We start from the raw sequence: 70,592 nt of genomic DNA on the forward strand, positions 1-70,592 counted from the left end.
TTTATATCCGCCGGCGGCGGCGGCGGCGGCGGCGCTCGGCCGCGGCTCGGGCGGAGCGCGGTCACAAGGCGCGGGTGCGCCGGTCACCGCCAGTGACGCACGCGTCGCGCCCGGATAATTGGCTCTCACTTCAGCCTGATGAAGAGCCCGAGTTTTGAAATGAATCGCATAAATCCGACGATTAGAGAGCGTTTGAGGGTATGTTATGGACTTGCTGCCGGGCGGGTCGAAGGTCGATTAAGTCTGTGGTTGTTCGGACCCAGGCCTACGCGGGGTGCTGTTTTTGAGCACGTCTGTCCCTGGCTGATGTGTATAGTTACCGGCCACGCCATTGTTCCATATCCCTGTGCTGATCAATTTCACAACATTACTGCGGAATATTTGTAATGCGGTGGATTTCCTTTAATCACTGACGTAGCATTCAAAGCTCCATAGACCTTTAGGGAACTGAAAGTCCGTTCAGCACCCTGCGCTGCGCTGTCCCCCGCCTGCGACGCGTCATGAGGCGCTCACCGCAGCGCCCGTGGTCCGCCGCGCGCTCCAGCCCCGCCGCACTCAGCGGAGCAGCGCAGACCACTAGAGCGGACGGGCGGAGCGTCCGGCCGGTCATGATGGGGCGGTCGTCGCGAAGTCGGCCGCCTTTGTCTGGTTGCGGCGGGGCGGTTACGGTTCGGCTCTGACGACTGCTGCGCCATCTGCCGTGACTCGCGCGCAATGCTACCCTGCAAGGTGTAACTGCGCCCGTCTGCAGACCCGCCATCGGCCGCCCGGCAGCTGCGTGGCCGGCTGGCTCGCCGCGCCTCTGTTTTCCCCAGCGCCGCTCAGCAGCGGGGGTTTGATCGAGGGCAAAGGTGCGGGCTCGAAACATTTCAACTGTCCCCGATGTGTAGCTGGCGCTTGTGTGCTGCCGTGTGGTAGGAAGGTCGGAGTCCGCGCCGGGGGGCTGGGCAGCTTAGGAGGCCGGCGGCTGGTCTGGGAAACCGGAGGTATGGGGTTCGATTCCCCGCAGTGCCTGTCCTTCCTGCCAGGGTGAGAGGCAGGCGGCGCCATAAAGCCTCAGCAGCTGAGTGCGTCGTAAAGCCTCAACGACGAGGAGACCGACGGCTGGTCCTTGGAAGAGACCGACGGCTGGTCCCTGGAAGAGACCGACGGCTGGTCCTTGGAAAAGACCGACGGCTGGTCCTTGGAGGAGGCCGATGGCTGGTCCTTGGATTAGACCGATGGCTGGTTCTCGGAGGAAACCGACGACTGGTCCTCGGAGGAAACCGACGACTGGTCCTCGGAAGAGGCTGGCGCCTGGTCCTTGGAGGAGGCCGACGACTGGTCCTCGGAGGAGGCCGACGGATGGTTCCTGGAGGAGACCGACGACTGGTCCTCGGAGGAGGCCGACGACTGGTTCTTGGAGACTGATGCCTTGGCCGACGGCCGGTCCCAGGGGACCAGCTCTGCTGCGGACCGCCCCGCGGCCGACTGCCGAACCTGGAGACCGCCCCCCCCCCCCCGCGCCGGGCCTTCGGACCCGGAGACCACCCCCGCGGCGGACTCCCGGACCAGGGAGAGCATCCCTGCGCCGGTGCGCCGGCCCCGGCGACGGCGCCGGGCCGTCGCGTCCGACGCCTGGCCTCGCTGACCCCTGTAATGAAGCTTTCTGGCGAGCGGCGGCACCGGCGGCGGCCATCAAATCACGGCCGACGGCCGATGCCCCGCTCAGGCCGTCATCGATCCACGCGTGTTTGCGATGCGGCGGCGGCGGCGGCGGCGGCGGCGGCGGCGGCGGCGGCGGGCGGCCGGGCGGCGGCGGCGCGCCCCTGTTTTTCTGAACGCGGCGGGTCAGATCGGAGATGAGCTCGGCCTTTTGACGCGCAGCTTTCGCCCGGGAGATGTTTGGCGCGGCAAGTTTGTATCTGCCTCAAGTTTGCAAGCGGCTGGTGTTTTTATATCGGAAGGGCGGTGCCCGACGGGCTGCGTCTCGCGTCCACCGAACGGGCTGGCGACTGCGTGACGCTGGATAAGTCACGCGCCCCACGCCGTGCTTAACTCGCTGGCGGCGGCCGAGGCGGACGCGCGGAGCTCGTGCTGTCGATATCCCGGGGGCGCAGTCGACACCCAGCCGGTGGCGGCGGATGCCCGTCCTCCGGGCTGTAGCTGAAGGGTTGCCGGGTGTGCCACGACGAATGGGACCTTCCCGTCGTCGGGCTGTCTCGCGTCCAACTTTCGACACTTGAGCACGTGTGGAGCCCTGATTCTGCAACCTATTACGCTCTTCTGGGCACGTCTCGTGTGTCAGCCGGGCGACCTGGCCGCGTCTTGCGGCCGTGGCGCAGCGCCGTGGCGCCGGAGTCACCGTTCGCCAGCCGTGCGCCAGCCGCCAGGGGGCGTTGAGTCACCAGAGTCGGCTGCTCGGTCGTGTACAAACAGCACTGACGCGTGCCCCGAACGCGCCGGCCGAATCTTAATGTGCCTGCTGCAGACGGGCGGCCGGGGAGAGCCGACCAGCGGCGGCCCGACCTCCGCGGCCAGCGGCGGCCCGACCTCCGCGGCCAGCGGCGGCCCGACCTCCCCGGCCAGCGGCGGCCCGTCCTCCGCGGCCAGCGGCGGCCCGACCTCCCCGGCCAGCGGCGGCCCGACCTCCGCGGCCAGCGCCCGAGCCCGGTGTGTCCCGCGCCTGTGACACGGCCATCGGTCCAGGGCGTTGGCCGCCCGTTCGGCCGACGAATAGCACCGCACTATTAGCGGACGATTTGCGTGCCCGTAAATGAAACGAAACCCCAAAGTGCATTAGTGTATTGTGCACTTAATGTCGGTGCCACAATGCGAGTTCTAATGAAATCACGGATGGGCCGCGGCTCGCCGACGCTCACGACAGCCAGGCACGAGTCGCCAGGCGGCGGGGCAGGGCGCTGCCCCCGGCGGCCGGGACTGTAACGATTGTCGGGCGCTGGGCGGTGCAGGCGCCCTCCCGCGCTGCGGCTGACGCTCGCTTCGCCGCCCGACGCGCGCACAATGCGCCGCGCGTTTGTCGCGTCGTCCTGTGACGGCTAATGTGCGGTTGTCTCCGGCGGCGGGCCCGTGCTCGACCCCTGCAGTCACGCTTCGATCGCGGCTTCCGGAAATACTGCAGCGCCGGCCGCTGAAAGGTCAGCGACGACGCTGCGCCGCCGCGCCGCTGCCGGTTAGGTGCGTGTCTTGGAATGCTCAATGTCGGCTGCGATTGTCCGGCGACGGCGCTGCGGCCCGCGCCGGCGACAAGCGCAGATTCAGGATTGTGCTGAGTTGAGGCTATTATTGCAGAAGAAAAAGTCGCTGCTCATCGTGGTTTTCCGTCCAATTTAGTGCCGCTTGCTATGTTGAGAACATCAATGTGCAATCTGAAATGAATGTAAAGACTTTCCCATCGTGAATATTTTGCGCTGGTGATTTATGGTAACGAACCTCAGCGCATCGTGTGAAAACAGCGTAGTCAGCGACCGTATTTTTTCATAATGGCGGGTTTGGACCGCTGAAGCCAGATGGGTCGAGCAGAAACACGTACGCCTGAAACACGTACGCCTGAAACACGTACGCCTGAAACCAAACACGCCGCCAGAGCGGACCACACGTGACGCTGTGAGGGGAAGGGCGTCAAGAGGTGTGAGGCCGCCGCCCAGGCCGCTGCCCAGGCCGCTCGCCCGGCTCCGTGCCCGGCTCCCCTCCCTGCCCGGCCGTGATCCCTCGATGGCGTGCTGGGGGATAGCGATACGGCCATTGTTACCGACGCCGCCGCGTGATGAGCCGATGGGACCTGGCGGCTTTGTGAGCTGCTCACGACGGGCCGGCGACGCGCGGCCTTCCCACGAGCGCGCTGGCGCGCTTTATAGTGTGCTCACGACCGCGCCGCTGAGTTGTGGCGGCCGTGACGTGCGGCGAGTGGAGGAGCGCTCTCCCACGCCCGGCGAGACCTCCCGTCGAATCAGCCGATGGCGTCTCGTCTCATCAGGCACGCGGGGACTGATTCGATCTGGCCCGGTGTCGGGGGGCGCGCCGGTCGCGTTCTGGACGACCCTGCCCGGCTCGCGTGGAGCCGGCCACTAAATCAGCGCCGCCACGACTTAATTCCGGTCGTGTTTTTGACGGCGGCGCTCGCCGGAAAACGGCGACGATTCCGGCGCGTGCTCTTGGGATCGCGGCGACCGCAGCGGCGTGTTAATTGCCGAACAAGGTGGGGACGTCGCCCGGCGATATGTGGGCGGGCGGGCCACTCCACCACCCGCTTGGGCTAAATAATTAAACTACTTCACTGTCCGACAAAGCGGTCGTCGCGATTTGAGGCAGTCGCCCGCAAGCGTGTTCCCACAGGCTTGTGACACGTGACCCGCGGGGGCGGAGCGCCGTGCACGCCCTGGCGCGGGTCACCGACACGCCCGGCCTCGGGCGCCGGCGGCCAAAGGTCAGCAGATGACGCCGGCGTCCGGGCGACGGCGCGGCGCCGGCCGTGACTTACAGAGCGACGCGGCGCCCTCTATCAGCAGCCGCCATTGTCGGATGTGTGACTGACGGTCGCAGTCTTCCGCTTTCGAATATTGCTCCACATTAGAACCTGAATGGCTGTTAATTTGCCTGTCAACGATCGCTATTCATTTTCAGCGCTTGTAATGAATAGAAATGAGCGTCACCGGTGAGCGAACTCTCGCCCGTTGCACTGTACGCGACGCGCATGCGCGTCGCGGTGCCCGTATTCTGAGCCGGCGGTCGTCAGGACTGACGTGACGTGCTCGGCTAGCGCTGCTATTCCTCGGCGTCATTTGCATATGAATTCGGTATTTGTATTGTAATGGGACGGCATTAGTGAGGTGGCGGCGCCATCGAATCTTTGTGTCGTCGCGCCTCGCCCGCGCGTGCACACGCAGCCCCTGCGCGAGGGCGGAGGCCGGTGCAGCGCGATACCAGGGCCAGGGGGCAGACTCGACCGTGTGGCAGGGGGTGGTCCAGCGTGGGGGATGAACTGGCGAACGAGCAGCACCGCGCCGCCGCGCTCGACCTCGCTGTGCGCCACCGACCTCTGGAAAGCAGCGAAGGCTGATGGAAGCAGCTAATGCCTTGCCAGAGTCTTCGCCCGTAAAGCTTCGCACACCCGACTCTTGCTTCGCTTCGCTTCGCCTCGCTGAAGCTTCGCCGTATTTACTCTTGCTTCCTGCGTGGCCCTAAGGGGGCGGGGGCCGTGAGCGTGGACCGGCGGTCGGTTGGCTGGTGTGGATCGCTGCCAGCGCCGCCGACACGACCACCGACTGGCTGACCACTCACGCCGCCACGGAATTTTCCGACCGGCCTGCGTTTGACGTTTAATGGACTTAATTATAGAGCGCGGTCCGGAATGGGGCGTGAACGCTTGTTAGGCTGATCCCAGGCTAGAGCGGCTATGTTTAGCGCCGGCTCCCATGTTTCCCAGCCTTTCTCCCATATCCGGCTTAATGAGGTGCTCCAGATCGGGTTGTTCGGTGGGCCGAAGCGTCCTTTTTGGTGCGCCAAGCCATGCCATTAGCGCCTCCTCGGCGGACAGTGACGTCACGGCCTGCCATCTAGGCGGGCCGGATAGCCCGCATCACGACACCGCGTAATCCAGTGCCCGGCGGATGGGCAGACGGGCAATCCCACGCCGCCGGCCTCTGGAGACCTCCGGCTAATACATAGTTATCCCACGCGCGTCACAGTCCAAACGACGCCCTTTCATCATTCCGCCGGACGGAACGGCGAAGGGCGTCGTCGTTCTCCGTCGCGGCCGCCGCGGCCGCGGTCGAGGCGTCGTTGCCGTCGCTGCGCCGTCGTCTCGTCCGCCTCCGCGTGCCTGCCGCGGCGTCCGAGCGGCGGATGCTGCAGAGAGCCGCCACCAGCAAGGTCTCTGGCCGGCGCCGGCCGCGGCCGGAGCCGCGCGCGCGACCTTCACACGCCCGCAGGCGGGGCGCGGGTAACGGCCGCCGCAGGGCGGTGACCTCGCATCCGCCCCGTCCAGGCTGCGCTCCGTTCACCGGTGAGGGCGGAGACCACGGCCCTGTGGTCTGGCGGGACAGAGCACTGCCGACCAGTGCCGCTGCACGTGCCATCGGCGGACGCGCCGCGCCATAGGTGGCCCGCTCTGCACGCGTTCTGTCCTCCCACGCCGCGCCGGCTCGCGCTGTGGGGATTTCCGCGTGTCTCGCGCCGCCGTGTGGCGTGCGGCGCTCGATGCGCCGTATCTGTCACGCCGCGTGTGGTCGCCGCCGGCGCGCCCTCGTATTGTGGCGGAATAGCTGGCTCTCCGCGGAAAAGTTGCGCAGTTTTTCTGACAAATGGATATTTTATCATTCGGCCCAAGAACGGAACGACTGCGCCTTGAAGCGCGGCCGGCGTTGGTTGACGAAAATACGCCGCCGGAGAAGTCGCCTTGCATGCGGACCAGCCTTGTGAGATTGCCGGGCGCACGACTCGCTGCTGGTACGGAGAGCCGGCGATGACGGTCGCTTCTGCGCGGCCCGTTTTGCGCAGTCACTAATGAGAGGAGAGCCCTTTGTGTGGCGGCCGTCACTGACCGCGGTCGGCGGCGGTGCTCCTCCGCGAAGGCCGGCCTGCCGGCCGCCGGGGCCGGCCCGCCAAGAGAGCCGCTCCAGCGTGTCTGGTCAGCGTCCCACGGCTGACCGGTCGGACATTAATTTCACTGTCGACATGCCGCAGAACGCGGTCGGCCCGGACAGCGCCGACGCCGCGGCTCCAGCCGGGGTGGGCCAGGGAGCGGCGCCGCGGCTCCAGCCGGAGCGAGCCAGGGAGCGGCGCCATGGCTCCACCCGGAGCAAGCCAGGGAGCGGCGCCGCGGCTCCAGCCGGATGGACCAGAGAGCGGTGCCGCAATGACTACCGGGGTGGGCCGAGAAGCGGCGCCGCCACAAACACCCGGCGCGTGACCCGGTGTCGAGACCCGCCCGGTGCAGGGCGACCTCGGGCCGGCCGCAGTGGCGCGCGCGGCCTGCCGCTCGCTGCCGGCCGGATGTCGGACGCGTCTGGTGGACCAGATTCGGCGGCGGAGGCGCCGGGCGCGGACGGGCGCCGTTCAGGTGGCCCGGTGGTCCGCCCGCGCCCATTACGCCGATTGGCAGCCGGCGCCGGCGGCTGGGCGGCGGGACCTGCCGCGACTCCTCGGGGACGCGGAGCCGGCGCGGGCCGCGTCGTCCCGTCCGGGCTGGCCCGGGCGGGACGTTTGGCGCCGACCGCTGCGACCGGCCGGAGTCCGCTCCGTCGCGCTCCGCTCCCCAGGGGCCTGACGGGCACGTGGCTCGTCGTCTTGAAGGCCTCGCTCGCTGGAGTCGGCTCCGGACGAATGCTGCATCTGTCAAGCTCAGCCGGTGCGATGACGTGGCCATTTTTGTCGTCCTTTGGGGCTGAGGCATCGTAGAAAGGCGATTTGGTGGCTTTTGTTTCGTGCCCGGAATGCTCGAATAATCACCAGCGCTGTGGCAACCCTACAAGTGGCCGTTGCGTCCTCTTCCTGGTAGTGATAGGCTTGCGATAGGCCTGTCATTACCAGCTGCGGATTCCTTCACGCGTAAACCGTCGTATCTAAGGGTTGATTAATCATAATTTACCTTTGATGTGCTCTCAGAATGCCATTTCCGCGAGCGCTGTCCGCGAACGTGGCGCACAATGGCGCCTGCCAGCCATGTGTCCGTCTGTTCTATGTAAGCCTGCCAGTCGGCCGGCGCCCGTGCTGGAGACGTCCTCTGTCGTGACCGATCCGTCAGACGACGGCCAAGGCAGAAACGAATGTCATGTAGACTCAGCGGAGTGTGGAGGGTGAGTGATTGGGCGCGATTGTGCCGCCTCCCGACAGGCGTCGCCACGCTGGAGAGCGCCGCCTCCGCGCCGCCGCCTCGCGCCACCCCCGCGCCGACCGCGCAATGGACTCGCCTGCGCCCTCGGCCGCGGCCGCTCCAGAAGCCCTCCGCCGGTGCCGCCCGGCCGCCGGTGCCACTCACGCGCTCTCAAGCCGCGGAGGCTCTGTTTTTCGGAGGGCGTCGGGCGCGGCCGAACGCCGGCGCGCCGTGCCTGCGGGGTTGTGACGCGGCGCGGCAGACTGCGGTCGTCGGTGCCCTGTTTTCGCAGCCGACTTGCCCCTCCAGTCACGCGCGCCGGCGGCGGGACGTGCGTGGCGCGGGGTTTCGCCTGATTGGAGCTCGGGTCCGAGAGCGTCGTCCTGGCACGGCGCCGTCGCGGCTCGCCCCGGGCTCAGCGGCTCCGGCGGCGTCGTGAGCCGCGCCGGCGCTCGCTCCTCGGCGCACACGATCGCCGTCTGGGCCTGCACGGCCAGCAGGCGCTGTTGGGAAGCGGCCTGGCGTCGCCGACGGTATCTTTATCGCACGATTTTTCGTAATTCGTTGCCATGGACTACAGGAAAATTCGTGATTTGCTGCAAGAAACGAATGCGTAATATCAAGCAATCTTGAAGTAGTTATGGGTACTGATTTGTGATCACTTGTAAATCAATCGAAGGCCAATTCGGCGTCATTGACCTTTTTTACATAATGGTGGCAGTCCTGGGTCCTGATATTACGGCCTGCGATGTCCTTGTCTCAGATTTGTGGCCACCAGCTGTCTCACGCAGCTGTGTTCCAATAAACCCCGGACCGCTGGCCGGGCCCCCACCGGCGCCCACGTGGCTTTCACTGGTGCCCGACAGCTCGGCCGGCCAGGTCCGTTTGGGAGCGGCTGGAGTCCATTATCAGCGGGCGGAGCGTGTAGTCTGGCGGCAGCGTGACTCCAGGCTGGCAGCGTGCCTTACGGGTGTGTTTGCGTCCCACACGGTGGCGCGGCACGTATGCAGGCAGTGTTGTGACTTCTGCCCATACTTTCACCCGCGCGCGGCGCCCCGACGCCTAGTGGGTTCTGGCCGCTGAAGATGTTGCTGCGTTAATCCGCCGGTAGCTGTGCCACCGGCGGGCGAGGTCAGGAGGAGGCGGGAGGAGGAGGAGCGTCAGCGGAGGGCGCCGAGGAGGAGGAGGAGGAGGAGGAGGAGGAGGAGGAGGAGGAGACCACTCACGCCGCGTTGTCACGCCGAGCTCTCACGCCAAGCTACCTCGTCCGTGCGGCGGCGTGACGGCCCCGAGCTGGCCCCGAGCTCCGCGAGACGCCACCCGAGGAGCCGTTAGCGTCGCTCCTGACGCTCTCGCCGCGCTGTTCCGCCCCTGTCTGTCATCGTCGCCGTCGCCGCTCTTGCCGCGGTGCTCGTAAGAGACCGTCACGGGACCGACCACTTCTAAAACGTCATCCGTCGCGATTTCTGTCGGGAGGAACGTCTGATCATCTGCCGAAGATGTGCCTGAGTCAGAAAACGTTTTCTTGGGTCGGGGGCTTGTTGGAAGCCCCCCCCCCCCCCTCACGTTCCCGGGTCGGGGGACGTCGGAGCACCCTCCACATTCCTGGGGCGGGGGACGTTGGAGCACCCTCCACGTTCTTGGTTCGGGGGACGTCGAAGCACCCTCCACGTTCCTTGGGCGGGGGACGTTGGAGCACCCTCCGCGTTCCTGGGGCGGGGGACGTCGGAGCACCCTCTACGTTCCTGGGTCGGGGGGACGTCGGAGCGCCCTCCACGTTCCTGGGACGGGGGACGTTGGAGCACCCTCCACGTTCCTGGGTCGGGGGGACGTTGGAGTACCCTCCACGTTCCTGGGTCGGGGGACGTTGGAGCACCCTCCACGTTCCTGGGGCGGGGGACGTTGGAGCACCCTCCACGTTCCTGGGACGGGGGACGTTGGAGTACCCTCCACGTTCCTGGGTCGGGGGACGTTGGAGTACCCTCCACGTTCCTGGACGTTGGAGCACCCTCCACGTTCCTGGCGCGGGGGACGTTGGAGCACCCTCCACGTTCCTGGGTCAGAGGTCCGTCCGAGCGCCCTCCACGTTCCTGGGACGGGGGACGTTGGAGCACCCTCCACGTTCCTGGGTCGGGGGACGTTGGAGCACCCTCCACGTTCCTGGGTCAGAGGTCCGTCCGAGCGCCCTCCACGTTCCTGGGACGGGGGACGTTGGAGTACCCTCCACGTTCCTGGGTCGGGGGACGTTGGAGCACCCTCCACGTTCCTGGGTCAGAGGTCCGTCCGAGCGCCCTCCACGTTCCTGGGTCGGGGGACGTTGGAATACCCTCCACGTTGCTGGGTCAGAGGTCCGTCCGAGCGCCCTCCACGTTCCTGGGACGGGGGACGTTGGAGTACCCTCCACGTTCCTGGGTCGGGGGACGTTGGAGCACCCTCCACGTTCCTGGGTCAGAGGTCCGTCCGAGCGCCCTCCACGTTCCTGGGTCGGGGGACGTTGGAATACCCTCCACGTTGCTGGGTCAGAGGTCCGTCCGAGCGCCCTCCACGTTCCTGGGTCGGGGAACGTTGGAGCACCCTCCACGTTCCTGGGACGGGGGACGTTGGAGTACCCTCCACGTTCCTGGGTCGGGGGACGTTGGAGTACCCTCCACGTTCCTGGGGCGGGGGACGTTGGAGCACCCTCCACGTTCCTGGCGCGGGGGACGTTGGAGTACCCTCCACGTTGCTGGGTCAGAGGTCCGTCCGAGTACCCTCCACGTTCCTGGGTCGGGGGACGTTGGAGCACCCTCCACGTTGCTGGGTCAGAGGTCCGTCCGAGCGCCCTCCACGCTGCTGCACTCCGCGCCCGGGGTGGATCTGCGGCGCGTTCCCAGCCGGCTCGGCCGCCCGTGTTTGTGTGGCCGGCCGGGCGGCGCTGTTTTGCTGCCTCCGCCTCTGGCGGGCGATCACGAGGGACGGGCGGCCCCTCCCCTCCCGCCGCGTGGTTGATATGCATAGTCGGCGGCGTTCGGCCGCTGGAAATGGCATTGTTTTGGTAAACGCACTGCTCCGGACGCATCATTTAGACTCACGAGGCCCGGACACAGATAGGATCTCTGGAGACGGGCTAAAGGGCTTGCGTCGACTCGCCGGGCGAAAACGCCGCAAAAAGCGACGGCCGTGGGCGGGGCTGTCTGGGAATCCGGGCGAGGCGGCAGCTCCGCTCCGCATCCGCCGCGATGTCTGTTGGCGGCGGAACGGACGCAGAGACGGCGCCGACGCGCTGGGAGGGCGGCGCGCCGGCCGAGGCACGGGCACGACGGACCGAGCTCTGCGTGGTCCATCAGGCGGGGGTCTGCCGACGGTCTGAGCACGGCGTCACGCTGACCGGGCGCATGAGAGGGCGCGACTGACCCTGTCACGCGGTGTGTCGGTGTGTCCAGCCCGGGTGTCGTCCGCCCATCGGAAGTCGAATGCGACGTCCGTGTGTACGCGAGCACAGGCGCTTTTAACGACAGAGGGTGGAGCTCTGAGCGCCGCCGAGAAAGGGGGAGACGTCACCGGCTCGGGGAGACGTCACCGGCTCGGGGAGACGGGAGACGTCACCGGCTCGGGGAGACGGGGAGACGTCACCGGCTCGGGGAGACGGGGAGACGTCACCGGCTCGGGGAGACGGGGGGACGTCAACCGGCTCGGGGAGACGGGGAGAGACGTCACCGGTCGGGGAGACGGGGAGACGCCAAAGCTGGGAGACGGGGAGACGTCACCGGCTCGGGGAGACGGGGAGACGTCACCGGCTCGGGGAGACGGGGAGACGTCACCGGCTCCGGGGAGACGGGGAGACGTCACCGGCTCGGGGAGACGGGGAGACGTCACCGGCTCGGGGAGACGGGGAGACGTCACCGGCTCGGGGAGACGGGGAGACGTCACCGGCTCGGGGAGACGGGGAGACGTCACCGGCTCGGGGAGACGGGGGGACGTCACCGGCTCGGGGAGACGGGGAGACGTCACCGGCTCGGGGAGACGGGGAGACGTCACCGGCTCGGGGAGACGGGGAGACGTCACCGGCTCGGGGAGACGGGGAGACGTCACCGGCTCGGGGAGACGGGAGACGTCACCGGCTCGGGGAGACGGGGAGACGTCACCGGCTCGGGGAGACGGGGAGACGTCACCGGCTCGGGGAGACGGGGAGACGTCACCGCCTCGGGGAGACGGGGAGACGTCACCGGCTCGGGGAGACGGGGAGACGTCACCGGCTCGGGGAGACGGGGAGACGTCACCGGCTCGGGGAGACGGGGAGACGTCACCGGCTCGGGGAGACGGGGAGACGTCACCGGCTCGGGGAGACGGGGAGACGTCACCGGCCACGCCGTCAGGAGAGACGTCACCGGCTTGGGGAGACGGGGAGACGTCACCGGCCACACCGTCAGGAGAGACGTCACCGGCTTGGGGAGACGGGGCAGACGCCACTGGCTCGGGGAGACGGGGGAGACGTCACCGGCCACGCCGTCAGGAGAGACGTCACCGGCTTGGGGAGACGGGGCAGACGCCACTGGCTCGGGGAGACGGGGGAGACGTCACCGGCCACGCCGTCAGGGGAGACGTCACCGGCTCGCGGTCAGCGGCCATGCTGATCATCGCTTTGGTTGCGAGCTACTAGGTTGAAAACGCGTGACAGCTGAGAAGCGTCCGGCCACGCCCGTCAGCCCGGCGCCGCACGACCCCAGACATTCCTGAACTGCAGCGTGGCGCGGGCGGCGCGAGCGACCCGCGGCGCACTCGGGTCACGGGGCGGCAGCGCCGGAACAATGACGGGCGGCCGGTGGAACAGCAGCCGTGCGCGGCGTGACTGGCGCCGGCGCCGAGCGTGACCCGGCACCTGGCCCGCACGCGGCGTGACGGGTCGTGCCGCGTCTCGGGCCGCCGCGCCCGCCGCCGCTACGTGCGGCGGCGGCCGCGGCCGCCGGCGTCGCCGCGGAAATTGCAAGGTGGCGCCGCCAATGAGCGGCGGCGCGCTCGGCGTCATCGGGCCGGACAGATCTGGCAGGTGCTCTGCATGCGAGTCGCCCCAGCGGAGGCCGCTGTACCGCGTGTCATCCCGCCCCGCCCGCTGAAGGTCACCCAAGGTTTCTTGTCGCCTCCGTGCATAAGGGCTCGGACGGGCGCCGGCGGCGATTGTCGGCTGGTGTGGCGGCGGCTGCAGAGGCCTCCGCAGCGTAAACAGCTCGCAGCGCGCGGCACCCAAGCCGGGCTTTCATTATGTCTGATAACACCAGATTGTGTGCGGTCGCTCAAACTTTACCGCCGGACTAAAATTGCACGGTTTCACACTAAATGCCCAATTCCGGTGGGCCGTTACGGCCCGCTATAAAGACCCATCTGGGTCATAATATATGAAGATTACGCTCCGCGGCCGCGCTCTTTCATAAGCTCGTTGGAATTAGCCGACGCTTCTGCGGGGCGCCGGCTCTGGCCGCGCGGCGGCCCCGCCGGCGGCGGCCCGCGGTGCCGCCCGCCACTGGCGATTGTTTGGGATTCGGAGCGTGGTGGGGCGCGTGCCGTTCAATCGATGCGGACGGTGGCCAGCTCGCGCGCGCCGGCCGTGCTGAGTGCGGCGCCGCTCGTTCCAGCCGATCGTGCTGCGACGAGCCGCCCGTAAAAAGACGGCAATTAGCTGCGGGCCCGAGCCGGCGGGCTCGTCTGGCCGCCGGCCGCGCCTCCCCGTCTCTGGCGGGCCTCGGTCGAGCCCTGGCCGTCCGGCGGCCGCCGTGGGCCTCGGGGCGGAGTGTGACGCGGCCCGGTGGGGCCTGGCTGTGGGGCGCGTGCCTCGTGTGAGGCCCGGCCGCGCTGGCCGTGCGGCGGTCGCCGTGGGGCTCGGGGCGGAGTGCGCCGCGGCCCGGTGGGGCCCGGCTGTGGGGCGCGTGCCTCGTGTGACGCCCGGCCGCGCTGGCACGCCGCGCGGATTTATTTCGATCTGACGCGCCGCCTTCTCGAGAGAGTGCCGAGTGGCTTTGTTCACCGTGCTGAGGTGAGGCGCGCGGCGGCGACGGCTGCCTTTCAGTAACGCTCCCGGCCGCAGCCGGGTCGCTGCTGTCCTCTGGAGACGGACCCCTGGCTGGGCTGTGACGTCACCGCAGCACAGCCCCGGTGCAATACGATTCTTTATTTTGTTTATCGCATTGATCTTCAACGGATTGAGCCTAGTTACAGACGAAGTAACGCGTTGAAGAGCTCACCTGTAGCACCCATACGACCAGTGATAGGCAACATAAAACAGCATACGTATCATGCATCACCTACATGGGTCAATATCAACGCCGTGCGCTTGATCACGTACGCTCTAAGTTTATAAAGATAATTTTTAATGCATGTGCCCACGCATGAGTTCTAAGAAAGCCGCTCAATACTCACGGTGACCTTGCAAGCAAGCGTCTGGAATCGAGGGGGCTTTAGTGTACGGCACGTGCAACGATTGGCGTCGATTTACACGGTCGGGGTCGACGAATGGAAATGGGAAGTCAGCTGTGTCACGTCCCACGCATGACATGAAGCGTGCCAAGTGCATCTCTCTGGTTAACTAATCAAGCACCGGCGCATCTCTCTGACCCCAATGCACCCCACCAGACATCACCCATCAAATCCTGTCACCGCCCCGCCGGGCCCGGGTCCCACCTGACCGCTCGCCCACACCACCCACCGAGCCCTGCACCACCGACACCGCCCGCCCGACTCCGCCCCAGCGCCGACGCCACGGCCGAGCCGTGCAGCCCGACCGCAGGCGCCGGACGCCATCACTAGACGGCCGCGCGCCGGCCGGCCGGCGCCGCGGCGGCAGGTGCACCGGCGCTGAAGCGGCCGCCGTTCCGGGCGGCCGGGCCTGCCGTGCACCGCTCCGTCGCGCTCCGCGACCTATCGCGTGACCCGGCGACCTGCGCCGGCGGGACGCACGCTCCGGTGACCCACGCGCCGCCGCCGCCGCCGCGCCGCGCCCTGCCGCGCCGCGCCCCGCTCATGCGGCGCGTGTTTTGCTCGCGCCGAGTCTTGTAAGAGCAGTCGGCGCCTGTCCGGACGGCCGGTGTTTTGACAGCAGTTTCCCGACGGCGCCCTAATCGCAGCCATCCGAGTTTTTGCCGGCGCTCGTGCGGACATGCTGTTCGCCGGCCGCCGCTCAGACGCGCGTTGGCTGGCGGTCGGTGCTCGGGACCGGGCTGACTGACACCGTGACACTGACACTGGCACCGCTGACTGACACCGTGCTCTCTTCCTTCCAGATGGTCACCCGAACCAAGAAGATATTTGTGGGCGGCCTCTCCGCACCCAGCACGCTCGAAGACGTCAAAAACTACTTCGAACAGTTCGGACGGGTGAGTAAGACTTGTAACGGCAGGTTTTTGCCGTAAATCGTCGCAGTTTTTCCTGTTTGCCCTTCGTTGGCTGACACCTACCAGCGCCCGTCTTGTGATTAGACGTTGGTTTCTTTTATTTGCTCAGGGTGGCAGGTGTTTTGATAACTGAACAGACCGGCGCTTTAGCATCAATGACAGCTGCCGTCCAGCCGAAAACACACCCTTATTTTATTATTAACGCCTCTGTTGTGATATATGGATTACTGACGATGCGCGACTACAGTGGTAAAGGTTCCCACCCTGCATACACAAATCAATGCTTTTACAATTAAAGTCCTTGGATGCTCCCGGGAAAAAGCAACATGAGGGCATTGAAGTCATGTCTGGTCGCAGCACTGGTGCGCCCGACAGAGTACAAATCTAGCTCCTGGTGCCTCGCCGTCTGCAGATCGGCGCGAGGACCCATGGCCTATTCGTCACGCCCTTCAACGACTAGGTGCGCCAGACGCAGCACTGCTGCTTTGTCCGACCAGCTGACCCGTTATGGCCGGGCGCGCCGGGCTCTCTCCAGAGAGCGGGCTGCGCGTCTCCGTTTTGGCCGCGGAGTGCGTGTTGGCCGCGGCACGCTCGGCGCCCCGGAGGCGTGGAGCGCGTGAGCCCAAGTGCACGCTCCACTTGCGCGCTGGCCGAGCGAAGTCGCGTGGAAGCGCAGCGCGTGTAATTGGCCATCGAGCGGCCCCCGCCGCCGCCACCGCCGCCCCAGCCCTGCCTCCGCGAAGGACACGCCTTGTCCTCACTGGGGGACCCCCTTGTCCTCATTAAGGACGCCCTCGCTGTTAAGGCCGTTGGGACGCGTCAGAACGTGCGGCTCTTTAGGGCGCTCAGACTCATGAGGACTCCAGGACTGATGTCACTGGCGTCGGAAATGCTTTTTCAAGCTCTTTCTTTCACGCCCCTGCCGTGCGTGAGATCTGGGAGGCCACTCGTTAACTCTCCACCACTCATGGGTGCAGTTTCGTTTTTAATTGTTTCATTCCCACGTGCCCTTTTTATTTCATTTCATTAACTGATGGGCGAACTACGCACTTGATCCAAAAATAGCCTATATAGCGATAGCACTTCGCCCTTACAGCACTCTGATCCATTCCGGTTGTGGGGGCATATCATCCGTTTGACAAGTGATAACACTCTAGTGCTTGATCCTCTTGAGTTTGGACACTCTAGTGCTTCCCCTCTGCTCGTGTCCGCTCTCGTTCTTTTTCGCTGCGTACAAAAAGCGCTGGCCTGCGCCTGCTCGGAGATAAGTGGCGGCCCGTCCAACGGCCACAGAGTCGCCGGTCGGCCTCATGACCGGGCGCTGGGCGGTTTGAGCGACGCTCTCCGACCCGGACGCCGCCTCTTCTGCACTGGGCCTCGCTCCGGCGTCACCGCCCGAGCGGTGCGGCGATCGTCAGCGCAGCAGCCCCTTTCGCCGCCGTCGTGCCGCTCAGGGGGCCCGGGACGGACCGCCTCCAGCTCAGCCGCGGTCCTCTCCCGGGGACCGCCGGCCGGGACGCGCTTGGAGCAGCCGAGCAGAACTGGGACACGCCTGTGGTTCTCAGCTGACGTTGCCGGCGCGGTCCGATTTCTCGTCACTCCGTCGTACACTTCACGGTCACGCAGTCGCGGCACCCGAGAACCCAGCTCATCCACCAATCAGTCATCACTTCACGGTGCGTTCGTGGCGCACTTCACATTCGCCTCTTCTACGCGCCCTGTTGTCCGCTCTGCCGTCCCTTGCCTCGCCGTGCGTCGGGCCGCGCAGCGCCGGCCGTCGCCGTGGCTCGCGCCCGGGTGCTGCGCTGGCGCCGCTCGGTCGCCGCCGAAGCGAACCGCCGGCCGGCCCTGTGCCCATTCGGCGCCGTTTTTCCGGGCGCGTGGGCTGGCCGCTCTTTGTCTGGTGCGGGCCGCGGCGGACTCCGGCCGGCGCCGGCGACGCTCATGACCCGGCCGACCCGCACGCCCCGCGGGTCATTCAGGTCATCGTCATGGGCTGGGGCGCCATAAAGCGCGACCTGCGCTGACCACGCGGCCACGAGTCTGTATTTATTCGGCCACCGGCATTTATTTCGGCCCGCCGTGTAATCCAAGACGGATGCTTTCGCGTCGTTAGCCGCGTTGAGGCGACGTCGTTCGTTGCTGCTTTAATGGGGTCAAGAGACCGGGATGGTGCGGAGAGCGGCGGCGCGACCGGCGGGAAAACGCCAGCCAAACTTCGACACCCGTGCTCTGTGGCGGCGCGGCGGCCCGGGCGGCGGGAAAACGCCCATTGCGCCCGCCGCCGTGGCGGCTCGGGCGGTGGGTGGCCGCCCCGTCGCAGCTCGCCGCCCGTGCCCCGTGAGCCGGTGCCGTGGCACGGGTAGGGCGGCCGGTCGGCGGGTAGCCGCCCTGTCACAGCTCGCCGCCCGTGCTCCGTGAGCCGGTGCCGTGGCACGGGGAGGGCGGCCGGTCGGCGCCTTCAGCGGAGGTGCTCGCCGCCCGTGCTCCGTGAGCCGGTGCCGTGGCACGGGTAGGGCGGCGGTCGGCGCCTTCAGCGGAGGTGCTCGCCGCCCGTGCTCCGTGAGCCGTTGCCGTGGCACGGGTAGGGCGGCGGTCGGCGCCTTCAGCGGAGGTGCTCGCGTCGCGCGGCGGCGAGAATCAATAGGGCCAACTTGAAGCCGGGCGTCGGACGCCAGACTGTCCATATGAAGCAAGCCGGGGCGCGGCAGCTGCGAGCAGCCATATTGCCGCGAAGCGTCCGCTGTTTTGTATGTCGCCGGCGCTTGAGGCCCGCCATCCCGCCGTCGTCGGGGGTTAGTGCCCGCCAACAGAGAATGAACGATATATAATGTATCGACGGAGTCCTTATTGAATTTTACGTGATTATTGGGAAGCCGTACTTAGTGAATACAAATTGCTTGTTATCATGATGGATTGTGCAGTATGTGAAAACTTCGCCGAAATGGACGTAAGCATTTGAGCTCGATGAATCGTGAGAGGTTAATGGCTTTCCTCCCGACAGGACGTCATATTTCACGCTCAATGTAGGAACTACCATACTTCTCAATGTCATGTTTGAGGAAATAATGGGTCAATCGAAAGCCTTTCATTGCTGTCAGACGTGTTGAGACCGAAAAGGATACTAAACTAGGTCCAAGGAAGAGATGAATGTAGTATGTGCACGTAAACCAGGCAACGCTCAGTGTCGGCGCGTGCATGTCGTACGATTCGGCTCAGCTTTTGAGGTAACCGCGGCGTCATGCGGCACCACAGCAGCGCACCTCCCCCCCCCCCCGCCATCCCCCCGCTCAGTGAGGTGAACTACTCTTGGCGGCGAAATTTACGCGCCATTTCCGCGCTTGGATCCTTTCATTCGGTCAGTAGTAAATGTTTATGTTCACTGAGCATGCCCCCAGTGTCGTTGGTGTACACAGTGTAATGGACAAGCCTACAGCCGTGCAATGTAGTGGTGAAGTCCCGCTTAGTTCTCTTGAAAGCAGGCTTGTTTTATGCAGGAGGCTTCGGCTTTTTCGGATGTATGCGGCGCAGGTGTTGATGGATTATGTCCGTGTTGATTGTTTATTCTGCACGGAGCAAATACAACGGTAGGTCGGCTAGCACTGGCTCATACGTTGCCGTTTGGTAACGGCTGTCAGATCCCAAGATATTCGCTCGTCAATTCTCAGGGTTGAATGTCTCTCCGCTTCGAGTAGTGCTTTGCCAATTGGATGCAATAGGAGCCCGAGAAGCTTACAATGGCTAGGCCGTATCAACCCGTCACAGTTTTCCATTCGGTGGGGGTAAGGTACGCTCTGTCAAAATATGACCAAATTAAGCCGCACCATTGTCATGCCTCTCGCCTCCAACTGGGTCCCACAGGCTCGTCGCCGCGTAATTTGCAGAGCCCCCACTTAACATAGACATATTGGGTATCCATTTCGGTTCTTGATGAGCTTTTTTTGCATGACAAAGCCAGCTAAAGTAGCGGGGCTTCGGAGTCATTGATCGGCGAGGACGGTGCCAGGCGCTGCTCCTCCCGGGTGAGCCCTGCCCTCCCCCGCCCTCCCCCACCCTCCCCTGGACCCTGGTATCACTCGCCCGCAGCCTGCTTTGCAAGCTCTTTGACACAGCACCTTTGATTTCTCCCTGGCCGTGCCGCCGCCATATTTAATTTCCTTTCATTTCCCGGCTTCCTTTTTGGTGAGCTTATCTGCTCCACGCGGGAAAGCACGACTTTCTGACGTCGCATAGCGCTACGTCGCGCTTGGAAGCAAGGCCGCTTGCCGACGCCACTCTCGTGACAGAAAGATCTGCACACAGATTTGCGCTTGGCAGTGACGTCTCTTTCGAGCCGCCTCGCTGGGAGACGGAATTTGCGTGGACGTGCTGCGCGAGGACGATGTTACCGAGTGATGCCCAGCGCAGAGCCGTGCGGCACCGCCCGGGGCGACGATATGCGTCCGATGTACATTGATGTACATTGTACATGTACATTGACCAAAGCATAGTTTGCGTATCGGTTGCTGTACATCGGTGGATCCGTTCTATCAAAGATTCTGCAGACATAAAATTCCGGCCAGCTGATTCTGTGTGATCATATTGCTTAGGTCATGTCGTTCGCAGTGGTGATAAATTGTACTGACATCCCTGTTTGCTTTTTCAGATAGAGGATGCCATGCTCATGTTTGACAAGCAGACCAACAGACATCGAGGTAAGACCGGTAGTCGGGGATTGTTTTCATCCCTACTACAGTTGGCACGGCTTCATTTTCAAAGCCACTCGGAACGCCTAAACCATGTACCACTACGGCGACCTGTGTTCGTTATTTGATAGCACAAGTTTAATTGTAGCAGTCTGATTTTACAAGAACTGATTTGGCTGTGTAGAAAGTTGTTTAATTTCACTGGCACTGCGCGAAAAGGTCGGGAGCATTTTTTCGTTCGGAAATACGGAAACTGCTCAGCAGCCGCGCATATGTCACGGTGGGGTTCCCCCGCTTGCAGACCCACGTGCTGGTTTGAGGCAAACACACTTGCGTACGGGTTTCAATAATCGTTGACCACTTCTCAGGATTGCTTGCACTCAGCCGTTCTGAGAATGCATTTGTCGACGGTGCCGCATTGACCGGAGGAATTTCGACCGGCGCGACCATTTAGCCATCATTGTTCGAGCAAACCTCGTTAATTAGATGAACTCGCCTGAAGTTGCGCGGCGTTAAAGCCAGACGTCCTGTTGTCATGACAGAAGTCTGCGACGGCGCGGCCGGCGTGGAACGTCCGTCCCGAAGTTGGCGCTTCGGGGCTTAGTCGGAGCGGGGGGGGGGGGGGCGTGTCCGAGGAGCGGGGAAGGGGGTGCGCCGGTCCGGTGCAGAGCTAGGATTACAATCGCGGGCTGCTTTATGGCAGTTTGGATGAGCTCGGCCTCTTCCAATTCCTGGCGATGTTCGATCTAAATTTGACCGAATCTAATACCGACTGGACTCAAGCGATAAACTTGAATAGGTGTTTGAAAGACCATTCCCTTGGAGGAGAGTTGGCATTCAATTTTCAGCCGTCCATTTCCAGCTCGATATTGTATCGCGTCTAAACCATGTGTCGGAATCGCCGTACTCCAGCCGTAGCAGAAAATAGTCAAACTTTCCGCGAACGAAATTCCTTCGGCTGCAAAATCGTGCAGCAATGTGGAGAAACGGCCGCAGAAAACATGTCTCTCGGCATGTATGTTTACCCGGTGTGTTTGTGTATTCGTTTGTGGTTGATGTTTTTCGTGCTGTTAATTTTTTCGTGGCCGGCTTCCCGTTGAAATATTCCTGCGTTGTGATGATGCAAGTTATTACCAGTTCATCAAAGTCGTTTAATGGAGAAGCTTTCATGAAACCGATATACTTGCAATGCTCCCGTAAATGTATTCATCATCGTAGCGTCTTCTGGTTCCTTCCAACTGCTAGTTACGTAGTTAAGTGCGCAGATTGCTCAGGTCACCTGGCGCCCACCCGCGACCCCATTTACACAGGACACAGTTTCTCCTTTGATATTTTGTTACTTGTAATAATACCGGTTCTCCTGCCGCGGACTTGAAATATGAACTCATCGCGTACAGTCTTAATTGGCATGATTAACGCACGTCACTGACAACGCCCCGACACAAGTGCGCGTTCAACAGTCGCACGCCGAATTCAGAAAGTCCGCCAGATTTTTCCGAAGATCGTTAAAGGCATTCCTGCGCTGGTATGCTGTAACGCGGCGCAGATGACTGCATCACGACGGCGGAACACACATACCTAACATCTCTGGTCTCCGGACCGCGCATGAGCGGGATTATTCCAGAGCGAACTGTCGTACGACACCACGACGCCCGTCGGCCTGTTGTTTCGAGTTTTCCACGACTGTTTTTGTTTCCAAGCACTCCCATTTGCCCGCGGGCACGGCGGACGGACGCTGGACAGGCCGCGTTGGTTCAACGCCCCTCTCCCACACTTCGATATTTTCTCAGCAAACACCGCGTGCCGGTTTGGATTCGCCGGCGCCTGCGCCGCTCGACGTCGATGACGGCCGTGCGTGATCGGAGTGCCGCTCGTGAGGCGCGGGTTGCGCCCGGCGTCACGAGCGCGACGCGGCCGCGGCCGGAACGCCGCCGGGCTCCGACGCCGCGCGCCCGGGCGCCCGCTGCCTCGCCGGCTGCTCCTCGTCCTCCCACCCCCATCCGGTGGGCGCTGACGGAGAACCCGCCGGCAGACCCATCTAGCGGCGGACGGCCGAAGCTGCGGCCGGCCGCGTGCGTCCCTGGGGCAGCGCGCTGGTCCCGTCGGTGGAGTGTCACCAGGACCCGTCGCCTGACGCCACCGGCGGATCTGCGGACCCGATTGGAGCACAAATAAGCTGACGGGGACCGCTGTGTCGCGCGTGACACGCACCGCCGGTGACCGGCGCGGTCCGTTGGCCCCGCCGCGACAGGACCCGTCCGGACGGATAACTCCGCGGTCCCGGCGCGGTCCGTGGGCCCCGCCGGGACAGGACCCGTCCAGACGGATGGCTCTGCGGGCTCGCCGCGGTCCGTGGGCCCCGCCGCGACAAACGAGGCGCATTCACGACTTGATGGGACGCGTCAGCCACTGATTGGACGCGGACGACGCCATCGTGGGTTAGCACGGCGCCTCCCCGGAACTGATATCCCGTCGTGGAATTGTATTTGCAGACCTCTCATCATGGCGCATCTTTCTTCGCGACTTGATGAGAGGTATGCACCATATGGCTGGGGTGATGAAAATCGCTGCAGGAGCTAGCGTCATACACAGTTTTTTATCGTAGTTGTTGCAAGCTCACGTGCAAGCCCCGACAGCGTTGGCCAAACGTTTGCACCGTCTCGGAGAGTTGGGCTCAGCGCCTGAATCCTGATTAACTAAAGATCTTTAACAAGATCGCATTTTGAGCTTTTTCATGCTGGACTCGACTTAAATGGTCTCGGTCCTGCTTTTTCAACACCCAACAGAATGGCACTGCTGTTTTAATGACGCTCGTTTCTGACGCACTATGCATCCATCTGCGACCTAATTCGGGTGAACTCCAGGCCATCCGAGCAAAAACCAGGCCGCTTGCATTCCGTGTACAGCATGGCACGGCCGGGCCGCCGAACTGAATTCATTCCGCCATTCCGCCGTCGCCTCGTACTCCGTCACTCGTTAGCAATTGGGTGGCTCCGTATCGTCAACAGTCCATTCCGGCCATTCGGGGCATTCGCCGGCCGTCGAGGCGCGCAGCACGCGGCGGCGGATGTTCCGCCTTGCCCGTGCAGGCGAGGAGCGGCGCGGTGGCCGTACCCAAGTGCCCCCATCCTGGGGCCGATGGAGTCACGGAGGCTCAGTGGCACCACGATGGTCTTGTGCAGCCGGGCGGGGACCGGGCGTCTCGAGCCTGCGCAGTTCCACGCGGACCGACTTGGAGAGACCTCTCGCCGTGTGTTGTCCGCGGTCCGGCGCTGCCACGGCTGGGACGCGGTGGTGGTGCGGCAGCGGCTGCTCCTGCGCTGGTCCACTGCTGGTCCAGCGGTTGTGTGCCGTGAGGGTCTGGTGCTGTTCCATGCCGGTCCTGTTCTGCTCCGGCGCCGCTCCGGCGGCAGTCCAGCAGTGGTCTGGGAGTGGTCCGCCGCTGGTCGCGTGACGCCCGGCGGTGGTTCGTCGATGGTCCGGCGGTGGTCTGGGAATGGTCCGTCGGTGGTCGGCCGCTGGTCACGTGACGCCCCCGGCCGGTGGTCCGTCGGTGGTCTGGGAGTGGTCCGCAGGTGGTCCGCCGCTGGTCACGTGACGCCTCGGCGACGGTTCGGCGGTGGTTCATCGGTAGTCCGCCGCCGCCGGTCACGTGATGCCCCGGCGGCGGCCCGGCTGCCGGTGGGCCCGGGGCCGCCGCTGGACGTGCGGGGGCGAGCGGCCGTGTCGTTCGTGAGTCGTTAGCGGCGCTCGGTGAGCCATCGCGGCGTGCCAGGTGTGGTGTGATAATTTAATTGTCTGTTTTTGCCGTCGACCCCGCCGCTCGACGTGGAGGAGATGCTGTCCCGTCCGCCCTGGTGGCATTTATCGGTACTACATGAACAAATACGACGCCAGTCCCTGCTTAAGGGACCTCGTATGTTTTGGACGACTGGAGCATAGTGGTCATATTACACGTGGCAAACACGAGTCGCTCTATTTTTGGACAAATGGCTGGGGTCTGGTTTGGTCTGTACATAAACCTGTGCTTGGTGCAGAGCACATCCATCCAACGGTAATACGCAGCACTGCGCGAGCAACACTCTGTTTCGCGTCCAGGGCTGCTTCAATTACAACTCGATCAATCCCACGTCTTTGCTGCGTTCAACCACTACTCGTCAGTGACAATGGTCGGTGTTTGGACCAGCTCGTGCTTCGGGCAGTTGTATGGAGTGGGGCGGCGAGGGATGCAGCACGATGCTAGAGTTTATCCACGTGCCCTAAACCCTAGCACGATGCTAGGGTTTAGGGGACGACTCGCATCCGCCAGTGACCCTGCGTCACCAGCGTTTCTCCCCATGGTGTTGCTGCGATGAACTCGCGCTGTCCGCGAGCGACGCGTAACGACCCCACCCGGGGGCCGGGTCAGCACTCTGCGCGACTGGCCGAGTGCGTCTGCCAGCTATTGCTTGCCAAGTGCATGACAATGAATTGGCATGTACGGAAATACGTGGAATACGTGACCAGTTTTGCCAGCGTTTCCCACACTGTGCGCTTCACGTCAGCGATGCTGGCCACGAATGTTATGTGGGAACGACAAGTCGGCGTGGGGTTTTTACGACCTTCGGAGCTCACAAACATTGTGCCAGTAATGGCTGGATATTCGTTGTGTCAAAGGTCATGACATCGGGAGCGCATTGCCCCACCTGACATCTGGGTCATGCAAAGCACCTGCCCGCCTGCAAGGGTCCGCCCGCGTCTATGACGTGTTTAGTGCAATGTCACACATTTTAGTGCAATGTGCTCAGTCAACGCTGCAGAGCGTGCTTCACGCTGTGATTGTGGTGCCTGCCGTGAACTGTGCGGCGTCGCGCATCCATCCACTTCCACCCCATCGTGCGTCGATCTTAGCGTCATGGCGCGGCGCGTGTGGGGCGTTGGCCGCCACGGCGGCGCTGTGCAGCGCGGACGAGCGGACCGTCAGGGGAGAGCACCCGTGATGCGTCCGTGGCCCAGACCGTGAGCGGCGCCCCCGCAGCGGGCGTCGCCGGGCCCGTCCTCCGGCAGGCAGGCAGGCAGGCCGCTCCTCCGCCGCCTGCCTCGCCCTCCCGCCGGCCGGCCGGCGCCAGCGGCGGCGCGTCCCTCCGGTGGCACTCCCGACGGGGCGTGTGTGCGATGATGGCGGCGGCCAGCGGTGCGCGACCCTCCCCGCGCCCTCCCCCGGCCTCCTTCGGCCCTCCCCCGGCCTCCCTCGGCCTCCCTCTCGCGTCCGATCACCGGAAATCTCCTCGTGCGGTGGTCCTGATTGATACCGGCCTGGTGCGCGGCGCGGCGAGGGTGGGCGCGTGAGGGGTCGATCGGCCCGCTCCCGTCCGCTCGTAATGGGGCTTCACCCGTCTTGTCGCGCGCGATTGGCGCGGTCATCTGGCCCTGTCGGCCCCGGCCGCCGCGCCGGGCGTCAGGCCGCGCCAGGATCGCGTCGGGACGGCACGGCGGTCTCACACCTCGGCCACCACCCGCGCCTGTCGGGTCAGCCACCATCCATGCCTGTCAGGTACACCAAACGCTACAAACAGCTGTGTGCCAGATTCTGATCAGACCTACACGGATCACCACAGATGGGCACATGAACCTTGCCAAAAGGTCCGCATCAGATGATCACGGTCAGCACCAAATGGTCAAAGGTCCGCACCAGATGATTACAGGGCCCCCCGTAAGCAACTCGCCTGGATTTCCGTGAGAGGTGGTGGCCTGTGGCAATACTGTGGGGACCGGTGTTTTTCGATGGGAAAATGACGAAATGTTGACTTGCCCGAGCAAACCGGGTGTTATCGCTTCCACACCCACCTGCCCCGAAGCCGATGGTCCCGCCTGGTCTCGCACACGAATAGATATCAGCTGTCAAGAGCGCTGCTAGAGGCATGGACTGCGGCGCCTGCAGGCAATGTAATGGTCGGGTTCACAGACATTAAGTGCGACTCCTCGAGCGTCGGAAAGCGCTGCATTGGCCGTGAACTTCGGGAAAGTTCTAGCGATCTGGCGCGGTTCTCAGCCGAGATGCTCGGCCCGGACCGGGATGGTTTACTGCCATCCGCTTCGTGTTTGTGCAGCTTGTGCATGGTAGTCCACGGCCGCATTAGCAAGTAGATGGGAACAGCGCAGTCCAGGCGCCATTGGGTTGCTTGGTCGGCCTCCGGTCACTCGGTAAACGCTGGCCGGTTATTTTCCCGGCGCCGGCCGGACTGGTCAGTGCCGTGTTGTGCCTAGTCAGCAGGCGGGCAGGATGGGCAGACGGATGACCCGTCGGCACTGAGATCAATACGCGCCTTGCTCTTTCTCCTCTCTCTTTCTCTCTCCCGCCTGTCCTCTCTGTTGCCGCCCTCAGCGGGCCGGCTTGTGCCACCCTCTGCGGGCTTGTTTGCCCCACGCTCTGCCGGCCGGCCGGTCTGTCCCATCCTCTGCCGGTTGGTTCGTCTCACCCTCTGCCAGCCAGTGCCGCCGCCTTCTAAACCCCTGACTTGTGCGCCGCTGGGCGCCGACCTCGCGTGGCCGCCCCACCAGGCGTCGTCGCGACGGCCGCTTATTTATCTGTTTGCACGCCCTCGAGATGGAGGGGCGCCATCGTGGCGGCGGCGACGAGCCCTCGGCGGCGGCCTTTAGTGGCGCGCGGGGAGCACCGTCGGCCACCGCGCGCGGTCATCATTTAATTCCGACTGCTCGCCGTCCCACTCGGTCAATTTGCCCCGAATCTGGACGGGATATTTCTCTGAACTATTTGCACAGAACAATCGTATCCCCCGCAGCACTGCTGGGAATGGATCCATATGTGCCGGCGGCAGTCGCCTGCAATGATAATAAACCCGTGCTCTGGGCGGCGAATCCACTCGGCTCGGAGCATGGCCGGCCCCGCCGAGACGGCCGTCGCTCGCGCTGAATCATAGTTATAACGTCGCGGCCAGAAGATTTACATGGCTCCCTAAGTGTCGATTTCCCGCAGCCTGGCCGCCCTTACGCCGCGGGTCCATCGGCCGCGCGGAGGAATTTGTCGCCGATGATTTGGCCCGCGTCGATGGCGACGCGCCGCGGCCGTCCCCAGCTAACCACCGGCCCTCTGTCGCAGGCTTCGGCTTCGTCACGTTCGAGAACGAGGACGTGGTCGACAAGGTGTGCGAGATCCACTTCCACGAGATCAATAACAAGATGGTGAGTGCCGTTCTGGGCTGCGCTTCGGCGCCTCCGCGGAGGGTCATGGCTTCCGGTCGCCCCGCGGGCGGGCTCTTTATGGGCCGCACAGCGTGGTCTAGCAGCGGCGGCGGGCCCAGGCGACTGGGCTTTTCAGATCTGATGTCACAATCTGTCGGGATACGGCGGGCAAGGGCGGGACGCAGTGGTGAAGTTTTTTGATGGCGTACGGGCTACTGTTCGTGATTTGTATTGGTTTTTGGTAGTCTGCTCAACCACCGTCAGCAAAAGGAAAATGGTTTAGTGTTCGACGTAAGGTATCAAAGAAAGTACGCAATTTCTCGTGATCAAAGTGTGTGGAGTGTGTGGTGCTTGCAACACAGAAATGACCGGGCGCTCTGGCGTTTTTTGTCCGCAATTTTCTGAGCCCGGGTGCTTGTGCTGTCACAACGTCGATCATTGTCCCTGATTGGCGTCTTATGGTAGACTGGTCTGGCGTTTTATGTCCTAAACGAATCTTGTAAGCCGCGAAGCCCTTTCGTTGTTTCAGCATTGTTCAATGAAACGTTCCGCAGATTTTTAGCGAAAAAAGCTTGGAGCAATAAGCCGATGAGGCTGCTTTGTTCGGCCATTTTTGTTGGCCCCAAAGAGAAAATCGTCCACGGCTCCTCTCTAAATGCGGGGCTTTCTTCTGTGTCGCATCCCACCGTCGTGCCGTCGGATTGGCAGAGTGCGATTACGTGTGGATCTGCGACGGGATGGAGAGGTATGGGGTACCCTCGGCTGGAAAAGTGAAGGAAAACGAAAAGGCCTAAAGCTAAACAGCGTGGGCCGTCCGGAGCGTCGGCGTCCGGGCGTCGGGCAGCATGTGAGCCTGGAGAGCCGCTCTGGGTCCGCTCGGCGCTCGGGGAGGACAGGGCAGGGCCTGTGCTCTGATCCGGCCGGCTGTGTGCGTTGGCACCGTTGCCAGACGAGCCTTCCGTTGATCGGCCGTAAAAGGCGGCGAGCCGCGGCGAACGGCGGTGGCCCGCCTGCAGCCGGCGGCCTGTCTGCAGCCGGAGCGTCGCGGCCGACAGGAGGGCGGCGCCGCTCCAGCGTCGGCCGCGACCCGACGGCGCGGTCCGGCGGCGCGGCCCGCAGCTCCCGCTGTCGGGACGGGGCCGTCGGCACGCGCGTCCCACCGGTACCGGCCGGTCACTCTCGGCCGCCGCCGCCGCTGCCGCCAACAGCTCGAGTTTGTTGGGTGGCGGCGCGAGCGGTCGCTCAGGCGGCTCGTCTTAACCGGAAAATCGCATCGATCGACGCGGCGAGTGTGGCAAATAACAGTGAAAGTAAAGACAGCAGTAAAAACGGCCGGGTAAAGAGAACTCGTTCCGAGTTTGAGCTGGGCTGAGCTGCGCTGGCCTGGTATTTGCGTCGAGTCAGGCCGCATATTGGTGCCCACTGCGCATGCGCTGAGTTCAGGAGGGCGCACGGGGTCGGCCAAGCTGAATAATTCAGATCCGCGCCTGAATGGGATCTGTCGCGTAAGTGTATAGAGCGCCTGACGGAGCGGGATTGCCCGAATCGGCAGGCGCCGATTTCATCTTTTCATTCTGCTGACAAGGCGCCCACTTTTGGAATAAATTCCGCATTGAGAGGGCGCCCGGGCACCGACTTAAGCTCCGAATGAATCGACCGGGCTTTTGAATGTCTCGCCATCCAAAATAGTTTGCTGGCAGATTTATGTCCTTTGTGTTGTGGAATCAGCGCGAATGGGTCTCACTGGGCCGCACCGCGATAGGCTGCCGCACACGCAGACTTCAAATAGAGTTGACACTTCAGCCAGTCGAGGGCCCGCAATGGCGGGCGCTCAACCATTTGGCTCCGCCACCGGTGCGTGCTCCGAATGATGTGTCATTAACTTTTATTTTCGTTTCGAATTTTCCGCAACGGCGTTCATTTTAAGAACGGATCTTATCGCGATGCGTGGACTGAACGGTTCGAGCGACCCGCCCTGCACCAGACCAGAATGTTGTCAGCGTCTTTAGTTGCACTCGCGCGACCGGAGAGCTGCACCGTGGGATGCAGGCTACCGTGGGTGAGATTCGTCCTGCCATGACCTGACCCGACCTGCCATGGCCTGCTGCCAGAGGACCATCAACCGACCAATGCGAGAGCGTGACCTGGCCGGAGGGGGGAGGGGTGCCGCGCTCCCCGAGAGGGGCGCCGCCCACTGACACCGCTCGCCGGCACCGTCCCGTTCCAGGTGGAGTGCAAGAAAGCGCAGCCGAAGGAGGTGATGCTGCCGCAGACCCTGGCGCGCGGTCGCGCGGCCGCGCGCGGCGGCTACGGTGAGTTGGTGCTGGTGGCGCCCGGTCTACCGTCGCTGGCCGCCTACCGGTACAGCCCGTACTCGGTGCCGACGTCGGTGCAGGCGGCGTGCGTGGCCAGCGCGCCGGCCGCCGCGCTACAGTCGGCGCCGCTGCTCGGCGCCCACGGCCTGGGCCAGGTCGGCCTGGCCGGTACGCTGCATGGCTTCGACCTGGCCAGCTGCAAGAAGCTGTTCGCCGGCGGCCTGGGCGCCGCTCCGCCCGCCGTGCACACAGTGCCCGCCATGGCTGGCCTCGGGTTCGACCAGTACTACCAGATCCCTGTCGGGCTGTAGGCGGGCGCGCGCGCGCTCACGGCGGTCGTGGCGCGGGACTATGGCGCGGCACCGAGCGTCGCGTTCGTCGCCCGTGCGCCATGTATGATACACGCTGTCTCCGGCCGGTAATAAGGAGGGACGAACGCGTAGCAATAACGGCAGTAATAACGAACAAAGTAAAAGACATGCATGTCTTTGTGCTGTTGTATATCTGTGTTATACGACGCTAGCTTGAATCTCGTTATTTGAAGTGTTCCACCCCTACCTGTGAGGCTATTTTGCGCTGTCCCCATTCGGGAGGTGACACTGGCATTCTCGATTGCCGACTGTTCATTTATGATACTCGCCAGGCGCATCTCGTGAGTTTGTGCTGACGGTCGACATCTTCGACGCTTCGTAAAAGAGAAATGGCTCTGAAGGCGACAACCCATTGGCCTCTCAGGGTCACGTGTTATTGGCTGCCACCTACCAAACTGCAACAGGCGTGTTTGTCTTTGTTTCCGATCATTTATCAGCGGTCGTGTTCTCGGCGCTGCTACTGCAGGCACCAAAATGTCCTTCAATTTTGTACTCGAAATAGTTTAGCCTTCCTAGCTATCTAGAGAGACGAAATTTAGACACGGATTAGTCTGATAGTTAGCGCCATTCGGTGCCTGACGATTCCAATTTTATACACAGTTATTTTGGTACTGGTAGCCGAGCGATGTCGCCGACACTAACCCACTCTTCCCTGCATCTGTGGCTCTCTGTCTTTTCACAACGCCTCGAGCTCTCTTCAGCCCAGCTTCCGTGCCGTACGTCACAGCCACGCGGACAGGGCGTCCACCAGTGCACTTGTCGCTAGCGGGACCTAGCCGAGCTTTAGCCGAACTAGTGAAACTTAAGCGCCGACTGCTAACGGCCAGTGTCTTCCAAATTAGTATGGAGCAGCAATAGTACAAACCCCTGAGTTTTCTATCTGGTGGTTTGCGGGGTTACAACATCTGCCCTCCTGACGACCCTGGCGTAGTGTGCCGCCTCTCAGTCCACCGGGAGTAGAGCGCGCGCCGCCGGCCGACCGGGCGGCCGGGAAAGCCTCACGTGTGCCCTTCTCGAGCCTTTAGAGGGATACAGTTTCCGAGAGAATTCCATTTAAATGCTCAAGAGGGTTAGTCTCATTTGCGCCGTCTGACCATTGAGTTTGAGTGAGTTTTGAGCCGTTTTAACTGGTTTTCCAACCACCTGTGTTGTAGGCCACTCTTCTAGCGTTGGCTGAAATCCTTTCTTTGTATGTACGAGTACTTACGGTCGGTTTGCTTTAGTACTTGATCAGTATGTGTACTTAAAGGCAGCAGGAAAAGACGCAGTGTTATATATTTTAGACTTGATGCCACTTTGGTGACTGTGTTGGCAGAATGTGCGTGCGTGAGCGTGGCCGATCAGACTGTTGTGGTCGTGCATTGGTCGCGTTTTGTCGTTGGTTTCCCGTAGTGTTGCGCCGCGATGGACTGTGTACTCGTTTGGCTGAGGGGAGACTGGTGGGTGGCTGTGTGGCCCCGACGAGTAGCGCTAGTCGCCCAGTTTGTGATGGTGAATACATACAACGAGCCAGCTAGTCTGGCGCAGCCGGAGGCGGGTCCGCCGCGCGGCGCTCTCGTGTTTTGATATTAGCCGTACCTCTCTGTCGTGCTTCTGCTGTGTTGCGCCGACCCGTGCCGCGGTTTAGTTAGGCGTCGGCACCCCCACGTGACCACACGAGTCTGGCGCGCCCCCGCGGGGCGGGGGCGTCTCCATCCGGCCCCCACCAGTGTCCCCCGGTCTCCGGTCTCCGGTCTCCACTTCTCTATCTCCCCATATATGCCGCCCCCGAGCAGCGGGGGAGGAGACTCTTTTGCTTTGTGCCAAGGCCTCCTTTTTGTCTGAATACATGTCGTTAGCTTTGTATTTAACCTCTTTCACTCAATAAATGCGAGAAGCGATTATTTTCTGTCCATTTTCTAATCCGTCCCCAACGATACGGCTAATCTGTAGTTTGTAGTCCGTAGTTGTAGTAGTGCAGTAGTGGTAGTTCGTAGTCGATTGGGCTCCTTAATAATCGTATGCACCTGCCGAACGATGAAAATCTGTGCCTGTCTCAGGTGCGGGAAGGCCCGATTGGCTGACTCAGATGTAAAGCTGATGTTGATTGGCTGGTGGGCGGCATGGCAATCTTGGCACGAGCTCCCAGTGACCTCACTACCTCCGTTTGGTCTCGTCGTCTCTTCGTAAAGTTTATTTTTATGAGTTGCATCACACAACCCATGGATTATTTGACGGATGGGGCCGGCCACGGCGGGCCAAGTCACCTCGCCGTAGCAGAGGCGCGCGACGCTTCGGTAGTGTCGCGCTCCGTTACTTTTCTAACTAGACGCCCTAGCATCAACACCCCTTAGCTAGTCGTAGATCGCCACAACCCAGTGCCCACAACGTAGTGCCGCTGGCGCCCAAAATTGCCCCCTGAAATTGGCGCGGCCGGCGCGTCCGCTCCAGCGGCGCGCGCGACGCCCCCACCCCGTGCGCTGCCCCATCCACTCGACGCGAAATAATCCATGGGTTCACGGGTCTCGGACGCGTGGCGCCGTGCATCTTCACATTGCAGACTAGTGTGGTCACTGGGGGTGCGACAGAACGGTACGTACCATTCATTCCATCAGATTCCTCTCGGTAGTGACGGGCTGACTGCTGGTCTGGCGGGAGCGGGCCCGTCTCGTCCCACGTTCGGGTCGGCCGACCAATATGGCCGCCGCCCGGTCCGCTCCCTCTGTGGGAGAAATCCACGCCGATAATGCGGTCAACTGGCCGCTGCTGAGTGGCCAGACGGGATTTCAGGCCCGCCTCAAAACACTGCGCTGTGTATTCGAGACAAGCTGGGCGCCCCCGACCAAACAAAGAGCAGCAATCAGTCGTAGTGCTTGTAGAATAGACCCCGGACAGTGAACATTACTTGATTTCTCGGTAGTTTAGCAATGTCTCACCACACGCGTCATGTCCTCTTGCTTTTTGTGGGCGACCGTCACTTCTGCATGGCTGCTGGGTTCACTTTGCTTCCTCTGTCCCCGGTGTCTTTGTTCTAAAGTGCTTTTTCTTTTCTGGGGCTTTGGGCTTGAGTTCGTCTCTGGGCTTCTAACATTAACAACTGAGAAGGAGGGACCGAATTGAGTTGACCTTGCGTTTTCCTGGCTCCCGAAGCGGAGTAACGTAATACTCCATGGACAAGTCCGTTGCCGATATGGTGCACATTGCAAACGTGGATAAAGCTGCTTAGGATATGTGACCGTATATCCCTGTCTCTCTCATAAGTAGCGGTTTCCTTGATGCCACAGTGGAACAATACGTTAGCATAGGCTGTGTAGATTGCTAAATACCAGCTGGATGCACTCAATCCATAGCACTAATATAAACTTAGACGGCTAGTTGCCGCCAGGTTGGGGAGTGGATAGTCTATAGACGCTATTAGTCCACTGGCGGCATACCGTGTGAATACGCGCTTTGCCTGTGTTCAGACGCACCAGTGGGACGCCGCTCGGTTGGCCCGGGTCTGGAGAAAAGCTCCATCACAGCGCAATGCGCGTGGCCACGTGTGAAACGACTCCGAGCCGAGCTGCCGTTGCCACTGGGCGGCGTTCCCCGGGCGCCTCGCCGCTTGCGCGCGCCGTCCCCGGCCCGAGCTGACCTCGTCGGGGCGTGTTTTCAGGCTTCCCAGCGGCGGCCGCGTACGCCGCCTACGCCGGACGCGGCTACTCGGGGTACGCCGGCTTCGGCTTCCCCTACGCAGGTAATATGCCGCAAGTGGTGCCGTACCTGCCCGAGCTAGGCCTGTACGGGCTGCACGCTCTGCCGTTGTGAGGCGCCGGACCGGTGCCGGCCGGCCGGCGGCCAGCCGCCCCCTGGCGGACGCTGTACCGCCGGGCAGCCGGCGGCCGAGGCTGGAGGCGACCGGCGCCGGCCTCGGCGCGCGGCGCCCGGCCCGGCCCCTCTGCCGGCGCCGGCGGCCCGACTCGAGTGCGTCACGAGCCTGGTGCGGGGCCAAGTCGGCTCGCGTGATCCGCCTGGCTCCGTTTGTCCCCGGGCGCGTTATGACTCGGCCGGGCCATGTAAAAGACGCGCGCCTCACGCGGTGGTACGCGCGCCCGCTCCTTCTGGACGGGCGCCAGTGGCGCGCCCCTGCTGACGTGCCGGCCGACAGCGGCCGCGCGCGGAAACGTGTCAACTATCTCAGGTATCCTAGTCCATACGTGTGCCACGTGTCGTACCAGGTCTGTCTGCCGTAGGCGTGGCGCGTGTAGGCGGATATGACGCCGCCGGTATGCTGGCCGTAGCCCGCTGTCGGTCCCGATTGCGATGTTGGCGGTGACGCGGTAGGCCATGTGGGTAGTCCTGCTGAATCGGCCCCAGTCCATTCTTGACTCCGCTCCACCTGCTGGTGAAGACGCGGGCCTCTCCCCCATTCCACACTCCTTAGCTCCTTCGGAATAGCTCTGGTATGATAGGACGTGACCTGTGTGCGACCATAACTACCCGAATGTACCTCCATAGCAGACGTTCCTTCCGCTGAACGTGCACGTGCCAAAAGACTGCGTATCGCGATTCTTCTTCTTAGAGGTGACCTGAAGTGAAAGACTCTTTTTAGAAGTGAAAAGTGGCCCGTCATGCTTGTCGGTCGGCGTCCGGCTTCCCCAGAGGTGACGCCATGGCCCCCCTGTCGTGTCCCCACCCCAGTCTGCCGACTGTGGCCCCACTCCGCCTTCCGTGAGCCTGTCAGCAGGGGCCGTGGGACGGGTACCCTTAAACATTGCGCCCCAGGCGCCACGGCCCCGGAGGGGAGGGGTCCCGGCGAGGGCGTCAGCTGTTCCCGAGGTGGTCAGCTGACGCGCTCGCCCGCGATTAGCTGGCCGCGGGGCGTTTCTACGGTTCTACGGCCACTTTCATGATCTTGCATATCAAATCAGCTGGCTGGGCGCCAGAACTGCTTTCCTTCGGTCCGCAGCACCGCGCTGCACGCTCTACCCACGCCGGGAATGGCGACGAAATGCGTCGGTCTTGCCCGCCGCCCCGCTACTCCAGCTCGTCGTTGCCGTTGGACATGTGGTTTGCGGATCTAGAGACGGAATCCTTCCACCCGTCGTTTTGTTGGCCTCGAGTCTCCTGGCGGCCTCATCCTCCCGCTGTCCACCGTTTCCTACTTGTCGAATCCCGTGGCCACCGTCTGCCGCCCCGTTGAGTGTATACGTATCGGACTAAATGTGCAATATTGTGGTTCGCTGTTGAAGAGCCTTTATTTTCCCCGCGCTACGGGGCTCGCGCCGTTGTTCTGCTCTCGAAAGCGTGTGGTTTCTCCGCGCTGGCCGGCACCGCGCTCTCGCGCCACCGGGCGTGACGTCACTATGGGCAGGTGTGGCCGGCCGTCGGTCCCTCTGTTTGCGTGTGTGCGCTGTCTATACGCCGCCTCTGCGGCTTTATTATGCGGTTTTATGACAACGACGTGGTTGTTTGGCAGTGCTCAGGACTGCTCTAACCTTTTGTCCTGATTGTGCCGGAGGGCCCTTCCTTGGCCTGGTGCTTGCCTGCCTTATAGAGCCCTGCCTGTATCTGTTGCCCTCTCCTGTCCTTCCCTGGCACCTGACTGCAGTCTGCCGTTGCCCTCCGCTCTCCCTCTTCACCCGGTCCTGGTCATCTGCAGTCTCCGCCTTCTTTCTTTGGGTCATCCGGTCCCAGTCTTCCCTCGTCTCCCGCTCCTCCCCCGGGTTGGCCCCCACCCCGCTGCCGGCTTCTGCTCCTTCTCCGGGCGCGGCCTTAGTCTTCTTTAGCTTCCCGCTCGTGCTCCAGGGCCGTCCCCTGTCTGTTGTCCGGGCCGGTCAGCGGCCCCGTCGGCTCGGGTGGTCTCTCAGTCGGCTGACGTCGGGACGGCCGCCTGGCGAGCCCGATTGTTTGTAGACAGCTGATCAATAAACCGGTGCGGATGTGGCCGGCTCGTGTCGGACCGGTGGCGAAGGCGAGGCTCGGCCAGCACGCGCGGAACCCAGCCGGGCGGGCACGGCCAGCCGGGCGGGCACTCGCCGGGGAGGGGCGGCGAGGTCGCGCCGCTCGCGCACCGGACGGGGGGAGGAGGCGGGACGTAAACCCGAGCGGCCCCACTCAGCGACGGCGGGGACCGACGCGGGACCGTGACGGCGGCCGGGACGGGGTCCCGACCGGACCGGGGCGCAGCGGGACGGAGGGGCGGCCGGCTGCGCTCGTCTGGCGTGGGTCGGCGTGCGCCGGGCGTGCCGCGGGCGGCGGATGACCACGGTGTGTGTGGTGCGCGCAGGGCTGGCCTACACGCCGACGCTGGTGGCGGCGCCGGCGCCGGCGCGCGCCCGGCCCGGGCCCGGCCCGCAGCCCGCGCTCAAGGCCTACCCCGCCTACCCGGCCGGTAAGCTGCCGCCAGCAGGCAGGTGTAGTCCGCTAGCCAGGCCCCGTAGTCGCCCCGCACGCGCCGCCGCCGCCTGCCCGCCCAGGCATGCGCAGCCGGCCTCCCAGCGCGCCGGCCGCTGACGACGCCACGCGCCGCGGAGGAGGGGAGGGCGGGACGGACACCCCGCGAGCCGCCGAGACGGAGGCCGCGCTGCTGGGCGGCGGCGGCCGCTCTTGCCGAGCTGCTAATCACTTGGCACCGGGCGTACGGTAGACAGTAGCCGACGCCCACTGGCGAATCCTGACAGGCCATAAATTAGGTAAGGATAATGCCTAATGAGTGTGTAGTCCGGCTATATATCTACCAAATACATAGCAGTAGCGGTAGGGATTTAGGCGGATCCCTCGGTAGCGTTCTGCGCCGTCTATTTACGGCCGAGGCTTTAGAAGCAAATGCGCCAGATGATATTAACAGTAGATCTAGACGAGTGGATTCGTCAGAAAGATAGAAAAGTGGAATATCCGTAGTGATAGACAGTGCCTATATAGTATACCGAAATGAGGATAGAAGATTTAGAGCTCTTCAGAAGAAAACATTGGTAATTTAGTGTCGTGTAGACAGCGAGTGGCTGGAGTGAGTTGCTGTGGTGCTAGTAGACCTATTAGTTAGCCTCGAAAAGAGCGCTCCGTCTGTGTTTGGAGCCGAGTATTTCAACCCCTTCTTACTTCCAACACTCGGAATTAGCCGGGACGTTCCAAACGGTGTCCCGTAACCGGTCGCTGCCCTTTGTTGCTGATCGATGTGACAGCCCGGTAGACCCGTTCCCCACTCCCGGCGGTAAACCTGAGAGCCATTGCGCTAATGAGCGCACACTGACCTTTACAGTCATGCGCGCCTTAAAACGCCAAGTCATTATCCGTGATTGTGCGGACGTGGCCCGCGCGGTGGTCTTCCCGGCCTCGTCTGGTGTCCCGTGCCCTGTGCCGCCCGTGCCCCTATCGCCTGGCCCCTGTGGCCGCCCCGCCCGTGACCTGGCTGCCCCCGCGACCCCTCCCCGCGACCTCTCCGCCCCGTGACCTCGCCGCGGCCCTCGGCGGGCGGCGCCTGACCGGCACGCCGGTGTTGCAGCGAGCTTCACCAGCTACGGCTACTTCCCGTCGCCGGCGGGCGCCGCGCTGGCGACCAACGGCGCGGCGGAGCGACCCAACGGCACCACCTACTACCAGGACTACTCGGCCGGCGTGCCGGCGCCGGGCCCGGTCAGCCTGAGCACGCCCAGCCGCACCGAGAACCACGTCAGCCAGTCGCCGCTGCACCGCGACAACCCGTACAGCACGCGGACAGGTGGGTGCGCAGGTGTGCGATTCCGGCGGTGGGGCGGGGGCGGGGGTCGGCGCGCCGGCCTGGCCCCGTGCGGAGGTGGGGAGACTGGCCGCCGGGTGTGTGAAGAGGGGGAGAGGGGTTGGCCCGTGTGCCCTGCGGATAGGCCGGCGTGGGGCCAGACTGCGCAGTGGACTGCCAGACTGGGGCGCTGACGATGCGTGCGGCGGGTGGAGAGACGAAGCTCGATGGACGCTGGCTGTGGTAGACCGAACGTCACAGGCGGAGGCTATCGTAATTCGTGTATCCCTTGAAGAGGGCCATGCCCCGGCTTTTCCAAACTGCGCCGTGGACAGCACTGGCGGGCACCATAGTACCCCTTGCAGCTTACCGGCGTTCATGTGAAGCTACACGTCGGTGGTCTTTGCGCCACGTTGGACACGCCAGAAGGGCTCAGTGTGATATGATATCCTGGAAACGGCAAGCAAATTGAAGCGAGAGTAGCGCTTTGTTTTCGGGAAATGGTAGAGCGTCTGCTTGCTAAATAATGGATGTTTTGTTCAGCATCAGGTCTTCCTTTGCAATTTATTCCTCTGTGTGCTGTTCCGTATGATTGTGAAATTGTTTGTTCAGCCCGTCCTAGCTGTTCCGGTAGTGTTTCTCCTCGGCGGCTCTTATGTTGATGAAATATCCATCACGAGGCCAACAGAAGCAAAACACAATGCTTAAGTCGGGTCAGGTGTCTTGAAACCCAGCACAGGCCGTGCCAGCCAAACGAATCCGAAACCAGCCCGCCTTTTCGTGGCTCACAAGCCTCGCAGTGCGTGGAGGCGACAGCCAACTGAAGCAGCGGCCGGCGGATCGCTGCGTACCAGCGATGAAAACCGTCATCGCGTGTGGATGTCATTGCTTCGCTGATGGTGGCCGTGTCCACAGCTGGAGACATGTCCCACAAATTTCCCACGTTCGTCTCTGAAGTATGCACGTTACGCGGCACGTGGCAGTTCGCAGATCAGCCGCTCCCAGGGCCGCTCCTGACACGTGCCACCGACCGCGCGGCCGTGCCGCTCGGGTCCACTCTCCGGTCACGGAGCCGGCCAGCTGCGGTGACGTAATGTACCCTGCCGCGCTCTCCGGCGGCACACAGCCGGCCAGGCAACTTTAGTGAATAATTAACAGGGTGCAGCGGCATGTGATATCGATCAAACGATATGATGCGGACTAATTCGCCGCTCCCGAAATAGGCGGGCGGCGGCGGCGGCGCGTGTCTGCTCAGCACACGGCTCGACCGCGGCGCCGCCCCCCGAACTGGCCGGCCCCGCAGACACGTCGCCGGCCGCGCGGCGCCGCGGGGGCCGGCCGCGGAGCGCGCTGCTCACTGCGGACGCCCGCGGCTAGTCTAGCCGTGGCTCAGTGGTTTTGTTGGGCTGTATTGCACCTATCCGTCAATGTCGTCAGGCCTCTTCGTCGGCGACTGAACATTATTATCCACATCGCTTAATTAACACCCTGCATATAATTTGCAGCGCCATCAGAATCATCAATCAGAATATGTTTGTCATGTAAGTGGGCGATACTAATAACGATGTGTCCACTACAAACACAGCGTGGTGATTGTTAAAGCCAGAAGCTTTGGCGCGCCTACCGTCACCACCCGGCTGTGGGTCCGTCAGTGCCTGTCACTTTCAACCCGCAGCCAATGCGTTTTCCGTTCATTGCCGTCTGGACACTAGCAGCGTCGGTACAGTTACGTTAACCACCGCTCGTATGCCACAACCGGCGCGTCCACCAATGGTTGCACCCTATCGCTTTCGCTCCAGCATTTCCACCATCAGTCCCGTCACCTTTTCCAGCATGCCTACCTTGGCACCCCACAATCTCGACCCGGCTCCGACGTGGTCTCCGAGTGGTGCGCCACCGCTCCACCAAGCCAGTAGTGTGCCACTAATTCCACCTAAACAAGTTCCACGCACCAGGTCCACCCCGTTAGCACCGCACCACACTCGGTCCACCCCGCCGCGCGCGCCGGCTGGCTCGGCGCAGGACGCCGTTGCTCGAGTGCAGGGAAATGCGGACGTGCCAACTCTGTAACGAGCCTGTTTTCGGCACACTCAGGCCAGGCTGGACGTCCAACTTAATAAATGTAATCGGTTTAATGTCGTTAGTTTGCCGTCAGCGTAGCGGTGCTTTCTTCCCTCGCCGGGCTTTGAGGGCTAAGGAACTGGGCTGGCCGCGATGATAATGAAAACCGTTTGTATTCGGCGCCGCGCCGGTGCCGGCTTTTCATTTTCACATGCTCGATAGAGCTTTAAACTTTCCGCCGTTGAGGAGCAGCGAATGCTCCGAGAGATTCATTCTGCAAGCGTTTTATCGTTTCGACGGTGATGCCTGGTGAGCTACTCGGCCGTTTCCGCGCGCCATCTCGTGAGAGCGGATGCCCGCCGCCGTCAGGACTGGTGACGAGCCGTGATCAGCGTGCGCCACCTGCCCGCGCGCTGGTCCGGGCACGAGGCCCGAGAAGACTATGGGCGTCAGGCGACGGTCGAGGAGAGAGAACGGTCTGGTAGAGGAGCGGCAGAGGGTGGGCGGGAGGGAGGTGACGACTGAGTGCGTGAACCCGACAGGAGGGAGGATAGGGAGGGGAAGAAACGCGTTGAAGAGAGAGAGAGGGATCTAGGAGGGGTGGGAAGGAGACTTCCCTGACTTTCTTTCAGTCAGCTGACGCCGCGCTTGACTTTCCTCTTTCTTTTTCAAGTGTTGACTGTGTGGAACCGGGCCGGACCATACAAAGGCCGAGACGGAACTATCTTGTTTATATCCCCGGCACTCGAAGTCGGACAAATAAATCCAAACTCCTGCGGAAATTAAACTCGCAGCCAATGTGAAGTGGGCCTGCGCCATAGACACGCACTGAAGATATGGCCACTACGTTGAAGTGTTGCTTGTGAGGAAGAACGTAAAAGTCGCCTCGGAGAAACCGGGCGGGCGAGCAGCGGTCGAAAGTAATTTAATGCCGGCGTCGAGGATGCAGCCAAGATGTACGAGCTTCAATTTATTTACGCTGGCCTTTCAGACTTGAAAAGCCCGCAGCCAAAAGAGATGCGGTGCCGGTGCGGCCGAGACGGGCGCTGTGTCTGATCCGGCGTTTGACGACGTGCGCCACGCCCGTCCGCCAGTCGGGTCTGAGCGCTCTCACCTGTCCCTGACCCGCACAACAGAGCGCCGGGCCGTGCACAAACAACAGCTCCCTCGGCTGGCAGCTGCGGCGGCAGCCGGCTGTCGCCATGGCCGGCCGACGCGTCCCCGGAGATTGGGACGGGCCGGCGTCGCCGCGCTCCCCTGTGTGGCGCCGGAACGCCAGGAATGCGATCCAGATGACGCTGCGGCTGGGAAAAAACAGCCCTGACAGGCCGGGCACGCGTAATACGGCTGGAGGAATGCCCGGGCGCTGCCTGTGCCCTCCCACCCTCTGCGTCACGCTCGTACCGACACGCCCCCCGTCCTCGCTCGCTATTTTAGCCGCCACCCTGCCGTGAGTCTGTGCCGCAGACTGCCTCTCCCTCACTGCACTGTCCGTGGCGCCCGCGCTCCTCCCTCCACCCCTCCCTCCTTCCCTGTCGTTCCGCTGCTGGTCGCGTCGCCTGGGCTTGCCGCCGTGCGGCGCGACTAGTTGCGGTTTGGTTTCATTTCCTGTCGGACGTTCGACCGGCCCCGGCGACACTTTATGGTCATGCGGCGCTGCGCTGTTCCGCGCCGCTCGCGGTGCGGGTTATGAAATGACTCGAGAAGTTGTTAAAACAGGGTCGCCAATCGCGGGCGGCGCCGACACGGCCTGGCACCGCGCCGGCGCCGATGCTGGAGTCGCTCGGTAATTAGGCGGCCTGCTGGCGGCGGCGGCGGCGGCGGCGGCGGCGGCGGCGGCCTGCCCCGGCTCCGACGCGCCGGGGACCGCCCCCCGGCTGAGCTCGTCACCGGTGCTTGACTGACGGTGTCCCCGGCGGCGCGGCTCGAGCCCCTCAAACCCGCAGCGCGCGGTGCCGCAGCCGACCGGAGCCCAATCGCCGCCGCCTGCGGAGCCGGCCTCGCCGGGTCGCGCCCCGTGCCGCGGGCGCCGGCGTCGGGTCATGGCGTGCCTCCGGGCGCGGTCGGGGTCAGGTCAGGCGGCGCCGTCGTCGAGGGCGGGCCGTTGCCGGGGTCGATACGGCCGGTGCTGAATGCCTTTCGATTGGCCAGTGGCCGCGCCCAAGTGGCCGGCGGACCGACTGATCAATTGCCGGCCGGCCGTTTGAAGCAAATGCGTCCAGTTGGACCGCCGATTACGGGCGCATAGGCACCGGCCATTGATTTAACACCGCTCGGCGCTGCTGCAGCCTTTTGCTGGAGAGTCGGGCGACTGCAAGTCATGCTCAACCCGGGAATGTGAGGGCGCTTGGCTCGATCATGCTTGTGCGCCGGGCAAATTGGAATGTCAACGAAAGTCGGGTTTCCTCGACCGTGTTGTATTTCTCCACGGCATACCACGTCGCTGTGTCCAAATTCCCGCCCACCCTTCTACACCCTGCGGGATAGTTTTCACCACCAGCGCCGCGCATTGGGTGCATGATTATGAATAACTCAAAATTGTCAATTTGCCATTCCGAGTCTTTAACCGCTGCGGCTGTGCTGATCGGTGTATCAAGCGCTCGGTGTTTCCCTTATGTTTTCACATTGCGCTGCTCGCTGACAGCTCCACTCAAGCGCAGGCACCGTGTTTGCAGCGCTGAATGGGCCGCAACCGAGTGGACTCCGGGGGGGGGGGGGGGTCGCCCACAATTGCACTGCCGAGCAGATGGCAAGCCCTTGACTCCGGACCCGGCGGCAAGTCCTCAGTCATTCATCCCCGACCGCAAATGTCAGCCAGACTGGGGTTGCGAGATGCCGTGACTACTCAAGGAGGCATGCTCAACCTGTGACTGTGGCTTCTTTAGCGTGGAGCTTGCCTTTGGCGGCTGTGTTTCGTCTTGCTCGGTGAAATGCGCGTCATGGATCGCGATGGTGATGACCGGCCGCGCAAGTGTCGGAACATGATTTATAAAGCAGACAAGCAGAGCTGCTGGCCGTTTTGGGGCGTGAAGTTGATTGCAGCAAAAGATTGCTTGCGACACGTTAAGAGCGTATCTAACGTCTGGCAAAGTTAAGTGGACTACAACACACCAGGGGCCGTCTGCATTGAAGTCGGACCGTCGCTGAGATTCGTACCCAACGCCTCACGAGTGGTGACTGAGCTCCGCTGAATGTCACGGTCGCACCGAGTCACGTTTTTTCGTTGGGAATGCGATGAGCGTGACCCATTGAACGCGCTGTATGCGACGTCACACGATATACGTCGTACGTCATGCGCCACACGTATGCTTCCCCCATGCGTTATACAATACGATCATGCCGTAGGACTCCACGCCGTCTCAGCGACGTCCACTCTTACGCCGCCATCTGTACCTGAAGCGGCTGGTTAGGCGCGGCTTCGCCCGAACGTTCATGCTGACTGCCTCCGCCTGTCTCTGCGCCGCCTGCGACCGGCCGGGTAGGGGGGAGGGTACCGGGCCGTGTCGACGCGACCGGAGAGCGTGCCGGACGTCCGCGCCTGTCCCATCGACCCCGACGGCGGAGGCGGCGGCAAAAAAAGCCGCTCTCCGTCGGCCGCTCGCCTCCTCCGTCTCCTGCGTGACAGCGGCTCTCCTGCGGCGCCGCCGTTCTCCTGCGGCGCTGCTCGCCCGCAGACGCTCCGACGGCCGCCGTGGGCTCCCCGCTCGGCCGCAGGGCTCGACGCCGCCGCTGGCAGCACCCCTCCAGGGTGCCACGTGCGGGACGCTGCCGCCCGGCGTGAGGGACAATGGGACTGCGCTCGGCTCTGGAGAAAGTGTGCTGCACGTCGCGTTTGTCTTGCAACTTACGACCTGCTGGGTTTCGGCTGGCCGGCTGCAATTGGCGTAATGGATTGCGTTGCTAATGGCATTGCAATGCTGCATGGCGCCGGTATGCTGTGCAGTGCGCGTCTCTGGACTCCATGGTCGCTGGGAACGCTTGCAGAGCTCATTTTTGGCCCTTTTCAGAAGCGCACATGCTTTGCTCCAGAAGAATTAGTAGTGGGAAGATCTCCCCTGATGTCATCTTCGATGTTCCCAGTGTTCGTGCAGAAGTACTAACTCGAAGGTACTCAGTGAGCCGGCTGGAACATGGGAAATCAGCCAGGGAAACGTGCGGTCGCCGCAATAAAACAAAATCAGACAAGGCCAACCTGGGATCTGAGAGACCCTGTGCTCTAGGGGCACCACGCAGCAGCTGGTCGAGCTCGGCCGGCGGCCTGCGGGCGACACACCAGCTGCGCGAGCCCAGCGCCGCCGCGGGGTGTGCGACTCCCGCCTCACCACCAGCTGACGGCGCCCCAACTTCGCCGACAGCGATATGAAAAATCCAACTCACTGGAGAGCCATTAGGCGGTCGGCAGACGCAGCAGTCACGAGCGGGCCGCGCGCCGCGCGGTGTTTGGGGCTCGCCACATGAATCGGAGCCGGCGTTGCCCGGGGATGCGGGCCGCTGTTAACGCGATGGGGCGCAGGCTGCGCGGGCGAGGGAGGCGCCTAACTGCCGCCCGTTAAGTGCTCATTTCCCGCAGGGCTACCGGCTCTTCGCACTTGGAGTTGAGAGGACCGGACAACAAGACTGAGGAGGTGGCGCTTGGCAAAAAGTTGATGAAGTTTCGCCCCCCACTGGCCTCTCTCACATCGTTCTCCGACTAAAAAGCGCGCTCCGGTGTATGAGAAGGCGGGGGAGGGGCAGCGGCCGGTGAGTGGTTAACGAAGCGGGTCGGCCGACGCCGTGGTGCTGACTGGGTCGGTCTCGGTTGCAGATCTGGTGAACGGCGCGCTGACGAACGGCACAGGACCTCTACTGACGCAGGCGCTGTCCGGTGAGTGACGTCACACCGGGCGGGCTGGGGCGGGGGCGCCGTGCGATGATACGACCACTGACGTCGTGCTGCAGATGGAGCCTCACTCCGGCCACGATCAGGCCGCGGTCACCTCACGGCCGTCGGGTTGGTGACGTCATACGTCAGGTGGCTCTGCCGGGGCTGTCACGTGACCGTCAGGTGGGTGACGTCACGCCACCGACGGTATTGCACTCCTTTCTCCATTGTTAGTTTAAAGTTTTCGTCGGGGTGTCACTGGTTTGCGAGCTCGGACGCGGCCAACACGCCAGCGTGGGTGGAGTGACGTCACACTATAGGCTGGACCTCATTCCGGTCCGGATCACCTAAAAGTCGCTGCGCGATTATGGGGTGGGTGACGTCATACTGCAGACGAGGTCTTACCCCGGTCTCCAGGTCATGTCAGGCCTGGAGACGTGACCGTGACCTTGACCTTGGCACGTTGGCCGAGGCGGGCTCCGCGTTGACCCGCTGCTCGCGCTGTGTGGAGAAGTTGGTCCTTGTTCGAAGCGTGACGATCAAGATCGGCGCAGCCTTAGGCCGGCTTTGGCGGCGGGGGTGGGGGGGGGGGGGGCTGTCAGCGAGCGCCCTCCGGCGGCCCGCGTGCTCAGTGTGGCTCCTCCTCTTCTGGGAGCCGTGTCAGCAGAGTCGCCAACTTTCGGCAGCCTTCCAACTCATGAAATAGGTGATAAACTGCGCTCTGGGACGGTCTTTAATCACTGACTGGCTGTGGGCCGGCGATGGCCCGGAGTCCCGGCGGTCGGCAGTTTTTGACAGTTGGTCGGCCAACTTCCCAGTCGAGGCTGGATAAAGCGCGGCGCGGCGGCCGGCCGCCCACGGCTGCACCGTTGTACCGTGCTCCTGGGATCGTGTACCCGTCGGCCGGTCGCCGCAGTGGCTCGAGCGGGGTATCGACTCTTCGACGTACCTAGATTGATGGTGACCCGTCAGAGGGTGAACGGTCGGCCCGCGCGGAGTTTCCCTGTCTTCTTACGTCACGGTGATGCCGATGATTTCGGCTTCGGGTCGCATTGACCGCCCGTTACCCGCGTCAGGGGAACAGCAGCACGGCGCCAGCTGAAGGCCGGCAAAGTTATACCCATCCGTCCGGACACCACTTCTGCTTGCAGCTGAGCTCGTTCCCGGCTATTCCATCCCAAGTAGCCGCGATCCATCACGGGGCGCACTCAGTCCTCGGCGCCGTCGGACGGGCCGGCCAGGCGGCGCGCCGGTCCCGCGGCCGCGCGTCGCCGAGCCGGTGCTTCCCCCGGGCCGTGACCCGGGCGCAGCTGCGTCTTGCGGGTCGGCCCCGCCCCCACCCGCGCCGGCGCGGGCGCGCGGCTCGGCGCGGCACCCGTTCCGAGACGCCGCTCGTAATCGCGCGCCGTCTGGCGTAATTGTTTTGCGCGCCGGCCCAGAATTGATGACGGGGTCGCATCGCGCTGCGCGTCGAAGACCTGCGCCCTGTTTTTATCGATGCGCCGTGCCGGCGTCGCCGGCCAAACGGCGCGAATTAAGTATCGACCGCCGCCGAGAGCGCGGCGCGGCGAATTAGTTGGCCGCGGACGGACGGTGCTGTTACCCGGTGTCGATGAGAGGCCGGCGGCGGTGGGACGCCGCCCGTTTTGGCCGCGCTGCGTCCAATCGGAGCCCGGGGGTGGCGCCAGCGGTGCCGGGGAGGGGAGGGGCGCTCACCCCCTGCCTCCCGTGCGCTGGGGACGGCCTGTGCTTGTGTGGCGCGCCGCTCGGTGCCCGACGGCCTGGGCCATCAGCGCGCAAAGATGGAATCGGCCTGTCCAATCTCCCCCGCGGCAGTAGAATCCCGAGTCCGGGGGCTTGACGGCACGAATTTCAATGACTGTAGATTTTCGTTCTTCCGTGGATATCCGTTCATGATGCCGGCAGTTGAATATTTCAATTTCTGGATGGCGAAAGGGTGGCCAGACAGACAATAAAGTTGAAATACGGACTTTGCGCTCGGTTTGCGCTAGATTCTCTGCATAATGGCGCTGTAGAACTGCCACCGAACATCACGTCCCGTCCCATAGGCCGCTGTCAGGCGATATGAAGCGCCGTGGCCGGGCTGCTCCCTGGCAAATGATTGGTTTACTGTTGATGAGGTGCATTTGTCAGTGCTGTCGCGAACTGCAAGAAAGTTGTTGGGTATTGTAAGAGGCCGCAGTCATTTCTCACGCCCCGTAATGGAGCTGCTTTGGGAAGATCTTGGCTGCATTTACCCAGGAATGTTCCCTAGAACACGGGAGAATAACAAGAGTAAAACGCGAAGAGATGGGAAATGCTCGCATTCGGCCGCATCGAATGTCTGTATAACCAAGACGTCTCTCCAATCCCCGGATCATCAGTGGAAGACAGAAAACACCCACTCCCTTCTCCCTTTTGCAACACGTCATGGCCAGTTTTCAGATCTTAACGCAGTCTGCGCTTTTTCCCAAGCACAAAGCGGTGCCCTAGTGGCAGCCCGTGTAATTACAATGTAATGACGTCACATCAAAGCCGTCGCGTGTGCGCCGCGACAGGCTGTTTTGTGCGCCCCGACACGAAGAGTATGGGTAGTTGGGAGCATTGCTTATCGTGGGGTCGCGACGAAATTCGTCCATTACGCTCGATTGAAACACATTTCCCCGCCGTAGCAGACATGACAGCGTCTTGTGACATGACGCAGAATAGCCAGCGACCTGAAGTGTTTCGTTCAAACGTTGCTTTACCCGAACGGACAAGGAACCGACCGGTTTTGGCGTTATTGACATGCCCGATTGCATTTGCTCCCAATATCTCCATGCTTTGGACTGGTTTTTTTCTCACCTCGCAGAAGTAGCCACGGCGGTGCATGCTCCTGCACAGGTGACGTTACCGTTACTCACGCGCTCACGCTGCTGAAGATGCACACCACATGCAACGCGCCGCATCGTCCGCCAAATTTAGCTTCACTTGTACTGGTACTTGTAATTTTCGTGTGAAGATGCTGCAGACCATCAGCGCCCGATCTGCGCGCGGAGACGAGACCCCGCTGAGACGTGCCCCGGCTGGCGGCCGCACCCGATCGTGACCGGCCGATCACGGCAGCGGCCCGAAAACCGGTCGCGCCGGACCGCTGTCATCACGTCCGCGCCGCGGCCGTGCGCTCCCGGCTGGCGTGCGATGCCGGTCGCTTTATCGCTTTCATCCGCGCGGAGTCGCCGCTCCGGGCCGGCCGCGGCGGGCCGCCGCCGGGGGTGTCGTGGCGTTTTCTCTCGGGCGACGGAGGTTTCGACGGGGCCCGTCCCATTGTTGGCAGTGCGGGACTGCGCCGGTCGTGACGGCCCGCGAGATCAGTGTCCTGTCACGACGTCCATTGTCGACGCCGGTTGTCCGGGCTGCTGTTGTCACGTCTGGAGATCGGCCTGGGAAACTCTGGCGCCTCCCGCCCTCTCGGGGCGAGGCCTGCGTTATCCTGCCTGTCTGGGAAGGATAACGGTGAACGCTCCTCCGGACCAGTCCTAGTTTTACGGACCCTCCAGGAGCAGTGGTTATGTCGTCTTTCCTCTTGTGGCAGTGACAGACATGTGTGGGAAAACCGCGTTTTTATGGCAGTGACGGTCTCGCCCGCCCCCTCAGAGCATTTGCGGCCCATCCGCCCTCCCAGGGCCGTTACAGTCTCACCTTCCCTCTCAGAGCAAAGGCATTCCCGCTCTCCCTCTCAGAGCAGAGGCGGTCCCACCCTCGTCTCAGAGCAGAGGCGGTCCCACTCTCCCTTCCAGAGCAGCGACGGTCCCATCCTCCCTCTCAGAGCAGCAGCGGTTCCACCCTGCCTCTCAGAGCAGCGAAGGCGCTGTGCTGGGTGGGCGCAGTGCGTCAGACCGGGCCGGCCGCGGAAAAAAGCGGCCGCCTCCACGGTCCATTACGCCCACCCCCGGCCCACGGACCCGCTACCTGCCCCCCCCCCCCCCCCATCCCCTCCCCGCCCGCCGCCGTCCGTCGAATCGATGCGTCGTCTCTGCAGAGAGCGGCGTCACGCCGGGGCCGGCGGCGCTGATGGGTCGCGACGGCCGGCGCCGGCGTCCGCTGCTCGACGCCGCCCAATCAGCGGCCACAAAGGGGTGCCGCGCCTCTCCCGGCCGCGCGGCGACCCCGCGCGGTCGCCGCTCGGCTGCGAGGCCCACCGCGCGCCCCGCCGATGAAGGCCGCCGGGGCAGCTGTCGCCGCGATTGCATGGGATTTCATTATCGGCGACAGGGGAGCGGGCTCTTCCCTTTGTCGCGCGGCCGGGAAAGGGCCGGCGCCGTCCCGCCCGCCGCTGATTAGTTGGGCTCATCCGCCGCGACTTGGCAAGAAGCGGGCCGCTGAGCTATCGGCGATAACGCAGCCTATCGATCCACCGCTTCTCGGGGATTTGCCGCCTGTTGTGAAAGAAGATCCGCGCCGGAACCGAATTGGCTGGCGGCATCACTCAGCGGCCGAAGATGGACGCTCGCTAGTGCCATCTAGGGGGCGAGTTGAGAACTGTAGGTTAAGGCGACCGCTCCCCAGAGCGTGCACGTCGCATTACGGATGCGGGAATACCCCGCATTATACGAGGCCGTGACCCGTAGTCAGATGGCTCGTGAGCACGGCTGGATCGGCCGCAGCCATCGCGGTCGAAGCCCGGCTAGCGCTGCCGAGGTCGGTGGCTGCTCCAGCCGGCGGTGGGTCCCCAAGGCTGGCGGGCCGGCGCCGCCGCACGCTGGGGTTTGCTGTCACCGGAGCTGCGGCGCGCCGTCGGGAATATTCATCAGAGCTGTGTGCTACAGCACTCACGGATCTGTCTTCTGGGCTTGAGTTGCGTCTGTCGGGCAGGTGTTGACGATGTAACCGATATCTATTCCCCTGCCTGGGCGGGGTAGCCGCTGAAGCAGCCGTTTCTTGGCCAGTGACGACGCAGGTGACGCACACAGATGTGTCCACGGTTGCCAGTTGCGGGCAGATATCCGTGACGGGGCGATACACGTTTGACTGCGGTGCAGATTTCGATGTTTTTAGAATGTCTTTAATTCAGTCCAAACTCTACCAGCCTACACATGTGCGCTGTCTCCCGACTTCTGTACGCTATTGTACTTGCCGCCACGCTTATCAGCGTGCGCCTCGTTATCGTAAGAGGCTGAATTTAAACGTGGATGCTCAGTTCATAATTAGCGCGTTTTGATTTATGATCAGCTGGCACGTACCAAAACATCTTAATTGAATCTGAGCTGACTATTTACTACGGCCGTTTTAATTAGGCAATTTAGCCGTTGCAGGGCTCATTGTCATGCTATTCAAGGCGCAGAAAACGGAACTACCATGCGAAAACAAGCATGTTATATTTTCGTGAGCTGGGCGGAACGTTCACGATGTTCTGCCTTCGAAGTATGGACGTAGGTCAAGGAAGGGGGTTTCAGTTTCGTTCTTTCAGGCTTTCAGTCGCGTCGCGTGTCAGCGTCTATGGTAGGCATGAAATCTATAACAATATTTCATATCTCTCCGTCTCCGGATACGCAGCAGTGTCGGCGTAATATTAAAATGTCCGAGTTGAAAATGCAATGTTTTTGTGTTTTGTTATCCGATCAGATGCTAGCCTGCTATGACCGTTCTGTCATGCCCGAACCTTAAAAAGAACAAGTCCTGTTCCCATCAGGGTCAGGCAGCACAGAGTTGAAATAAAAGTCAGTGGGACCACTGGCGTCTGGGAACATATAAATATGCCGTGCATATATGGATCTGATTTGATCTGCCGGTCTGTCGAGGACACCTAGCAATCGAAATGTAGCGGAATACAGAACCGATCCAATTTGAAGTGCTTGGGTGTTTATGGGAGATTGTCAAAAGAAGATTGTTGTCTCATTTTTATGATAGCTCCCTGCGCCTCCGCGATGCTGCTCTCCCTGTCTTGTTGCGCGGCATCCCCCCCCCCCCCCCGTGCTGACCCGTGACCTGTGTGTGCCGGTAGTGATCAACCGCTACCCGGGCTACGGCCCGCCTGCCAGCCTCGCCACCAGCCGCGGCGTCCCCCCCCCCCCCCCCTCCGTGCTGGTCCGTAACCTGTGTGTGCCGGCAGTGATCAACAGCTATCCGGGCTACGGTCCGCCTGCCAGCCCCGCCACCGGCCCGCGACCATCCCCCCCCCCTCCGTGCTGACCCGTGACCTGTGTGTGCCGGCAGTGATCAACAGCTACCCGGGCTACGGCCCGCCTGCCAGCCCCGCCAACAGCCGCGGCTTCGGACCAGCCAACAGCCCCGGCCCGCTGGACCTCTACAACGGCGATGCTGGTATCAGCTACTTGCAGGCTGCCTCGCCGCAGCCCTCCTTCGGCGCTCTGAACCGGGTGCGTGCCCCCCCCCCCCCCCTGCTTCCCTTCCACGTCTCCACCTTACTATGCGGTGGGGGCTGATGGATGCTGTGGGAGGCTGAGGCGGGTCTGAAGGATGCTGTGGGAGGCTGAGGCGGGTCTGAAGGATGCCGTGGGAGGCTGAGGCGGGTCTGGAGAATGCTGTGGGAGGCTGAGGCGGGGCTGGAGGATGCTGTGGGAGGCTAAGGTGGGGCTGATGGATGCTGTGGGAGGCTGAGGCGGTGCTGAAGGATGTTGTGGGAAGCTGAGGCGAGGCTGATGGATGCTGTGGGAGGCTGAGGCGGGGCTTAATGTTAAGACTCTCGTCATTGCGTTGGTGGCGGACTTGCTGCGTGACCCGAAGACGTTTTGTAACGGTTGGAACCTGCAATGTGTTTCACGATGGCCACGTTTTTCTGAGTTTAAACCTCACAATACTAGTTTGCTGCGTGATCTCCCAGGCCGTAAAACGTTGGATTCAAGCGGTGTGTTATTCTTTTAATCGCGTAACTGCTTTCGCAAGACGGATCGCCATGATATGGCCTCGCGGTGCGGCGCCTTACATACAGAACAAGCCCAAAAATTCATGAGTGGTATTTCACCGTGTCTAAATTCCACGTGAAATCTGACGGCGAGAGCGCTGCTGCGCGTGCAGCGCGGCGGATGCTGTGCAGTGTCCGACGATCCGGTCTGATCAGCGGGCGGACTTGCGACACCGAGCTCCGGCTCCTGTCGGAGCTCTGAGCGCGGGGCTCTGAGCCTCCGAGCCTCTCGGGGGGGGGGGGATGCCGCCGCCCGTCCCGCCCCGGGTCCCGTTCGGGGGGCGCCGGTGGTGTCGCCGCCCGTCCCGCTCCCGGTCCCGTTCGGAGGGCGCCGATGGTGCCGGGGTGCGAGTCGCGACTGCGCCCAGCAGTCGGCGTGTCCGTGCTGATGCCGCTCTCCTTGCAGGCTCCGCTGCTGGCTGCCTTCAACGGTTACCACTAGACGCGTAGACAGCTACCGGTGAGTGGGCGGCTCAGGACGCCTGTGGCGGGCAAAACGTGCCGGCAGGCTCTAGCGCTCGGCCCGTGGTGCGGTGCGTCAATGATGAGTGATAAGACGCCCACCTGAAACTGGTTCTGTCAGCTTGCTGTGGCAAAAAAATGCAGTAGTCGGCTTCCACGGTGTCGCAGTGCGTCAGCAGGTGTTCATGGTCGGGTAGCACAACGCGATGATGCCCTAGTTCTGGGCTGAACGTGGCCGATGATGAGTCGGGTCGCATTTTGCGTGGAAAATTATCCGTCCGCTTATGAGCTGGACTGTACTATGCGGATTGGTACCGGTGCGTGTGTCAACTCTCGCCGACCTAATTTTCTGCGTGCTGTCGCAACGGCACGGCCTTCCGAATCAGCTCATTAGCCGTGTGCTGCGATAGGGAACGGATACCAAACAGTCTACAGTCGGGTCATGTCAGGATCTCACGATTACCGTCAAAGCGAACCTCGTTCTACGCCGTTTAAATGTGCATCGCGTAGAGACCCATTTAAGCGTTCACTTCGCACGCCGTGGAACGGCCGCGCCCTCTGTCGGCGGACTGGGCAACGCACGGTCCGGTGCCGCTGGCAGGGACGCAGCTGTGTCGGACGAGCGGGCGAGACGTCACTCGCGCCCCCGGTCCTCAAGTCGCCACTAACTTGTGCCGGCCGCCGCTGCTGTCTGGCGGCGGCCGATTGTCGGCCTCGGCGCCGTTAGCCGCAGGCGCTGCGCCGCCGTCACATAGTTCACGACAAGGCCCGAATTATCTGCTCGGATTCAATTACGCGGCTCTATTTTCAAGAGGTGCTCGACGCCAACTGTCGCCGCCGCCCGGCCCGGACAGGGCGGGCTGTTTATGAGGTGGCGGCCGGGCCGGCGACGCCGGTGTCGCCCTCCCCGCACCGGCTCGGCGCCGGCCCGCCAAACCTCTGCGGGCGGGTCACGTCGCGGCGGCGAGCGCAGAGCGGCGACGGCGCGTTTGAGCGAGCGTGGTCGACGCCGCCCCGTCCGCCCGCGCCGCGTCCTGCTGCCTCAGCTGTCTTCTAACGGCGCCCGCTCCGTTTCAGAGTCGTCGCTAGATAGAAACGGAAGAGACCGAGAGAGCGAGAGCGCGCGCGAAGTGGAGCGAACGAGCGAGGGCGGCGGAACCCGACTCGTGCGCAGCGCGCAGCCGTCGGGGCCGCACCACCGCCCGGGCCCGCAGCAGCACCTCGCCGCCCCGTCGCCGAGGAACCTCCCCCACCTGTCCCACTCCCCACCCCCACCCACCCTCTGTTGGCCGGCGTGCGCCGGAGAGGCGACCGAGCGTGTATGTGACGTGTTGTACATACGCGCGGTCCTGTTAGACGTAGGCGGGGCCGCGGCGGCGCCCCCTGGCCGCCGCTCAGCAGGCTCCGGTACCGGCTGTACATAGCGGCGCAGTGGACGAAGGCGAGCGAGCCGTGTGCGTGAGCTGCCTGCCTGTGGCTTTGCAGTAAATTATTTAGAGACGGCGCGAAGTGGAGGTGGCAAATCAGGACCGGCAATCAGGCTGTCTCGTGGATGTGGATTGTGTTTTGTGCGTTGGCCAGCGCTCGCTGTAGTTTCGACTGTACTTAACTTTGTCTTTTTTACTTAACGATGTACTTAATTTGTGCTGCTCGGCGGGAGCCTGCCGGCGGGCCGACAACTGGAAAGTATTTTAAGTCTTTCACAAAGTAGCCTAGGCTTTGTGTTCTCCCGTCTCGCTTCTGCCGACCGCCACAGCAGCCAGCCCGAGTCCCTGTGCGCGTGGGTGCGCCGCAGCCGCGCCACCGCCGGCGAGAGCGAGCGAGGCCGGCCGGGCGGGCGGCTCGCCGCCGGCGTCCCGCGCCCCTGTACATAGGATCGGTGTGAGCCGCTGACGTCATGCCGGCCGACGTGACGTCACACGTCGCGCCCCGGCGTGTGTATTTAAGTGTCCGGTGTACTCCTAGGCTAAGGCGGGAGCCGGGTGCGCCTGGCACGCTGCCGCCGCCCCGGCCCCGGCTCCGGCTCCGGCTCCGGTGTGCCGACTGAAAGACACGGTGGTGGCCATTCCTGGAGGGTGGCCCACTCCCCTGCTGTCGGGTCTCTGGTGGCGTCGGGCGGCGCCCCGACCCGCCCAATACTCCTGTTGGTGGGACAGCTGGGCGCACCTCTGGGGCCGGCTCCGCACGCGCGGCGTCGGCCGGCAAAACGATTTCGATTGCTGCGACCCGGCAGTGGTCTGTGATTTTACCTAGTTTCGACAGTCCAAATTAGAGGGCGCTCCTAGCCAGCGCTTCTAGCAAGACGATCGGACGTCAATTGTTTTAGCTCTAGCCCTCACAGACTCGACGTTATCTGTATATAACAAAGCAGAAATGTCTATTTTATCATGAGCAGGAACAACTACAGTACAGGTTGACAGTAGCAGACTAGCCAGGTTTTTTTACGCATTTTCAGACGGCGACTAGAAGGGCGGCAATAACGATAAGGCAATAGAATTGCCTTCCCATCGATGCAATGAAGCATGCTATACATTACCAGCTCGCTGTTCACGTGCTGATAAGCTGGTTGTTCTGCGTGTGCCCTGCCCCACTCCACCACCCCCGTTTACCTCTGTTTTGACCTGAGGGCGTTTGTCAGACTGCGCCGCCCGACGGCGGCGGCCGAGTTGTTTTTCCGAGCCGCCCTGTCGCGTGCGCGGCCCGCGCGGCGTTCGTGACGTCTGGGGCACGCGCTGACGCGGCGGGACCGGGCGGCGCGCACCGCTCGCCATTTTCGGCCGCCGGCGTCGCGGGTCAGCTGGGTGGCAGCGGCGCCGGCCGCCGCTGATTGGTCCCAGGCCCCCGGCGTTCGTGCGGCCAACGCGCGCGCCGCGGTCTGCCGACGGCGCCGGCGGCGAACTCATCGCCCCCTCACGTTTAGGTATTGAGCTGTTCCGATCATGCAATAAGAAGCGAGCAATAAAACGCTGTAAATCGATGGTTGTTCGGACTGGGCGCTGGGCGGCGACTTGGCCGCCGTTTGTACAGAGCCGACAGCGCGTGCGCGTCTGCGCTGCGAGCCTCTCGTTAACGAGAGGAGCGAACGACTTTGCGTGCATGTGTATGTGTGTTTGTGCTTGTGCGTTGCAAATGTTCGGAGCTAAAGACCGCGGCCGTTGTTGACTCCACATGAAACGCCCGCCGCTTGTTGGTGGGCGAACCATTGGATGCATTTTGTATGCGGCGCATTGCGACTTCGGCGAGCAAGCCGGTGAGTGTGTGAACTGGTGCGTTGTCAGGGTATATTGTATAAATGATAAGGAAATGGTCTCGAATATACAACGGGAGTAAACGTGACGGCGCGTGTTTCTGCGCGCTCTGGGCGCGGGGGGCACATTCGCAGACCGTTTGATTGGGAGCCAGGCTCGGCCGCCAGACCGGAGGTGGCATTTTCAGCCGAACCGTGACGCGGGTCGGCGGCTGCGGAGATGAGACGGCCGGCCTGGAGTGCATCTTGACCGGACGGCCGGCCGACTGAAGAGCGCTCGTGCGGTCGGCGCTGTCAGCCGCCGCCGGCGCGAGGCTGAGGACATCTCCGCGAGGCTCCGGCGCTCCACCGGCTCCCGACGGAGATCGCCCCTGGCCTGCGATAGTGACGGGGATCCTCTGACTCCCTCTGGGGATGTCTCTTCCGACTCCCGATAGATTGATCCAGGCTCCCGACGGGAGATCGCTCCTGGCCTGCGGCAGTGACGGGGATCTCCCGACTCCCTCTGGGGATATCTCTTCTGACTCCCGATGATCGATCCCGGCTCTCGACAGTGACGGGGATCCTCTGACGCCAGTGAGGAAATCTCCGTCTCCCGATAGGTTGATCCAGGCTCCCGACAGGAGATCGCTCCTGGCCTGCGACGGTGACAGGTGATCCCCTGACTCCTGGTGGGAAATCTCCGCCTCCCGACAGATCGATCCAGGATTCCGACAGGAGACAGCCCCGGTTGCAGGCCGACTCAGGGGAATTGATTCATGACGTCATAGTTAACCGCCGATCCCCGGAGCAGAGGCAGCACCATCTATGACGTCACCTGATAGTCTGCCTTCTGCGTGCCACCGAGACAGACTTGATGACACCACAGTCGATAAAAGCCCCATGAAAATGAATGCTCCATTCCAAACCACGCAGTCCGTCCCAGAGTAGAGGTGATAGAGTAGAGGTGCGCGAGGATAGATAGAGTAGGATAGATAGAGTAGAGGTGAGTAGAGGTGATACCTCGCATTGCCATGCGCCCGACGGCCGCAGCACCGGCTGAGTCTCCATCCGTCCGCAGCCGGCGTTGGGCTGTGTTGCATAGCACGACTGCGCCCTGCGACGTCGTGTTGTAGTTGCTTACTTAACAACATACAAACTCTGGCGCTTTTCACCACAATTAACCGTGATAGGCATTCGCTTAGATAATGAAAGTCCTGCCAATCATCCACGCGCATTGTGCAGTCTTGTCGTCTTTTTTATATTATTATTATTATATCGTATTATATATATATATATATATATATATATATATATTTCTTGCGCTGAACTGAAATGAAACGAATAGCGTGCAGACTACATTATGTGGCCCATCTGGACAATATTCAGATACGTTCGGACTGATTTTATTAAACATAATGCTCAACATCTCAGCCTATAAAATCATGATCGAATTATCTTGGAACAAGAAGGCGCAGCGGCCGGAATGATCGCAGCGTGTAGGTGAATCGGAAATTAAAACACTAGTGTTTTAGTTCCCAATTCACAAATAAATAAAATAAAAAGAGAATAAAATAAAACACTGGTGCAAACATGTGGATAGCGTTTTTATCGTTAGTGTGGACACGTGACGTTAGCACTGTCTGATCATTCATCGCACTCCGTCAATTAAAGTCGAGTTCATCCATCCATTTGCCGCTCACCGACGCCAGGTGGCCAGAGCCTGGGGGCAGGAAAATGCAGCTATTGGCGGTTATCACGATGGTCAGCAGGGCGTCCAGACAGCCACGAAATCCGAGCAGACCTCAAACTGGACGAGTTAACAACTCTTACAAAACTCGCGGGCCTATTGCGGGCTACAGCTTAATTATGACAACATCAAACGTGTAGAATGAAGTCAATATTCAAAGGTCGCCATTTGCTTCATCATGGCATGCATCTCCCAAACATTGGTGGAGCCAAGTGCGTAGGAACGACAGCAGTTCGGTTCTGGGGCTGGTCGCACCGAGGTCTCCCAAGGTGTCGCAAACACGACAGCCTGAGCGGGCGTCCAGGACATACCGGCAAGTCTAGAGATGACCCAACTGAAACGGTCAGGCGCCAGTACATGACCTCCCCGCCTCAGACGGGGAAGAGCAGAGGCATCTCTTCTCTTCGGCAGCTCGACCGGTGAGCGGAGCCTGTCTCTGCCCCGCCGAGATTTGGAGATGCGACCACCCTCGCGAGACGGCACATGAAAGAAGGCATGGAAACGTCACCTGCGCACTTGGTGCACAGGCCCGCGCGCCGGCTCTGATTGGCTGCCGGCGAGCGCGAGGCTGCCGCGATTCGCTCCGCATGCGATGCATGAAACGAGCCGCGTGCGGACAGGCCACGTCCGTGCACGGGGGGGGGGGGGGGGCGTCCGTCGATCACCGATCGACACAGTCAATGACCCCGTCGATAATCAAGTGGAAGTCGTCGCGGTTCTGCAGATGTCGCACAGAGGTGGCGGCATGCGGTCAGCAGGTGTCCGCTGTCCGGACTACAGCGGTCGGCGGCCGAGTCGGGGCTCGAGCATTAGTTATTCATTGCCAGCGGCCATTTGCCACTCAGCGACGACAGGTGGCCAGAGTCTGGGGCCCGGGAAATAGAGCCATTGCCAGCCGTCATGACGGTCAGCAGCGCAAGCAGGCAGTCACGTGACCCGACCAGGTATTCAGCTGGACGACTTCCAGTGCTCAAAAGTGGGACCAGCTAAAGCATGATTAAGCATGCTACGGGTATTTTTAATCCCGATATGGCCACAGTGACGTCGCCGAGGTTTTAGGCCGCGGGACAAAAATATGCATTGGGCGCGGAAAGCGCGCGTCACCGTAAGCCCTCCTTATCCTGCTCCCATGTTCACATATGTCGGAGCAATCCACGGGCCTAGTGGGTTTCACTCGAGGTTAACAGAGGCCCGCCGCCAACCACGGCACCGACTGTGCGTGCACACAACGACCAAACTAAAACCCAGCGAGCTAAGAGGATCGTACGATGCCTTTGACGGGATCAGGGACCACGCGACCGAGGTCGGACACTGCTGTGGACGTGACGGCCACCTGGCTCACCGTAGCGCGTGGTGGTATCACTGGTCTCGCGGTTATTATGCCGTTCTGCCGGCTCGTGTTGCCCTACCGGACTCCATTGGCCACGCTCTAGATAACCACTCAGCCAAGTATCCAGGGCCAGGATGTGACCAAACTTCCCATTTATTGCATATATATATATATATATATATATATATATATATATATATATATATATATATATATGCATATATATATAGATGTACGTATATGTATATATAATGAATATGTATGTGTATATGTATTCATATATGTATGATGTATATTTTATGTATAAATACAGATATATTCAAATACAAATGTAAATACAAATACAAATATCAGCCCTCGCAGGTCGCATGCGCTAATCCCTGACGCGTAGCACCAGCCGTCGGTGACAGGCGACAACATGCGGGCGCTCGGTCCTCGGCGCCCTAATGGTGGCCCTCGCGCAGGTGGAGCTTCTAACGCGCGTTTGTTTGTTCGTTGATGGGAGGCGGCACTCGTGGATGCAGACGGCTCCCATGGCATAGGCCTCCGCTTCCAACGCGCGTTTGTTTGTTCGTTGATGGGAGGCGGCACTCGTGGATGCAGACGGCTCCCATGGCATAGGCCTCCGCTTCTGTGTGGGGTGGCGAGTGGGTTGACGGTTGGTGTTTGTGTTGGGTTGGCGTGTGTGACGGGTCTGACGCACAATGATAATAATGATAATAATAATAATAATAATACAGTTTATTCCGCGCCATACACGGTAAGTGCGTCGCTAGGCGCACTGTTGGGTGGGAGCACATGGCCTCTTATGTTGCATATATCTTATTAAATGTCATATGTCTCATTAAATGAACATTAAATGTCATATTTCATCCCATATCACTGTACATCATGTTATTATATCACATACGGTATGCGAAGTAGCCTGTTAACGTGGAGCAGAAGCACCCCTCTCTGGTGACACCCCCCGCCCCCTCCCCTCTCTGGTGACTCGAGTTCACAAGAAGCCGACGGCCAAGGACCAATGCTTTCGTGGGCGGAGCGAGCGCCCGGAACTCTACCAGAGGGGTGGTGTCGGCGCATACGTCCATCGGGCGTTGGAAACGTGGGTAATCTGGGCAGTGCACCATCAAGAGCTCACCAGAATTCATCTGCTCTACAACAACTATAACTGGGATCACGGAGAGGGTGAAATCAACAGGATCATCAACAAACATCATCAACAGGGCTCACTCAGCCAACAGGAGAATGCCAACGGTGAAGATTTTAATTCCTTGCCAGAACTTTATGTCACCGGCTTCCAACAAAGATGAACGTGTCCTGTAGAAGATCACCGTAGGCAACTATTCACAGACCAATCCCGCAGGCCGCCTACATCGGAGCACATACTACAGGAACCCATGCATGAGTCAACTGGTGATGACCGCTGACTTATAGTGCATGCTCAGAACGTGTTGCGTCTCAGCATTGGCTGCTGAAGTCGGCCAATGCGGTGAATGAGGGCACTCTACAATTACCTTGAGCAGAAGGATGGCCACGCAACTACAGGATAGAGTTACCTTATGGCACCGGGAGACATTCCACCATCAAGACCTCACCAGAGAGATAATAGCACAAAACACCGGGATCGTCACTAGATGTTCAAACAGCAGAAGGCTTCACCCCTTGGAAACTATCTGTATTTGATGTAAAGACATTGTCACCAAACGCCAGGTGCTGATGCGCAAGACTGGTGATTCTGTCGTGCATTGTACAGACTAGCGTGATAGCCAAAATTATACATCATTGACACTAAATGTTAAAAGTCGCATGATACATTGCTGTATTTTAAGGTGATATAAATACATATATATATATATATATATATATATATATATATATATATATATATATAACCATAAGATATCGGCTGAATGCACTTATGCAATAGTGTAGCAGCGCTTGAACTTTGCCGAATCACTCTCAGTTCCAGACCTCTTTACCGATACTGTATCCCCTTTATCCGGTCGCAGCTTGCTTGTTGCAGCTTAAAATAGTTCATGTTCTGTAATGTGTACCTGTATGCCATCTGTGAATACATTTGCGTCCCTATGCGATATGACATTAGTCAGAGGAATAAAACGTTTGAATGAATAGAGCACGTTAGCGATGTCTTTTCAAGAATTTCACCCTGAACAGCGAGACTTAGCACGGAAGATGAAAACCCGCGCAAAACGACAGATTAATACCTAGAACACTGTCACCTTCAATGTTATGTTTTCATTACTGTTAGCTTTGTTATACGCAGGGGCAAATGTACATTTAATCAGTTTCTTGTGTGCTTGTTTGCTTGCTCGAATCAAGTCCTTCGTTGTTTCTGGTACGCCATTAATAACTCGCCTATAGTCATATAAATTGGTTTAGTCTACCTAACGTTAGGACATTCGTTCTTAATGTTGAACGTTATGTAATACGGTCGGACCAAAAACCTTCGAACATGGCAAAATCTGGGGAATGTTCTATGAGGCAATCATTGGTGAATCATCAGTTAATAGAATAGACACTTGATTATTTTGTCAAATTATTAAATACATACAAACAAACGCACATCACTTTACAAGCTAGTTAAACACCATGGAAAGGTGAAGACATCGAATCGCCCTGCACTCATTGGATGACTGAAAAGGTCCGAACTAATGCATGACCTAAGCTGTTTGTTTAAGCCAGACATTCTTTCTCTTACGAGGATGGCTTCAAGAACTTCCAGACGGCGTTTGTTGGGACATTATTTTTAAATCAGCGTGTTTCAGTCAGGTCAGAGCGTGGAAATTTTTGGCTATGGTTTTGCATATATGTCGGTCTGACGTTCCCTCCTGCAGCTTCATAGTCATGCGTCGTGATGGGGATGTTGTGGTCATTCCAATACAAGTAGAGTTGCGGGGCCGGCAGTCTCCGTGCGGGCATATAGTATATATATATATATATATATATATATATATATATATATATATATATATTAGATGCAGTTTATGCAGGATGAATGTTGGATGCGCAGACTGCGAACAGGTAGCAGGCAAATTTATTAGTAACCTTCCGGGTTTATGCGTTTCAGTTCTATTTTGAACAAGCGTCATCCTGGACAATGCGACTTCACGCCCCCCCCCCCAATAGAAAAAAAAAACAGCGGCTACCGATCTCTTTGCCGCACTAAGGGACGACACCATGTGTCACCATGAATCATGTGTCAACGATAGGAAATGCATGTCTCCTTTCTTTTGCCAGCTATTTAAGACACAAAGATTACCAGAACACATTGCTCATGCAACACTGCTCTAGGAACTTGGGGCATTGAAAGGCATAATTTATTAGTGGCTCCCGTTAGCTTCGCTGCGCGGAGACTTGGCGCCATCGTCGCTGGCACAGCACCGCCCTCAGTCACGTGACATTGACTCGCATCTCGGTGACGCACAGTGTATCCTAATAACATTATCTAAGCTTGCCATGTTGACGTCAGTTGGCACTCCCTGCACACGGGGACGCTGCATAGTTTCCATCGCTGGCCCAGCTTTGTGGCATGTTTTCGAAGACTTGGCCCTGCACATCCCTTTTCCATGTGTATATATATATATATATATATATATATATATATATATATATATATATATATATATATATGACTGTTCCCTGCTTAATGTCGAAATGCGTTTTCACTCCTCCTTTCCCCTCTCACACGTGCTGTGATTGGCAACGGTAACAGAGAAGTGCTAAATATAAGTCATGGATCGCCACGCGGGTTAGAACATGTTGCGTATTCAACTTGCAAGACAATTCGTGATCAGTACCCGTATGCAAGGCATCTGTGCTGTGCATCTGGCTACACAAACGCGTGCATACGGTTACTTAATATATAGGTTAGGTGAAACTGGCAACCGAGGGCGCACTCGCGTGGAACTAGCTTTGTTGCCAGATAAGGCGTCTCACCGACTAGATCGCTGGGGTTTTGCAACTTTTCCTAATAATATGCGTTCCTGCAAAAAGAGTGTCATGAAATCCAACAACTTAGCATGTGCTGTGATGTGTCGACTGACTTTTGCTATCGAAACATGTAACGAAGGTAAACAGGAGCGGAATAGTGGAAAATGCGGTTGCGTGCCGGACTTTCCAGTAAGGCTGACTTTGAAACCTGCACAAAACACATTTTGGCTGTTGTCGTTATCATGGTTACGAGTATCCACAAACTCATGGCACGGAGCACGGTGACACGGCACGGTACAGAGCAAGTTCGCAGAATGGGATGGAGTGTAAAGCGTATCGAATAACTTGCGACGCGTCTCACAGCTAACAACGGCTGCATCGTCAGGCGACAAACACACAAGTGTTCACTGTGAAGGAATCTAAAAACACGCGTACGACATCAGCCAGGAAACATAAGAAGTGTAAGTGAACCAGCATATGTTTATATAAATACTAGTTTTGGTCGATCTACGTTGCTAAAAATTGGAGCGCTGTAGCGCGTTTGGAATACATTGTGCTTTGAGAACACGGTGCAACTGCCTGGACTGCCTCAACATTATTTACATAGAGCTCTATTAGACCGAATGAACAGTATTACATCAGGCCTGGACCGCCTGTTCAAGACTTTAAGTGTCAAGGTTTGTTCGAAGCATTTTATTGCAAAAGGATTATCCCAAAGAGATTTGAAGTTTGAACTACTCCATACTGAGAAATACTCAGCTTCAATCCCTGCGCGCAAGCCCGACGTGAACAACGCAAAGTGAAATAGTTACACCGGCAGGTCCACCACCTGGGGCAGGTTAGGCACTGAAGTGGGACCAATCCATCCAGGCAGATGCATGGCTATGGCGTATACATGCGTTTACTGCCACATGCTTTCAAGGTAATTAAACCTCACAATACTGGGATGTCGATGTGGAATTCTGGTAAAGACGTCACCTGCTTTTTAATGGGAGTGTTCTACATTTAGATGTGGTTTCGAACTGTAATAACCATCCTGAACACCTTTCGGTGCGGTTCACAGCCTTACTCTTTTTAAGACCTAAGCCCCTCTAGTTTCTCAGCCACACGACCAGCGAAAATGGGATAAGGTATATCGGAGGAGTATTTCAGTCGCCTTGGCATTCACGATGTCATTATAACGTCATCCAAATCCTGCCATTCTATAAACCATGCGCCAATCAAGGTAAAAAAAATATATAATTGTCGAATGCGCTCATACCTGGCGTTCGTGAGCGTGATTTCCTGATTGTAACGGCTGTCAATTGACCCTCAATCAATGTTGTGCAAGATACGATGACGTGATCAAACCATGACACATTGAGGAGCATATTTGGAAGCAAAAATTGTGCTGTCTAGCGGAGCATTTAGTTGTGCGAGGGCATATTTCATAGCAGCTGATGCTTGCTTCATTAGCTTAAAATGCGAAACGCATCCTTTAAAAACCGAAAGGTTGTCGCACATCCTCGGGTAACTCGCGTCGAGAACCACTTGTGCCATTGGATTGTGTGTCCGAGCAAACTACCATTAAGAGTGGGTGATGTGATAGTATTAACCGTAGGAGAAACAACAAGGGTGATGATGTGCGTTCGATGTGTTGTTAGTTGAATGATATATAGTGTTGTTATACGATGTGTTGATAGTGTTGATAATGATAGTGTTGAATCATATATAATATGATATATAGATAAATAGATATATAATATAATATATAATATGATATATAGATAAATAGAATGATAACGAATGATAGTGTTGTTAATGCGCTGTTGGTTGGATGTTCGTTGTGCTGCATTCTGATATGTCATGCTGTGTTGACAGTTCGTGTGCCGTAAATGTGTCGTGCCCACGATTCGCAGCCAAATGTGGCTGCAAAAGAATCAACGCTCGCCCTGGATCGTCCTGATTATGTATGAAAGTAACTTAATAAATGGGTTCAAAAGGAAGAATATGAAAACGATCATGGCAAATGTAAAAAAGAAAATGTTAAAAATATGATTTATTTAAGAGCTCGTTATTTGTCCGTGTGTATGAAACTAAAGTGTGTAATAAAACAAGAGTGCTATCATCCTATCTAATGTTATGAAATAATTTTGTAAGGATTTTTATGCGTACTCTGAAATTTGATCAGTTAGGTACCTTAATGGAACGTCGCCAGTTCACAGTTCATGTAGACGCGTTTGGCCGGCAGTGACAATTTCGGGCCGCTCGAACTGGCTTCTCACCATCCTGGTGGTTGGACGGAGGGGGAGCATGGCCAGATTTCAAAGCCTCGCACGTTTCCTGGAGCTCCTATCCGAGATCCTGGGGCACCTGCTCCTGGTGCGTATACGGCAGGTAACACCTTCCGGAGCACACTATGGGACAAATAGTTGCCATGGACGCAAAGGTTCCGGGGGCAGCTCTGTGTATTTTAATGCGAACGGTGCTTTTCTGGTGTGGCTCTTTATTACCTGTATTGTATGCGTAAATTTTGCATTGTATTATGTCCGTTGCATTGCAACATACGTGCCAAAGTAGTTTTCTGCAAGGTTGCAATCTTTCGGCGCGCGATCTGCACCTCACATATGGACAGAACAGGCCGTGTCGGAAGCCAGAGGTATTTGGTCAAGGCTTTGATCAAGCAAAAAGTGTGATAGCGTGATATAGCGTGATAGCGATAGATAGTCTACGTCACGTGATCTGAAGCCGGCCAAATAATATCGCGATGCATGTTCTTTCGACGGATCGAATAGTCCGTCATAAGATCATATCATAAAAATAATATCCTTTTCAATGCAAAACCAAGGTGGTGACACTCCCCGCCATTTATCTACAACCTGTAATCGCCTGAAATTACTCTAAGAAGCTGGCCTAATATGCTGGCCCAGCAAGGGAAAATGACGAATTATCCCTACCTCATTGTCAAAGAGATCATTTTAGCATCTGCACATGACACAAGAAAACTCAACATTCTAGACATCTACGCATTCGTAGCACCACACGCCAGTACTAAACAAATTGTAATCATTAATCGTTAAAAAAACATCAAAATTAGACATTAAAAACATTGATGATAGGAATAAATAGCTGATACAAAATTAATCATTAAACTATTTACTTTTTATGTGGGGTGGCCTCGCCAATAAAAAACGCAGACAAAATGACAAGGGTAAAGCCATGGCGGGATTACATCATCGGCATGCAGCAATATGATTTCCTATGTTCATAAGGTAGGCCACAGTGTGCTATGTTAATGATACATTTTGCACGGTTAGGGGATGATCCGTTTTTGCCACGCCAAAACGGTATTGGGTGCTATCCCATAAGAAGTCCATCGTTGCTCGCGTTTCATGTTTTAAATTTTTATGTGTGAGTTGTGGATATCAAATGGAAAGCCAGATATCGCTTTTGAGAATGATAGACGATATCTCCAAAACGTTAAACCAAAAATATATAAGAAGATGACACGTGTCACTTAATGAGCGGTTTTTTATCTAACAGACAATGCCAAAAGTAATGTTATTAAAGACAAAAAACTTCACCAGAGGGCTATCCAAATCCAAAGTTACCTTTTTCCTCTGCATGCTTTGCTTTCAAATGCTCTCTTAAAGCGGACAGAAGAAACGGCATTGTGGCAATGGTCCATATGTGACGTTTTTTTTATAATTTGTTGTCATACTTCCTTTGGTGTATTTCATTTCGTTTTCAATACCTTTACACACGGATTCAAATATGTTTCGCCCTTCCGTTGCATTGTAATTCAAACATGTTCAATCCACTGTGCGCTATTTATGACTATCGTGATCTATTCATTATCAGTACGGCGTACGTAACATGCTCATAGTAAGTCCGGCAGGTAATTGTTTTGTCCTCGAGGTGCCATATAACAGTCAGAAACCATGCGTCGGTAGGCTTATCAACAAATTTATTTCGTGTCATGACCACCTGCGCTTACGCGAGTTATTAGACAACCAGAGTTGTACAAGGATATAAAGATGTCTCGGTACTAATTTGGTCCATAGACACGTCAGAGGATATCATTAAATACGAATTAAGGCGTAGTATTAAAGTTACTCCGCAACATTGTCCATTTGGTTAGGAGATAAATGTCCATACGTCTAGTGCCAGGCACACCTTGACATAGCTATCCATAACCGATGCTTCCAATCCCTTAAATACCATTTCAAACTCGATGTTGTTGCTTTTTTTTCTTCAGTACATTTTACCCAATGATTCCTAGCGGATAGCAGTCGATGTCAGTCGCGGGTGGTGCATTTGACGGTGTGCATTTTGAACGGCGTGCATTTGACGGTGTGCATGTATGCGCTGAAGTCATGCTTGCTTATGCCTGCTGTAAGCATGCGCATTCAGGGTCGAAATATCGCATCTATCACACACGTATGAATTCCGTAACAGCTATTCTGAGTTAGGGCTTCTGAGTGAGTTGAACTCTTCTCAAACACGGGTTCCCATCAATTGATCTATTCGATAAGTCTGAAACGACCCAGATTACCAGCGCAGGTCGCATGGCAGCATGAGTTCAGTTTCAGGGGCGTTGCGCTTGTTTAGCTGTGCGCGCAACTAAAACTTTTCAGATTCAATTCAGATACAGATTGAGACGCGAAAGCTCAGGTAGTTAGAGAGCCTGCCTTCCGATCCACCCACCAGTGGCGAGATGGGTTCAATCTTCAATTGCATCGCATAAGGCGCTCGCCAATTGTCCTTGGCAGATGTGGCCTGCGGCCAGTGGTAGCGGCCGCGTTGAAGGTCAAGTGACGTCAGAGGGCAGGACGGACCGTGCAGAGTCTTGCGGCACGCTTAACTTTCGCCGTAAAATTCTGTCGTTGATCTGGAATCGCACGATCGGACGGCAGGCGTCAAGGCTCGCACAACAAACGCCGCCTTAGGTAATCTCTGGTCCCAGAAATCCATCCATTGAATAGCATTAGACCAAATATTTTTTTTTAAAAAAACGGATTGATTCATCCTTTGAATTCATATTTGCATTCAGTTCAGTTGAGAAGTTTCCGTATGACATGAGTGCGATTACATCCTGCGCACACTTCATCCCGCGTCAGGTATTCACCCACCAGAGACGTCTGCCGGGATGCTGGTGCCACGCTTGTATCTCTCAGAGGGCGAGCGCTGTGTCCCGAGGCAGCGCCTCACTATGGTCAGGTCACATGCGCCGGTACGACCATTTCATCAGCATTCCATCAGACCTGCCAGGGCTCAGGACCGCGTCTGGAGGCGGACAGGTAAACACCACGACCGTCCCGCCGGACCCAGCCCCGCCCGGGCCGACAGCTCGCCGAGCGAAAACGCCACGCCAAAGTAGCGGAGCCGGGAGCGTGGGGGGGGGGGGGCGCTGGCACGCCGGACGTGAGTGACGCGTTATTTGCATCTCCGATGGCGCGCGGCGGCCGCGGCGGCGGAGATTGCCGGCGGCGGCGAGCCGGCGGCGGGACAGGTTTAATTTGGAGGGCGACCGGAGAGGGGCCGGCTGGCGGCCGTGTCGCGCGGCGCGTCCCTCCCGCGGGGTGGAGCCGGCGCGGCCGACTGTGGCCGCGCGCCAGCCGGCGACGAGGATCAATCCGCCACTGCGGCGGGGGGGGGGGGGCAGGATCAATCCCGGGGGTCGGGCCTGCCAAGTCGTCAGAGCCGGGGCACGGCGCCGATTGCCTGATGATGGGTAAGGAGACTGATCGCCGACCGGCCGCCGGACGCACTGATTCCTGTCGGCGGCGCCGTCGCCTGCGTCTGGGACGTGGCGACGGCGACGCGCGTGCTGCCGACCCCCGCTCGTGGCGTACCGGACTTGCATTGGTGGAGTCGTGGCTTCACGTCCGAGGAAGAGTGCTGGCGACCTGGACAAGAATTGATGACTTAATCCTCACTTGATCTGCGAAGCGACAAGGCAAACAAAAAACTGATATCTGCTCACGACACGCATAACAAATAACACAGGACGTCTGATCCTCACGACGACTGCTGGTTGTTCGAGACTAATTCCCTGTCCTGTGATGGCCCAGGGGAGCCGTCGCAGCGCTGGTAGCCGATGGCTAACATGCACGTGGTGACGTAAATGCCATTCACTCCGTCGTCGGTTGACCTCCCGGGTCGACCGCTCTGCCAGCCAGAAGTCGTTCGCACTGATCGCACATCGTTCGCACTGGCACCTCGTGCCGACCGCGAACACGTGCGGCCCGCTCAGCAGTCGGGGACCAGAGGCCGGAGCCTGGCGCCGGGTTAGATCGACAGCGAGGCTGTCACGTGACACCTGGCGCCGGTTCTGCATGAGCCAATACACGTCACGTGCATCAGCGGTCGACTACAAACTCAGCCACGATGAAATAAGCGCCAATCAGGGCACTGATGACCACTGAGACTCACCCTTACACCCTTACATTACACACCCACACCCTTACATTCGCTGGGAAAGTCCGCTGTCGTTTTTCTTCCTAGCGCGCTTACACCTGATGCGGTTCAGGAGATGAACGATCTCCAAAGCGTGACGTAACTTATGCATCGTTTCGTGATCCTCGGATAAACTTTGCTCGCGCTGCGACCCGGTAATGAAGCTGCGTCAGTCTCGGAACTATTTAAAATGCGACGGCCCGGGAGAAATTAACCAGTCCCACTTTTCCGAAATAACTTGCCCATCGAGTGAGTTGCCAAAAATGGAGAATCTGTCGAGTGATCGATCTGGCACATTCTGACAAAGACAACGCTCCACTTGTACGTCAGGCTGCAAAAGTACAACCACAACGGTGTCAGCTCACATGGCAATCTGTGTTTCCAGTTAAAGGAGCTACTCTAAACATTTCGTCTTGATTTGGATCCTTTCATGCAGCCTATCAACTGGTTTTATGGCGTGCCAGTGGGCTCAATAACTAACAATGGACGACGTATGGTCACCATTTCATGGCTATATCTACGGTGAATAACTGATTGTCGTTTTCAGATGACTCAGGATAATCTTGCATTCTGTAGTCATTTCAGCAGCAAAACTGATTGTCTGCTTTCTTCGAAGGCACGAATTTGGTGTTTCCGGAGACTAATAGGAGGTTTAAATCTTAGTCACTGAGTGTAGCTTTAAATAAAAGTGAGAGGCTTGTTTGCTTCATACATTATAGCTGAGGCATGAATAATCCATGCATCTGTTTGTTAGTGCGCATACCTCTCTGGCTGTTCTGTTGTATTGTCATTGGAGAGGGGATCAAGCATCACGCATCACTTTATGCCGGTAGTGAAAATTAGCCTTGCGTGTGTAAGTAATGTTTCAACGGACGTTATCTGCGATACGGGGAAAATATTTTACAATTTGGGATGTGAGGTTGGCGACTTTTTATCATCCCTAAGGATAATGATTTTCGCACTTGCGAGCCACCATTGCTGTTGCGACTGGAGAAATGCCTCGGGCACTGCCAGGCTACACAAATCACCAGTTTCTGTAATGGGCTAGGCCGGCATAAGTGATGGATGCAGACCTTGTTATTATAAAATGGCCATAATTTGTACAAAAGGTGTAAAGCACCCAATGAATTAAACAATGGATCACCGTACTCAGCTATTTGCGTTTCAGAACGTAAATAGCAGATTTCGTTTGGCACAGCTGACAATCTTGCGTACAGCAGGCTATTCCCCACTTTATTTTTGTTATGGCATGACACTCATTTTTAGAATTGAGCTCGGATCTTTTGATTCGGCGGATTTCTAGAAACAGCGATCCCGAAGGCTAAGCAGTGTTCGTTGTGCAAGCCCTGGCCCCATCATCCAATTGTGATATTCCGGGTCAACCTCAGAATTTTGCGGCGAAATCTTGCTGCGCCGTATTGGTCGGCATCGTCCGGCCGGCCCATCGATGTCACCCGACCTTTAACGCGGCCGCCGCCACCAGCCGCAGGCCACCCTAGCGAGGGCCAATGCTGGCGCCTAAGAGGATTCGAACCCACTCTGCCACGGGGGGTGACCGGAAGGCAGGCGCTCAACTAACTGAGCTATCGTGACGGGATGGTCGGGGAGTCATGCGGCAGTATATAATACCTGCTGCGCTTATGCAATCATCGAGCGCTATATCCATTGCTCAAACTAATGAAAATTGTGTGCGACCCCTCTGCAAGTACGTGAACTACCCCGACGTGTACGGCGATCTATGTAACGCTTCATGCCAGAGTGCACCATCGGGTTAATTCTCTGAATTTGACCCTTTATCCTCCGATCTCATAAGCATGTGAGTACTCCAACACACTCTATGAGCCTTAAATACACAACTTGCGGGAGCTCTTATGCAAGTCAGTCGACCAGGTCGGCGCGCGCGGCTTGGTTTGCAGCGCTTGAGCCGTTCTCTAGCAACAGCTTCCAGATGCGGTCTCAAAAACGCATAATTTCCCCCTGATCTTGACGATGACTGTATGCGCGCAGATTTTTGTGCATTGCTCATTGACTCATTGAATTCGTTTTATGCACGATTCAGACACAATTTGCATTGTGTGTTATGTGCATCAAAAGCAGATTGTGGGGTCTGCAGGCATGCTAACCACCCTGGAGTGCACCGTCTTGTCTGCATCGCCTTATCAGCTGGCAACGTCGCCGCCGGATTGCCGCCCGAAACGCCTCTT

At 59.7% G+C, this 70,592-nt stretch overlaps 1 protein-coding gene across 1 annotated transcript; it reads left to right on the forward strand.

Annotated features, from left to right (window-relative positions):
* Positions 1-15,063: 15,063 nt before the first annotated feature.
* LOC119091149 (RNA-binding protein Musashi homolog Rbp6) lies at positions 15,064-54,462 on the forward strand. Its single transcript, XM_037213812.1, has 10 exons — positions 15,064-15,156; positions 19,820-19,868; positions 26,959-27,041; positions 29,269-29,353; positions 33,362-33,442; positions 37,190-37,405; positions 44,268-44,327; positions 50,520-50,683; positions 51,635-51,688; positions 52,768-54,462. Exons 1-9 carry the CDS (start codon positions 15,064-15,066, stop codon positions 51,668-51,670), a joined length of 867 nt encoding a protein of 288 aa, XP_037069707.1. The 3' UTR covers positions 51,671-51,688; positions 52,768-54,462.
* Positions 54,463-70,592: the final 16,130 nt, after the last annotated feature.

This window comes from Pollicipes pollicipes, unplaced genomic scaffold (genome assembly GCF_011947565.3).
Source record: "Pollicipes pollicipes isolate AB1234 unplaced genomic scaffold, Ppol_2.1 Scaffold_3319;HRSCAF=3898_pilon_pilon_pilon, whole genome shotgun sequence".
NCBI lineage: Eukaryota > Metazoa > Arthropoda > Thecostraca > Pollicipedomorpha > Pollicipedidae > Pollicipes > Pollicipes pollicipes.

Excerpts from the sequence above, each read along its gene's own strand:
- LOC119091149 (XM_037213812.1), top strand. The coding sequence starts at position 15,064 with ATGGTCACCCGAACCAAGAAGATATTTGTGGGCGGCCTCTCCGCACCC. Across the intron at positions 15,157-19,819 it reads ACTTCGAACAGTTCGGACGG|ATAGAGGATGCCATGCTCAT; the intron begins GTGAGTAAGACT and ends TTGCTTTTTCAG. Across the intron at positions 50,684-51,634 it reads CCTTCGGCGCTCTGAACCGG|GCTCCGCTGCTGGCTGCCTT; the intron begins GTGCGTGCCCCC and ends CTCTCCTTGCAG.